Genomic DNA, 72,089 nt, shown 5'->3' with positions numbered 1-72,089 from the left:
ACTTGCTTTGCTGGATATTTACTCGTATTTTTTTTTCCTGCATCAACACCTATTTGAAGCTATTCCTTAAGCCCTCAGGATTTCCTTTGAAATAAAGCATCTCTGCTTTATGACAGGGTACAGTAATTCCTCTTGTCTTCTGCTTATTTTTCAGGCTGTGTCAGCACGTGCAGCTTGGACAGAAAGCAGAATGAGTCATTAATCAGAGTATTGATTTAGTATATTCCCAGTTTAGCTCTTTTCATTTTTGGATTCAGTATGCATTCCAGTCTTTCTGTTTACTGTACATCTAAACAGATGCATTTGGACACTGAGTCATTCTCACAGGTTTTTCAATGATCATGTGAAATTTCTAATTTGAAAAAAAACCAACTACTAATTGTAATTCAAACTTTGAAATAAATTATTAGTTCTTAGAAAAGGAAAAAAAATTAGAGATTACTTTTTGTTCTTCAGAAACACCTTCTTATGTGTAGCAGTTTAAATATATGACATATAGTTTCTCTATCCCTTTAGGGAATTTTGCCAAATCTTATTGTTTGATATATCTTTATTTAAATGTATATTTTGTCAGTCTCTGAGAATCCTATCCACATGGCTAAGGGAAATGGTAAAAGCTTTACAACTGAATTTGAGAAGCAATATACTGAGACTAGTAAAGAATTCTTAACCTGATAATGAAAATTTGTTCTGAAGCAGAAATGTTATCACTGAGAAAAATAAAATAAAATTCTACATTTTAGAAAAGTGTATCCTTATATTTTATACCTAATATATGTGATTTTATTCCAATTTAAAGATATTTCTTTCCACAAAAATGATAGAGATAGAGAAGATTTTACTGAATTAATTCTCTAGTATTATGTCCTTGATGAATACAACTTGACGAATAGTGTAGAATTCTATGGAGGTCATTTATCTATTTGAAAACACAAATTCATTTTTTAAAAAAAATGAAATGCAATTTTCCCAACTCAGAGGATCAGACATTATTGGTAAAAATTTATAATGCCATGCTATTGGTGGTGGTACTAGTGGAGAGAAGAGCATCAGCCAAATAATTTTCCCAAGAAGATATTATATATATTTTAAGATTGCAATAATAACCCTTTTATCAAGATAATCAAGCCAGTGGAGAGTACTGATGTACTTATTTTAGTCTATGGGGAGCTTTTCTTTATGAAGTTATGATACATGAAGGTAAAGATGCAAAAGCAGTTCCTCAGGAGGAATATGAAACAGAAAAGTATCCATCTTCCTTTAACAGAACTTAAGAATTAAGATGTCATGTAAAGATAAAAAATGTACCCCAAAATGGTGTCTCTTGATGACTCTTGGTCTTCTGGGAGCAACATACCATTATCCACCATAAATTTGAAAGGGTAAAAGAGCAAAATGTGATATTAATATCAAACATTAAGAAATATTTAATGGTTTTCCAAAGTATCTTCTGTTTAATGAGTGCTATCATTATGTAATTTTTTTTTCCTCGAGAAAAAGAAAAATCAAACAGAAAATCAGGCAAAAAACTTGTAGAATAGGAGGACATATTTCTCTTTGATAAATTATAGATTTAGAAATAAAAATCCATTGTTTGTACCTGAACTTAGAATTATGAAAGATAAAAGAATGATTCTGTTTGTCAAATAACTCCTAAGAATTTTAATAAGTACACAGAGCATAGAACCACAAGACTTCAACATAATATCTTTAAAACCTCCACTCTACAAATAACAGATGAATGCATAGAGCAACTCTGATTTTTTCCCTTAAAATTATGGGAGTTCTTGAAAACCAGTAAAAATTTCACTGTTTTTAGTGGCATAAGTAATACTTGACTGCAATCATTAGAGAAGTCAACCCATAAATAGTGGAGTACCACCAGCAATCTGAAATGCAGCAAGGCATATATTTATTCGTGATAGAAAATTGGGCTCTTTTAGTTGCTTATAGGAATTGAAAAGATTAGTGAATGTGTATTTGACCTGATAGGATCCCCGCTTGTATGGTTCTTCCACTTTTCCCAGAACATTAGAAAAAAAAAAAAAACCTTGAAATACTAGTGACTTTAAATAAGGGAGAGACTGAATTCTGGTACAGAAGAGGAAAGCAAATCTATAATTCTGAGTTCTAACTTTGGCTCCTTTTCTGGTTTGGTTTGACATAAGCCTGACAGTACTTTAATGCTATATTATTTGTATGTGTAATGTCAATAGTACTGTATGTGGAATCAGACACTGGCTGGTTCTGTGTCTACAAGCAAGGAATTTGATTTCTATCACAATCAATTTCCTCATCTGTAACATGGAAGTAAACCTTGTGCTATAAAGCAAGGTTCTTATGACAAAAACCTTTGTAAGGTACTCTTGAAATCTTATTTATTTTTTGGTAGAAGATTAGTATCTTAAGTTGAAAGATGCTACCTTAAGCAGGCACACTAATTTGCTACTGTTGGAGACATAAGTTAATTCAAACTTTTGCAAAATAATTTTGAATTACGCAAGAAAAGTTATAAAATTGTTGTATACCCTTTGAACAGAGATCCTACAATGTAGTTTGAAACCCTTTGAGTTAATTGATGGCAAGAAAAAATGAGCTATACCAAAATTATTCATTGTAGCAGTATTTTTTTCATTTGTTCCTTTAAAAAAAACAAAATCGAACTTTACATTCATTTGTGGGAAACATCTATCTTACCCAGGAAGCCTTTCTTTTTTACAAAAGATTAAAAAAAGAGAAAAAAATTCAATAAAACCAACCAATGCCTCATCTTCACTGAACAACAACATATGGAAATTTACATCCTCAGAGTTCACCACCTCTCCACTGTAGGGAAGGCGCTGAATTTTTTCATCATGTTTCTGGAGCTAAGATTAATTTTTTATTATAAACACCATATCTTCTCTTATAGACATTATTTATACTAATTTCCTTATTCTTCTACCTAAGTCATGCAAGTATTCTTACTTTCTTTGAATTAGTCTAATATCTTGTTTTTATGACTCAGTAACATCAAATTTTAAATTAATTTACCATATTTCCTTGTCATTTCAAAATTAAAGTGCACTTACCTTGTTTCCTGGTCTTTTCTACCACAAAGACAGCAACACACTTGTAAAATAACCCTCAGTGTAAACTTTGGGAAAAAAACTTTCTGTGTGCCGTATATTTGAAAATCATTGAACAGATTAGAGTATATGAATATAATGTATATATATAGCATATGAATATAATGGAAACTGGCAAAGCTAGGACAAGTTATTTTTATGTCAAGGAAAAGAACTATCAAAAGAAGTAAAGAGAAAGTTATCTTCACACAGTAACCAAAGAATATAGAATTTATTTTCTATAAAAATATCAATAAGAAATACATTAGAATAAATTAAAATGTTACATAAATATTAGTTGCTTTAAGTGGTAAAGACAGAATATTTATTTTATATTAAAAGATTATTTGCCAATGATAGGCTCCACTGGAAGCTAACTTGTTTGTCACTCATTTCCCTTATTCTCTGCTAGTATTTGAAGGAATGAGCTTCTTAAATAAGCTTTGTAGCCTTCAGCATTTTACAACCTGGCACCTGCTGTTGACAGACATAGACATATAGCTTCTTAAGGAGGCTATGCCATTTTTCCTTTAAAATACTTGAAAAATAATTTGACCAGAAAAAAATATGGGTCTATAAAAAGTTTTTAAAAAAATATTTGCATAGTTTTTGTTATATCCTTTGAAGATAAGTGAATATTACATAAATAAAAAGCAATTTTAAAAAAGTAATGTTATTTCCTTATTCTGTGTTGAGAAACAAGAAGTGATTTATTTACATCAAGTAGAATAGGTCACCACAAATTGTCTGTGCTCAATTATTGAACCACAGATCCTGAATGAATTATTTTATCTAAGAATATCCTTTTGTTTATTATCTGTTTGCTGTTTTATTTACCTAACTTAATTTATGTTTTGACTGATATGACGTGTTGTGCTTTGTTTGTGTGTAATGATTATGAATAGTAATTTTTTTAAATTAGCAGGATGAATCTATTTTACTTTTTGGTCTCATTTCTCTCCCATCCCCATCTCTAACCCCTTCCCATTTTTTTTTAACAGCAGGTGCAATGGTTTGGTGGTTTTCATTGCTTTGAAACTAGTTTCATTTCTTTGAAACAGTTTGTTGAGGTCAGCTGGGTTCCATTGTACCAAGAGCATTGGCCCATGGTACAGCACACTTCTCTCTTTTTGACAAGCAAAAAGAAATGGGGCAAGGAAGGAAATCCTATTCCAAGATCAATCTCCACATCATCAATTGCCTCCATTCATCATACTCCTGTCATAAAATGGGAGAGTGAACTGTTTCACGTGAACAACCTACATTTGTGGTTTATGGAAATACACAGTGTGTCTATTGTACTTGAAAACCCAATCTATAGCTAGCCTGGGCATTGACCACAGATATATCCTGGTTATTGTATTAGCTTGATAACAGGGGGTTTACAACTCAATACCATGACTAGAAGAAATGTCCCTATTCTATATTTAAGGGGAAGTCAACAAAATTGAAGTAACATAGAATATATCTGTATTTTAAGGCAAATACTCTAATATTACACTCAAAGTGTAATATTATATGCTAGAGTTGCTCTATTGTAGTCACCTGACACATGATTTATTCAATTGCTAATTTTTGTAAAAAATCTGTCCACACTTCAGCACTCTGCACTGTGTCTTTTTATGGTACTTAGAAGTATTATTTTAAATGCTTCTTTAAATCTTCCCAAGCCCTATCATTGCCTTAGGCTGTAGAACATGAAATGGAAAATTAGTTGTTCCTAGAAAATGAAGATGGATTTAAATTCAAATAGACCCCTTCTCCTATATCTCCAAATTTTGTTACTTTTGAGGGCTTACACTGTAAAATATTGTTGCTTATAATAGCTCTCCCTCCCAATACTTTAGGTTTCTAACCTCATTTTATCATAAGATTCCTTTGTTTAGTCATTTTCAGTTGTGTCCGACTCTTTGTCACCCCATTTGAGGTTTTCTTGGCAAGGATACTGGAGTGATTTGCCATTTCCTTCTTTAGCTCAATTTACAGATGAGGAACTAAGGCAAACAGGGTTAAGTGACTTGCCTAGGGTCCCACAGGTAGTAAGTGTCTGAGGCCAGATTTGAACTTATAAAGATGAGTCTTCCTAACTCTGCCCTGGCCTCTATCCACTGAAACAAATTCAGTTGTCATTGCTTGCTTCCCCCTACTCTTTAAGTTATTATTTCTTTTAAGTCTCTCTCCCCTTTTATTCCCCCAGATTTTGTGATATCTGTCAGATAGCAACATTTTATCTTTTTATGTTTTGGATACTATTTTTTTACTGTTTGCTTTTATTCTCTTTTCTGAAATTCCTCTCCAAAATGCTAACTCCCCCCCCAAACACTCCCCCCCAAAAAACTTGTCAGCATTACGTCTAGCTTAATAATTCTAACCAGAAGGCAGCATTGAAAGAAAGAATAAGATGACCTTTCATTATGGTATATATTTTGTTCTAAGCTTGTAGAAATTATTTTAAATGTCTCTTATGCTATTAACTCAATACTTAAAGAAACCAAGAAAGCATAGAATTGTAAAGTTGACTATAATCAAGAGAAAATATTTCTAAGATACAGCTATTATTTTTTCATAAAATAACCTGATTTCAAAAAAAGGAAGCCAGTATTATTAGGAAGGTTGCCCAGGAGATATGTATGAAAATCACTTAATCACTATTTCCATTTAACTTTTAAAGAGATGAAACAAATGAACTGAGCATGTATAATGTTTCTTAAAACAGGACTACAGTAGCCTTGTTAATAGTCATTTTATTACAGTATTTTCCCCCAATGTCATTGAAAGCTCATTTGACAAAGTGACAGGAATACCTCTTGTATCTCCTCTACTTCAACCTTCATTCCCTCTCCCTTTCTGGAAATCAAATACAAGGCTAAAACATTTGAGTTAAAATCAAAATTAGTACTATCATGGCTACATTCTGTTTTGGTGAGCTTTTGGTTCCTTATTCAATTGAACAAGAAATATCTTTGTGAACTAGTTTGAAATATAATTTTTGTTTATGGAGGTATGACTCCTTGAGGTCCTCATGAGTCAGTGCTAAAATAAGTCCTGATAAAGTCCCAATCGGTTTTCAGAGGGTGCCATTGTAAGACCTATTGTTTTCTACAGGGAAAAGCCTTGAAGTATTTATACTTAGTAGCTAAGAGGAGAACTTATGAACTTGAGAACTAGTGACTGGATAGATGAACGAAAAGTAAAAAAAAAAATAAGATATTGATATCTTGACTAAAAGTGAAGTATAATATGTATCCAATGGATGTTCATGGTTTGAACCCTGAGTGAGACAGCAGTCACCTAAGCTGGCAAATGGAAGTGAAATATGGAATGTGATAGAAGAGAAGTTTCATTAAAAAGTTGCTCTAGTCACATTCCTGGAGTACCACCTGCGTAAGATACCAGGTCTATAGGACAGCAGATATGCTTTTGAGAATAAATGTGTGGTATGATTGATGGTACCTTCATGGAGAAAATATTTTCACTCTTGTTTCAGAATGGTTGCTTCTGCTATCTTAAAGGAAATTCTTCAAAAATCTGCCTTCCCCTAAGCAGCCATTATGGAGCCATTTCCTTGAATGTTGACAAGAAAAAAAAGGAGAAAAGGCAGCATGATGTAGGAGAAATAATACCTAGTGCTTATATAGCAATTTACGGTTTACAAAACCTTCTGTATACATTATCTCACTTGAGTTTCCTAACAGTCCTGTGAGGTAGGTGCTACTATTATTTCTGCTTTGCAGAAAAAGATACCAAGGTAGAGATTGTTAAGTGACTCGATAGTAAGGATCTGAGGAGGATTTGAAGCTTGGGTCTTTCTGGCTTTAGTGCAGACTGCACTGTCCACTTAAAGTCAGAAGACTTGGGTTTATATCCCAACTCTAGTACTTAATACTTCTGGTTGCTCACAGCAACCCTGGGCCTTGGACTGAGTTTTCTTCCAATTGTGACAATTTCCCCCTCCTTTCTCTCTACCACACACACACACACACACACACACACACACACACACACACACTCATGCATGCAATACCCACAGATAGACATTCACACTCTAATACCTTAACACAGGTAAAATCATGTAAAGAAAAATTTCCTCCTTTTAGAGCTATCCTTAACGTCCAGTGGTCTGCCTTGGGTGCTAGCTAGTTTTCTATCAATGGACATCTTCTGCCTAAGGTTGAATAAACTGTTTGGGATATTCCAGAGGGGATTTTTCTGTAGGTTTTGTTTGGACCACGACTTCTGAAGTCTCTTCCTATTCTGTGGTTTTTTTTTTTGTCCTTCCTTCCCAAAGAGGACCAATGGCATTATGAGGGTGACGTTTTGACTTGCATGTAAAGTGGATTTAAGTGAGGCAGGGCTGCACAAAATCATCAGCCAGGGTCACCAAAGTCCAGTGACAAGACATAAGTCAAGATGACTGGCAATGGTCCAGGATGTAGTAGGTGACCTTGGCCTTTCTAAATTAAAGTCTTTCCCAGGCCTCAGTTTCTACCCCATCTACTCCTCCTAATTACTCAGAAAGTTTATATTTATATGAGTGCTGAACAAATACCCACCTGTTTACTTCAAAACAATATTTTACAATTCATAGTAATAGCATGAAAGATAAGCAAGATTACCTAGCCCCTTCTGGCTTGGCTTAATCCTTCAGCTTCAGGCCATTCCTCTTCTGCCATCTTTTGTCTCAATTTTTACTAAGCCCTTAGTCATTGAAAGGGAGCTACTTCCTATTCTGAGATGCTAGGAATGAAAGATAGTGATTAAATGTGGGTGGATTAATTTTCAGTGTTATCTTATAAAATATAAACAGCATAGTGTTATTAGATATAAGCTTATCAACCTTAATGTCCTGTGTAAAATCCCTATGAAGGTGACTTCTATGTTGAGAACAAAGAAAGGAAGGAGGCAAAAATTGGCACTAGACTGGTAACAAATGAGTTCATTTTTTAATTGATGTAGAGTACAGATAAATTAATAAAAATCCTTACAAACATAAGAAGACAACTACGCAATCCATTCTTTAACAACTATTGCAGCTCAGACCTGCAACTCATGGCAGATCCTGCTTTTCCTTGTTATATACTTCTATTCCTCTTCATTGTTGAATCTCTTTCCCTTTCTGGTCTCCACTGTTCTGGTCAATTATAATACTCTTAATAAGAATTTCTCTATCTCCTGCCCTTCCTCTTATCCTCTTTTCTGCTCCTCTTTCTACTCCTTTTCATCCTCCCACAATTCCCTTCTCCTCCTAGGAAATGCAGTGATGCCATGAATGGCCCATTTCCTTTTTTCTTTTGGTAAATATGTTTTTTTGAAACAAATACTGTGACACATGAGCTAATAAAAGATATTTTTGTTGCAAAGCCTCATTTGAAGTACATTTCCTTTGAAATCTGGGTTACTGTAGAAGATCTTGGACATGTGCTGGCAATAAGCAGTATGAACAAAGGCAAAAGGAGGAGTTGGGAAAGGAAGAAATGTGTTTTGAGAAACATTGAATATCTAATTTGGTCTAGATGTTGGAGTAAATGAAGGGAATAAATGTGAGATAAAGTACCTGGAAAGGAAGGATGAAGCCAGGTTATGGTGAACCTTAAATCCCAGATATTCAGGTGTGAAGGAAATTTTAGGAGTGAAATTATGTGGTCACACCCATGTCTTAGAAAGAATAACATGTCAACAGTATGTAAAATAATGGATTAGAAGGGAAAAAAGAACAGGTGTGTTAGAATAAGTCTGCATTGGAAGTAACAAATGTATAATTAAAAGTAGTTTAGTAACAGGGATATTTTATGTGTATCAGTAGTTTGTATTTCCTATCCCTTGTTTTAACTGGGGCATCTCACTGTTAGAATTTACACTTTATCTGATTAGGTGATATGCATTCAGTCTTATAAGATTCACCCCTGTCTCATCAAGGTACAGCAGTTATAAAGCTGCTGCTTATGGGGTGAGATGCCTTTTATAGCTAAGAAACAAATTGAAAGTTAACTGGCTCACCTGGGGATTCTTGCGATGACCTTAGCCTCATTAACCTTGTATTCTAACCAGCTGGGACAATTCATTTGAAAATTCGTATTTTCCCAATTCTTTCACATGTCAGTCCCATTAAGTGCTGACAAAACAAATACTGAAAGTAATATATTGATATCCTTATCAATTCAGATGTTCCAGTTTTACAATGAAGTGTTTGGGGTGGGGCTAGGCTACATCGGCTATTTCCATGATCATAAAACACGGCAGGATTGGACTGCTTCCTTGAAATAGGCCTAAAAATATCTTGATAATAAGCCACAGAGAAGTTTTTTGTTTCTTTATATGTACAAAGAAAAGTAGATCAAATTTTTCTCATAGAATTTTTGGTACAAAATGCTAAGTGGGCCAATCCGTTAAATAGGACCAACTGGTCTCTGATAAGTAAAATCTTATCTGGAAACTAATTCTTACATATAAACTATATCATATACATATGTATATGTGTATATTTAGTTTATATTTATATTGTTTTTTTTAGGTAAGTATTATGTCAAGTTTCAGGTCAGAGAAAGGGAAAAGGAGTAATTAGGGGTTAAAAAATTATGTAAAAAGACTTCTGGTATTCCTAGAAATCTGTGGTTGGATGATTACATGTAAATAAAAATTTTAAAATAGACTTTATATCCTTAGCAGATACAGGTTTTTAGAAGTTAAACTGCTTGAAAATGTATTTTCAATTTTGATAAACACCAAATATTATAAATCAGCATGACTTTTTTTTGCTAACTCACTCTCCCTTGGGTTTAATCATCCATCCCTAGTTAACATTGTAAAGCAATTGCCTTAATGTTATATCACTTAAAAGTCTGGAAAGGTTAAGGGAGAAAAAGGAAGGAGGTGTTTTAATCACTTGTGTTCTTTTCTTTTATGAGGATAGTGTTAGTTATTTTACTAAGCACCCTAAAATAAATAGAAGCTATAACATTTTACAGAGCCTTGAGAATTAAAAATAAGAAAGTTTTGGTAATTTAATGAACTGTGGTTTTCATTAATCAATAAGAATATATTGAACTATTATGGCTATGTGTAGTAATATTAAACTGTTCTACATGAGCAGTAGCATAATTAAAACAGTAAAATAACATTTAAGAATAAATTTCAAATTATTTTTTATTATTGAGATAATATGTATAAAATGCTTAGCCCATGCCTGGCACTTAGGCATTTAATAAATGCTTGTTACTCCCACCCCATGCCTTTAATATAAGATAGGCTTTTTTTTGTTATATGTCTTCATAATGTGGCTTCCTCTAAATTATTTCCTCAAGTCCAAGTTTAAAATGTATATGCATATTTCTAAGAATTTTGAAGAATATATACATAGGAAAAAATTCTTAACACGTTCATGCATTGCTAGTATCTGGAACTATTATCGTAACATTAAATGATATTGACATCTCTGATGGAGTATCCCAAAACCATTGAACCAAGAGTTAAACTACTATTTCAGGAAGGTTAATCAGTGATATTTAATTCAAGAGGTAATGTATGATAAAGTTCACCAAAACATTGCCAATATAGATATTTTCTTTTGTATACTTTTGATCCTATCAGGATCAACCAAAAATTTCTTCATGGTGGCTGCTGATTTCTTAAGATTAATCTATCTTTAAGATTTATTCTATAATATAGAAAATAATGTTAGTTTCTTAGGAAAAAGAATATATTCCTAATATATTACATAGTCTCAATTTCAAGATAGCTAAAGAATAAACTAAATCAGTTATAACTGATATTTTCCCCCTTTGGTAAAAATAAAAACCTAGGTTCACGAAGTAGCTTGAAGTATGTCATTGAGGAACTGCTTAATTAGAAATGGAACTAAACCAGTCATGTGGTAAGAGTGGCAGCAACAGATGGACATTCTAAATGTTGTAGAGAAATCCAATAAATACTAAAAGACCTAGAGTAAGGCCTCCTTTATTGAGACATCTGTATTATTAGAAGGAATCCTACCATCAATGTGATCGCTAATACATTGAAAAACCGAAGATGGAAAAAGTGGTTATAGGAAGAGCATTCTTATCTAAAATCAGCTTTCCTTGTTTTGGAGGTTTCTATCAACTCCTTCTGGTAGGAATCACGAAACCCAGTTTTCTGTAAGTGACATTAATGTCAAGAGACAGACAGAGATAGAGAGAGGGACAGAGAGAGAGTCAGAGAGTATATATATTCTCCATGATGTTCATTTTGGAAAAAAAAAATAGAACTATACTTCCCAAATCCTAGTGTATTTTCACAGCCTGTTATGGATCTATCATTTATTTGTGGGGGGAAATAGTAGCTTCAACACAAAGCTTTTTAAGTCTAAAAGCCAGAATTCCAAGTGAAAAGAGAAAAGGTGACAAGAAAGGTCAGAATCTGCCTTATGTATCTTAAATAATTCTTGACTCCCCTGAAAGCATTAGACTAACAAGGGTATTAAACATATGACAGATTTGTTTAATGAAGTAACGAACTTAGAAGGACTCATAACTGAGACTCTAGCAAATAAAACTGGGAGTCTTTCTCACTGAGCTTCATTTTTCTTCTCAGAAGACCTAGAAACTCACAGCACAAACTAATGAAGTCCTATCTTCATCCAGGACTATCACAGATCTTGAGAATGATTCAGTATTCTCTGTTACTCTGTCCTTCCCTCCAGGATCTATGAGCATTGTCGTGTTTCTTCAATTTTTGGTTGGTCTGTGTGGTTCCAGTGGTCAGTAGCATCTCTCTTTCTCTGTCATATCGGAGTCTTTTAGCATGACACTGGCAATCTGTGCTACTCCCTCACTTAAATCCACATATAACCTCATCCCCATGATCTTTCCCTGGTTCTCATTGTGTGTTCTGTTACTAGCACAGGAACAATATCGCGAACAACATGTTTACGTATCTACCAGTTCTTGCCCTAGTGCTTCCTGCATCTTTGCCTTTACATATGCCATACATAGCAAGTAGAGGTAAAGTAGGTGGAGAGCTGGTTCAACTTCTATTAGCACAAGCTTAATACATATTTAAACCAGAAATTGTGTTTGATAAGGAAAAAAAGAAAAGTTTGTAATGTATTCAGCCAATAAAACTTGCCACCTTTAACTTTATACTATTTTCTGATTTTCATTGATAAGGAAATTTAAAATTAGAATATTACTTGGTTCCTTGCCAGTTTTCTTAAACCTTACTTCTTCTCCATGCCCCTCGTACCCATAATATTCTATCCATTGATCTCCTGACACTGGCCTTGCTTTTCCTTGCAGAGTTTCTCCATTTCTTAAATCCATACGTTTTCATTGAGTATCCCCAGTCCCCCACTTTTCTTCTTCTTCTTCTTCTTCTTCTTCTTCTTCTTCTTCTCCTCCTCCTCCTCCTCCTCCTCCTCCTTGCTCCTCTGACTTTTCTTCAGATCCCAACTAAAATCCTACAAACCCAACAAAAAAACAAAAAACCCTTCCTGATCCCTCTTAACACTAGTGCTTTCTGTCCATTAACATTATTTCATATCAATCCTGCTTAGATCTTTGTACATGTTTGTTTGCATATTGTCTTCCTCATGAGACTGCACATTTATTAAGCACATAGCAAGTACTTAATAAATGCTTATTGACTAGGGGATAGGAAAAGGTTACTCACCTTTAATCTTTCTCCATAAATGCATTTGGATAGTTAGGTAAAAGGTGTTATTCTACCCAACAGTAAATCTTTTCATTGAGAGAAGAATCAATCAATCAATCAATCTTCATTCTCAAACACTTTTAGAAAGCAGAAACACTGAGACCTTTCACAAATAATCTACATTCTGTTAATGGAGACATTGGATTTCATTTCCATAGTCAATTAGCCTGCTGGTGGTTTATGTGGAAAAAAAATGGACATTAATTTTTCCCATAAACCTGATTAGAGTTGGATAAGATTTGAAGCAATTATTATATAAGAATGAAGTCAGTCAGGAAAAATATCCTCTAGATTAACAAACCCCCATTTCTGTTGATATTTAATTTCTTGTTTAGCTTCAGAGGTGAAATAGTTTGACAATACAGGCAGGCTCATTGTTAACCACATCTATTCTAAAAGGGCACTCTTGCAAAGGCAGAGAAGTCGATTTTCGGAAATAATGGTGAATGGCAAACAGGAATTATCTTATGTTCTCTTGGCTGGTCCATAATGTTCATGACATGATACTATGTCCTCACACGAGGGAGGATTGGTTCAATTCTTGTCTTAACTATGCTGCTTGTGTACAGTATCAGAGAGGAAGATCAATACCAAAATCAAACCCACTTTATTGTTGCTGTCAGCATTCTCTTTGCTCAGTGCAAAAACCTCGTAGGCCATGATCTTTGCTTCTGATATTAAATATTGAAAAAAATGTATGATTGTCTTGTCTAGGAGAAATTAAGGTCACAGTTTATGTATGGCCATAACTATGGTTAGATTCAGAATGCTACTGAACATTACCTGTAATACACAACACACTTCAATGTAGACAAACAATAGCTCCAGTAAATATGTGGTCTCATTGATATAGGTTTTCCCCCCAAAGACAAATTGCAACTTAATAATACCTACCTATCCTTTGTGTTTCTTGTCCATATCCTCCCATATATTTGTATGCAGTCTACTAATAAGCTGGGTGCCTTGCTTGACTTCTTTTTACATTGGGTTGATAGGAATGTGGAAACAAATAGTATACGTGAATTGAAGAAGTTTTTTGTAATTGAAAAAAACCCTGGTCATTATAATTTGGCCACATGCAGAAATGAATGCAGTCTCTCAGAATACCTACAGCGAATGGGGACAAATGGAAGTTGGTATAGATGGGTCATGTGGTTCACAATTAATCAACTAAATTTAAATAAAATTGAAAAAAACATTCTTTCCCAATTGTTCAGCCTTGCATTGCCAGTTTTCAGTTGTGTGATTCTAGGACATGCAGTTGAGAAAAAAAAGAGGCCTTCCAAGTATTCCTGGATCAACTGCTTATTTTTCACCCTCTGGGAGAAGAGCTTTAATTCCTATTTAGTCCAGAAAATTTGGCAAACATATCCCAACCCCTAAACACCTCAGCAGACTAGACAAGTACTAATCCCTCATGATGAACCTCTACTAATGAAGACAGATTGTTTAAAGCTTTGAGTAAAACAAAAGAGCTTTAGGTTCCTAGGGACCTGGAGAGGAAACAACATTATTTGTTTCAAAAAATATACACCTTGCCTTTCTATAGTACCTTATTTTTTCAAATCATTTATACACTATCTCATTTATTACTGGCAACCCTGAAAAATAGTTAATGAAGGTATTATTACTCCCACTTTGTAAAGAATTTGAAATTCAGAGATGTAATCACCCAGGTAATTAGGGATAGTTGGGAGGTACTCAAATCCCAGGCCAGGGATCTTTCCATGATAACATACTAGCTCTACGATATGAAGAACTCCATGCCTTAGATATTCCTGAGCTGATTACATTTTTGTGTCTTTAGAATTTGAAGTCATAAGTGGGAGTAAAGGATCAGTTTGTCATTGAAGGGTCACTAGGGTCAATCATTCTACCAAAGTTTCTCATTGTAGTAAAGTAGGAAAATCATACTGAAGGACTGACCAGTAGATGTTGTCTCTGGATATTTTTTCCTCTTTGCTAAAATACATTCATTGGTAGCTGAAGATAGAGGGCCACAGATTCCTAAAGTTAGTCTTTTCTGATTGACTATGTCTCACTTATTAACCTAACTCCATTCCTGAACTTTCTGATTATTTGTTTATTTTTAAGCAGTGGATGGAGATGATTAGGATAATCACCTAAAATTAAGAAACTAATTTTTTTAACTTTACATGTTTTAACATGGCAAGGATTTTTATTTCTCTAGCCCCATCCACCAAGGGGAAAAATATCTTTAGCAATAATGTATGTAAATAGATTTGGGGGAATGTATGTACATTTGTACTGTCATTTGTCACTGTAGTTGGCTGTTTGTGTTTGCTTCATTCACATTCCCACATGGCTATTGAAAAGATAACCATAATTGGACTAGAAGAGAAATTAAACAAACAGCCTCCTAAGATATTATCTGTCTAACAATACTTTTCAGAGCAGGATTTTTTTTAATAACTGTTTTTGAAGTTTAAAATCATAGTAAGAGTTATTTGGAGGTAGTTTTGTGTGGGGCAAGAGAGGCTTGTAGAGTGATAGTAACCTGGTATTGGGCCCAGCATCCCAGGGTACTAGATCATATTCCTAGGTAGTACCAAGTTGGAACTTGACCAGCTAGGTGTCTTACCATCTGTCATTGAACCATACCCAATAATAATAATAATAAAAATAGAAAGGGTTGAGGATAGAGAAAAATGTATCCTAGATTGAAAACATATTTAAAAATGAAAGTTTGAACATTGGTATAGTTACATATACAGACCACAATTGATATAGATTTGAACTGTTTGTTAGAATTGAATTTTGAGCACTTAAAAGATCTGCTGTCAGCAACTGGACCCACATTGGCAACCCATGGAAAAAAGTCCACATTTTCTACAATTGATTTATGGTTTACTAAGCAAAAGAACATTGGGTTTTGGGAAAAAATGTCATAAAACTGAAAAGAAATATGAACGACTATGGTTTTTGGCAACCTTTTATCAACACTGCTAAGCCAAAAGGGCATGCTGCCAAACCTCAAACTCTATTGCCATTATATCTAGAATAGATAAAAATGCTGTAAAAGGAAAAAATAAGGAAAAAAACTTTACTACTGTATTATAATTACAGAGTAACAAAAAAAAATAGGAGAACTAAGAAAATGGGTTACACCTCTTTCATCTGATACAGTGATTAATTCATGGTATTTTTCTTCTTTTGTAAGATACAGACTGAGGATCATTTGATTCCGGTTCTAGTTGTAGCACTGACACTAGCAAACTTATCTCCATGGTCAAATCACTTCAACTTTTTACTGCCTCAGTTTTATTTGTTGAAGAGTGTGTGTGTGTGTGTGTGTGTGTGTGTGTGTGTGTGTGTGTGTGTGGCGGGGGGGGGTCAGGGGGGGGGTTAATCTTTCTAAGTTGTTATGTTACCATACCAAATAATAGTCAGCATTGATACCATATTACATTATGTTCATATGGCCTCAGTGTAACCTTATTTGATTTTTTTAAATTTAATTTAAATTTATTTATTTAACATATTTGGTTTTCAGCATTGATTTTCACAACAGTTTGAATTACAAATTTTCTCCCCCATTTCTACCCTCCCCCCCACTCCAAGATGGCTTATATTCTGGTTGCCCTGTTCCCCAGTCAGCCCTCCCCTCTATCACCCCCCCTCCCCTCTCATCCCCTTTTCCCTTCCTTTCTTGTAGGGCAAGATAAATTTCTACGCCCCATTGCCTGTGTATCTTATTTTTAGTTGCATGCAAAAACTTTTTTGTTTTTGAACATCTGATTTTAAAACTTGAGTTCCAAATTCTCTCCCCTCTTCCCTTCCCACCCACCCTCCCTAAGAAGTCGAGCAATTCAACCTAGGCCACACATGTATCATTATGTATAACCCTTCCACAATACTCATGTTGTGAAAGGCTAACTACATTTTGCTCCTTCCCAACCCATCCTTCTTTATTGAATATTCTCCCTTGACCCTGTCCCCTTTCCAAAGTGTTTGTTTTGATTACCTCCACCTCCATCTGCCCTCCCCTCCATCATCCCCCCCTTTTTATTTTTTTTTAATCTTCCTCCCTCTTCTTTCCTGTGGGGTAAGATACCCAACTGAGTATGTATGGTATTCCCCCTCAGGCCAGATCTGATGAGAGCAAGGTTCACTCATTCCCCCCTCACCTGCCCTCTCCCCTCCTCCCACAGAACTGCTTCCTCTTGCGACCTTTATGGGAGATAATCCACCCCATTCTATCTCTCCCTATCTCCCTCTCTCAGTATGTTGCTCTCTCATCCCTTAATTTCATTTTATTTCTTTTAGATAGCTTCCCTTCATCTTCAACTCACCCTGTGTCTGCTCTCTCTCTCTTTTACATGTATATATATATATATACACACACATACATATACATATATATAAACACATATATATACATATACACATACATACACGTACATAAATATACACATAGATATATACATACATACCCATTCACTTATATATATATACATAAACATATATATATATATATATATATATGCATATTCCCTTCAACTACCCTAATACTGAGGTCTCATGAATCATACACATCATCTTTCCATGTAGGAATGTAAACAAAACAGTTCAACTTTAGTAAGTCCCTTGCAATTTCCGTTTCTTGATTACCTTTTCATGTTTCTCTTGATTCTTGTGTCTGAAAGTCAAATTTTCTATTCAGTTCTGGTCTTTTCACTGAGAAAGCTTGAAAGTCCTCTATTTTATTGAAAATCCATATTTTGCCTTGGAACATGATACTCAGTTTTGCTGGGTAGGTGATTCTAGGTTTTAATCCTAGCTCCATTGACCTCCGGAATATCGCATTCCAAGCCCTTCAATTTTATTTGATTTTTTAAAAACCTTTTTGAGTTCTTCCAGGAATTCTTTTTTTGGACCCGAGACCAATTCACACTTTTCCTTGAGTCTTTGCATATAGTTGTTTTGACTTTCGGGTCTTCTTCTGAATTTGTGTTTGGATCTTGCCCATCATCATTGCAACTTTCTATGTTCGTGTCCTTTTGTTGTTGTTGTTTGCTCATTTTCCAAAGCCTATTTCTTGACTTTTAGCTTTATGTTAAAGTCAAACTCTTCTTCATGGTGGAGGGGGCACTGTCCCAAGCTTAAGTTTTTCATGCTGCTGTTTTCAGAGCTATTTCTGGGGTCTGTAAGTTTTCAGCTCTTCCTATGTGTTATGATCTAAGGAGAGGTATGGTCTCTACTTACCTGGTGTGTGCTCTTATTTGTGAGTGACCACAAGTACTCTTTTTCTGCTCTGGAAAGGTGACCAGGGTCCCAGCTTCCCTGTGCCCATATGCTGTATGTGGGCAATGCAATAGAGTCCTTTACCCAGTGCCAGCAAAGGGTCCCCTGTAATCTCCTTCTGACCAGTTGTCTGACCCCTTACCATCTGTGGGCTGAGAGCTCTGGAATCTGCCTCTGCATATTCAGTTACCCCTAAAGCCTGCTGTTGGCTTACTGGGTAGTGGTTGTGCTGGACTACATTCCACTCTCAAGCCCAGTGAGACAGACCTTTCCTGCTGGCCTTCTAAGTTGTTGACTCAGCTGCCCTGTGCTTTGTTTTGAGACATATTTTAAAGTTGTTTGGAAGGGAATTTGGGAGAGTTTAAGTGAGTTCCTACATTTACTCCATCATCTTGACCTTGTCCTCTGTCTCAAAAGTCTTAATGCAATTTTGTGGCTGAATAGTTTAAAACCACACTAAGACCTTTGAGACAACTTGTACATGTATATGGTGTAAAATTTGATGTATTTATCATGAACACCAAAATAGCAATACTTTTTGTAGCCTCAAAGAATTGGAAACAAAGTAGATGCCTATTGATTAGAGAACAGCTAAGCAAATTATGGTACCTGAATATATTACTCTACCGTGAAACAAAACAAATATGATACATATCACAAAAGCATGAAAAGATTTACAGAAATCAATGCACAGGGAAGCAAACAGAGGCAAGAAAACAATATCTACAATGACTACAATAGATTAAATGGAAAGAATAGTAACCACCAATCAAAAGTGAGTGTTGCAGAATTTAAAAAGGAGAAACATGGCCCTAAACAAGAGACATGAGAAGACTTGTGTCCACTCCTTTGCAGAGGTGAGAATTCCATGGCTATAGAACATTGCATATATTTTCAGACTTTTTAAATATATTTATTAGTTTTGCCAATTTTCTCCCCTTCTCTCCTCCCTTTTAAAAAACTCTTTTATTTGGCAATATTTATTTATTTATTTATTTTTTAATTGATTTAACATATTTAGTTTTCAGCATTGATTTTCACAAGAGTTTGAATTATAAATTTTCTCCCCAGGAGGCAAGAGCAAGCAGTTCTGTAAAAAACTCTTTTAAAATATTGTTAGGTGAAATGGTTCTCTGTAAGGGGTTATGGGTAGGGATGCTGGGAAAAATTTAGGTGATATAAAAACAAAATAATATCAATACAATTTATTTTTTAAAATATCATTTAACCTCTCCATGTGTAAAATGAAGATAATAATGCTTGTACCATTTAACTCATAAGCCTGTTGTGAAGATGAAATGAAGAAATTAGTGTGAACACTTTGTAAAGTAGTATGTTAATGTGAGCTCTCATTTTAAAAGGATGGCAGTTCTCAGTGGCTGAGCTGAAGGGCAGAGTTCTCCAGAACATAGATTTTTCTTGGTTTACTTTGCAGATATTTAGCAAATAATTGGACTAAAGATAGAAATTCCTCACTGGAAAGATGCATATGGGGCAGACATAAGGAGGGGAAAAAAAAGAATATATATATATATATATATGGATTTTTATACAAGATTATAATTAAGTATAATAACCCCAAAGGTACTGAAATTCACCTTTAGATTCTACAACAATTATTTATCTGTAAAAGAATTTTCTTTAGCTGCTGTCATCATCATCATCGTCATCATCATTATCACTATTATTATTGTTATTTTGTCTCTAAATTCTTCATACACAAAGTAATCCCCCGGTTGACTCATTAGGAAAGAGTAATATTCTCCAGGGAACTGTGGCACTTACTGGAGGATTTATACACGTCTGAAAATCTACAAATTTTAATTTCAAAAAGCGTTGGAGACACCATTGATTTTAACCATAAGAAAACATCAGTAGTGGATAGCACTGGAGCTACTATTTGTAGCTACATTGGAGGTAGGATGTAGAAAACCATTCACTGAAGGTCCTGGCAAGGGGAAAATGAAAAGGGAAAAGAGTTGCTGAAAAAGGAATTTGGGCTCCTATTGAGGTGGAAGTTTCTATTCTTATAATGGTGGCCCTTCTCATTGAAACCCTGTAGTCTCAGGGCACTGACAATGCTTAAGCCCTCATCCCAGACTTAGTTATCTTCTCAATTAAGAAGAAAGAAATCAAAACTTTTCTGGTAGAAAGATAGGATCATAAATCTAAAATCAGAATGAACTTCATTGGACATACAGTCCAGTGGGGTCAAACTCAAGGATCCTGCTGGCTTGCATATAGATTTAAAAAAACACAAAGCAACATTATCTATGTGGTATTATATTTTTATTTATTTTGTTAACAATTTCTCAATTATATTTTAATTTGGTTCTGCTGTGTGGTGAGTTTGACACCTCTGATCTAGTCCAACCCCCCACCCCCCAGCCCTGATTTTATAGATAAAGAAACTGTAATAGTAATTAAGGTGGGACTTTTTGCTGTTGACATTTAATGATTCTGGCCTTTGTTTGAATGGGGCAGATAAAGTGGGATGTTTTTTGTATTTCTCAGCACTGAGACAATTGGGGGTCATTGATTTGTATCTAATGTGATATTAGGGGTGGGGAACTTTTCCATGCCCAGCCTGGGTGAGGTCAGGGCCCTTGGAGCCCTGAACAGGATATATAAGCACAGAGGTTGGCATTCTCTCTTGGAGCTCTGCACCACAGCAGGAGTGGCAAGTGACTCTGGGCCAGCCGTTGTGAACTCCCCAGCTGAACACCCAGATGTTGATAACTACAAATTGTATTTGGTCTGTAATTCAGGGTGCTGGTTTTTTTCCCCTGAACTAAGTAAATGATATTTGTATGCTGGATTAAAGTAAGATTGTTAACCCCTTAACGTTGCTTTCCTTAGTAAAGCAGATGAAAAGGACCTGGGCTTGCAGCGTTCTGTGAGCTGGTTGTTGTTGGTTTTACACTCCCACAGCAGCTGCTAGCTGGACTGTTGCAACAGAAACTGAACCTCAGCAAAGTTATATTTCCTGCCTAAGTCATAGAGACAAGGTATTGGAGGCAGTATTAGAACCCAAGTCTTCTAAAACTTGAGCTGATGAATTTTCCACTGTACCCCACTATCCTCCCAATAAGGTACTAAATATAGTTCAAATCCTGCTCCAACACTCACTAGCTGTGTGACCCTGGGCAAATAACAATCTCAGTTTTCTCATTGGTAAAATGGCGACAATAGCAATTACTTCCCAGGGTTGTTGTGACAATTAAATGAGATAACGAATAGAGAGATCTTAGAAAACCTTAAATTGCTTATATAGCACTTTATGCTAGCTATTATTATTGTTACTGCTATTATTTTATTATGATTTTGGCATTACATGTCCTTGGTAATGCCCTCTGAGCCATTTCACAAGGACATGTCATCGTTGGTAATATACTGTATTCTTTCTTCCCATTGCCCTCTGGGTAATGGGCATTTGTTATTTTAATTATTCTAAAATAATTGTTTCCCATGATTGGCAGTCATAGAGTATTGCTAGAAGAATATGGTTATTATATTCATTTGTTTGTATTAGCAATCCTAATAAAACAAAATTAAACTTAAATGCATTGAAAGATGGTTGAGACAAAAGCAGTTTTTGTTCCCACTGTTTTCTTGCAGCTCAAAGGGAGAGAGAAGGAAAATTTCCTTTATGAAAGTCATAGAGCTACCAGCAGCTACTACAGTGTGACCTTTCTTCTGAACTGCCTCTTCGTTCTGTCTGATCTAAACTTCACAATTCTCTATAACTATTTTTTCATTTTTTTTTTCATTCGTATCTATTTCAATTCGCCAGTTCAATGATTATTTACTCAGTATAGGTGTATATAGAGCATTGTGGTAGGAATTGAATTTGCTATTGAATTTATTAGGAGGTTGGATGTAGGCATATGTTTTAAAATAGTACAGAATAAATGCCTGTGTTCTTAGAACAGGAAATCTACATCTTGCACAAAATGCTACTTACAGGAAATCAAAATTTCAAAATTCACAGAAGAACTGAGTTCAATACTGCTCCTCTATTACCTCCACAATTTCAACTTAGTCTCTTTCTCATAATTTTTAATATCTCCTATTGTTGCCTGAGTTTGGGTTGCAATCAAACTACATTCCTTTTCCCCAACCTTAATATAGGGTACTCTTAGTATCTCACTATAGGTATATTTTGAGCTTAAAGATGTCATAAGTCACAGGAAAAATGCTGTATTAACTTCATGGTTTGGATATAGGAAGAAATCATTATGTCATTAAACCAACCCCACCTCCCAAAATTTATGGCATTTTATTTTTGCTTTTTGTTTTCCTGAATCAATGATTGACCTTAAAGAAAATTAGAGAAGAATAAGTCTATGGGCATTGGCACAACCAATATCAACAAGGATTGAACAGGTATCAGATATATTTCCAGACAATAAGAAAATGGAAGCAGGGTGACAGAAAGGAATAAATCTTGTTAAGAATTTTCCAATGATTAAAAAACATAAGCTATGTACACCAGTAGCAATATGCAAAATAAAATAGTAAATGCCTATGCAGTCCATCTTCTGAAGCTGTTATGAGTTCAAACAGATCTAGGGTACTATTGTGACATTATGATCATCTCTATGGCTCATTTGCTCCGATTCATATAACTAATAACTTCTGATGTTAGCTAGTGTCTAGTTTAATTGATAATTAGTTTATGAGATTATGCAGTGGCACAGGCACTCATTCTTTGGGTACTCACTGGGAATGACTGGGACCAGAAGTGGGAAATGAGGCAGCAGTTATATTTGGAATAGGCCAAGAGGGAACAGAGACAAGTAGCCAAATGGGTGCAGAGGCAGATGGCAGATGGGGATGAGGGAATGGGATGGTGAAGGGAGGCAAGTAGTGTGGGCAAGAGGTTGGGGAAGGGGAGACACACAGATAATCACTCAAGTAGCCATGGATTAGAGTTGTGAGCACTAGGCAGCATGGACCCAACAAAAATGGAAGCGCTATCGGGGGAAGGAGTTTGAGGTCTCGTTTTTATGAGATATCAGGGAGTGGGGGAGACAAACTAATTCTTATCTGTGGCACCTTTTGGGGTTAGTTCATTAACACATCAAAATCATTTCAAGTTATTGGTAAAAAGTTTTGAATCAATATGCCCATGTAATCTCAAAATTATTAGCACCTTTGGATGTCCTAGTCTGGAATTTGACTGGGATTTATATTTATATTTATTATATTATTATATTTATATTATAGAACCAAGAACCCTGAAAGCAGCCCCTAGATAGCTTCTACTGATTTAGCACATATTATGAGGCTATGAATTTTAGTTAACAAATAAGACAATTTGTAAATTATACTCCTTGGATCTTTTGGACAGTTTGTGTGTGATTTCCAGGTTTCCCTTTGCAACCTTTTTTTTCCTGCTATTGTCCCTTTCTACTGGCTATTTATAAACTTACTGTACTGACCAGAAAGGGGTGGTGGTTGGAAGGATCAGAATAAGATATAATTTTAATGCACTAATATATTCAGTAAACTTCCTATGGTAAACAATAAAAGCAAAGAATAACATTGAAACAATAAAATATTTAGAGCAGAAATAGATTTAGAGAGTGATAGATTTTGAGCTGCATAGGAACTTAGAACCCTCTAGTTCAGTTCCCTTGTTTTATAGATGAGAAAACTGAAAGTCAGAGAGTAGCTAGCCCAAGATCACATAAGTAGTGCCTTACAGATGTGAGGTGAGCAGTCGGATGTCAGAAAATAGTCACTGCCGTGTTCTTCCTGAGGAATCAGTGCGGTACAGTAGAAAGATCTAAGTTAAAATCAAACTCTTCCACTTACCATCTGTTAGACCTAGGGCAAATCATTTAGTTTCCCTGGGCCTCAGTTCCCTCATTCCTAACATCGGGGAGTTGGGTTAGAGGGCTTCTAAGGTCACTTTTACCTCAAAATCCATGATCCTATGATCGTTCCCTCTGTCTTCTCCCCTCAGTAGTTTATGCCTTGAACTTTTCTATAGATTTACAACTTTACATGGGAAGGCTTGGACAAAATCTCTGCAGGCAGAGTCAGGGCAGGCTTGGAAATTCAGACAAGGTAGCTTTTTCAGGTCTCTTCTTGCATCCTACTGCTTCTAGGTCAGAGCCATTATCCTTCTATGACAGCTAGGTGGTGCAGTGAATAGAATCGAGAAAATTTGAATTCGAATCCTGCCTCAGATTCTTACCAACAGTGTGACAGTAATGAAATCACTTAACTTCTCTTATCCTCAATTTCCTGATCTGTAAAATGGGGACAATAATATCTTATTTCATATGGTTATGAGTAAAGATCAAATGAGGGAACATATGTAAAGTGCTTTGTAAACCTTAGAGCATTTTATAAATGCCATCTGTCATTGTCTTCCTCATTTTCTTCTTCTTCCGCCTCTTCTTCTTCTTCTCCTCCTCTCTGCCTATCTTCTTCTTTTTCCTTTTTCTTTTTTCCTTCTTCTGCCTCTTCTTCTTCCTCCTTCTCCTTCTCCTCCTCCTCCTCTCTGCCTGTCTTCTTCTTTTTCCTTTTTCTTTTTTCCTTCTTCTGCTTCTTCTTTTTCCTTCTTCTCTTCCTCCTCCTCCTGTTCTTCCTCCTCATCTTCTTTCTTTTCCTCCTCCTCCTCGTCCTCATCCTGTTCTTCCTCATCCTGCTTCTTCTCCTTCTTCTCCTTTTCCTTCTCCTTCTTCTTCTTCTTCCAGGTCCAGCTAGGAGGTAAAGCACTTGGTGTTAAAAACCTCTTCTGCCACCTCCACTGCTTTTTAACAAAGAGTAAAAGTAGCAACAAGTTTGGCTCTCGGTCCCCAAAACTTCTCTTTCTCTTTCCCTTAGCTTTATATATACTCCTAGAAAACACCCTGCTATGCTTCATTTCAACAAAGTAGAGGATGTCAGTGTCCCTTTTCAGCCAATGGGCAGGACAAAGAAAACAAACAAACAAAAACATTAATTCCTTCGCTCTTACTGATTTGTAGAAAGCTTTTCTCTCCCAGGAAAGACTTAGGAGACAGAGCTGTTTAAAAGCTGATTTGGTGCTCTAAGAAACTGCCAACTACTTGCAGAGAGGTTCAAAGTGTATATGTTTTGGGGGGGAGGGTGTAGATATCATAGTAATTTCCTCTGTTACAATATAAACTCCTCTAGGGCAGGAACTGTTTTGGTCTTTGTCTCTCCAGGGCCCAACAGCCCAACCCTGTAATTGGCACGTTGATGTTTAGTCATCTTAGTACTGCCTGACTCTTTGTGACTTGATGTGGAATTTTCTTGGCAAAGATACTGGAGTGGTTTGCCATTTCCCTCCTCCAGATGAGGAACTGAGGCAAACGGATTAAGTGACTTGCCCAGGGTCACGTAGCTAGTAAGTATCTGAGCCCAAATTTGGGTTCAGTAAGATGAGTCTGCCCGACTTCAGGCCCAGCACTCTATCCACTGAGCCAACTAGCTTGGCATATAGTAAGGCTTAATAAATGCTTGTTGATTAATTTATTGAAGTCTTCATTTAAAGTAAAGCGTTTAAGAGGGGCCTTAAAGAAGAGTAGGATGTGAAGAAGGGAGCTATATTTCTGACACAGTAAAGATATAAGGAAATACCTGTAGTCAGGAAAAGACAGGAAAAATTTGAAGAATAGTTTAGGAAGAGAATAAAAGATATATAAAAGATGACTTGTGTGAAAAGAGGAGAAGACATGCCATTGCCAGATTTTGGAACTGGGTTAGAGACTTTGGACTTCATGTAGTAGGAACTAGGAATCATGAATGGGTTTTCAAATTTGTGAATGATGTGACCAAAGCTGTTCATTACGAAAATTACCTTGGCAGAGGCTCTGTGTAGAATGGGTTGGAGTGGGAAGATACTGTGGCGGCAAGGAGGATAGCATAATTGTATGGGTAACAACTGATGAAGATCTGAACTAGAGTGCAGAAGTTGAAAGGACAGAATAGATTTGAGATATGTTTTGGAGGCAGGTCATAATTATTTGGCTTTGAGTCACAGAGGGTAAAAGGCTAAGTCAAAGATGCCTGTGGTCCCTGACCTACATGGTCAGGAGGAGTAGTGTCATTAACAATAACAGGGGCGTTAATAAGAGGAGCAGCTTGGGGGGGAAATATCACGAGGAAGTTTTGCACATTTTAAATGTGTTATGTGGAAGGTGTCCAGGAAGGAAACAACTATTTATTAAGTGCTTACTATGTGCTACGCACTGTGCTAAATGCTGGGGCTAAAATGTAAGCACCCCCCCCCAAAATAGACTTTGCCCTCAAGGAGCTTACTTTCTAACGGAGGAGGACAAAAGAACTGAAAAGGGGTGCAGTGATGAAGGATTCCAGCATGGTGGAATTATTTTGAAGTTCAGAAATCAGGAAAAGGGCAGGAAAGGCTAGCCTGGGTCCCTCTACAAAATGGAGGGTCCCAAAGGAACTCACTAATGGTGACTTGGGTAGGCCTTGATGGGGGGAGGAAGGAAGCAGTCCCAGGTAAGAAGGCCACAAGGATATTTGATATTAAAAGGCAAGGAGGTCTCTGGCCCTGATGGAAAGTTTTAGGATGACGTAGCAACAGAGGCATAGTTTTGAAGAACAGGGGCAGGATTGTTATAAAGACTGGCCTGGGTCCTTCCACAAATCCCAAGAGGAGTTGTACAGTAGAGACATTTGAGGATGTGGCTTTGGCACCCAAGTCAGGCTTAAAACATGTGAGGTTGGTGAGAGTGAGTGGAATAGTTAATAGAAAGTAAGGATAACAAGAGTTAAAGCTAAAGACTTGAGAGTCAGTCTTTTATTTAGAGGGAGAAATGTAGTCAGAGCTGTATGAAAATATAGAGCTACAGATGCTCAGGGAGGACAAAGTATTGATAAAACAGTACTGGGCAACAGTACCCAATAATGTACGTAATGTAATAAAAAGACATTTTGACTAAAATGTCAGGAAATAATAGCTGTAAGCTCATTTCTGACCTTCGGTAAATTTCTTAATCTGTAAAATGAAGTCAAACTATACAATCTGACAGTCTGGGAAATTTTACATATTATTTGGAAATTAGGATTGGATTTGTTGTAAGCATGATAGCTGGTTTCTAATTCTTTTCCTTGTTAGTATATTTTACCCTTAGCCAGGTCACCATATTTAGAAATAAGGCTGTTAGAATTCAAATTTTATTTGTTACATCCAAACCACACTGCCCACATCTTTCCCTCCTATGCTTTAAGATGGGGAAAGAATGAATTGTCATGATGTCAACACTGGAAATCTGGAGTGAAATTAAAAACTGGCAGGGCTTGCCCTAGAGATCAGTTTCACAGCTGGATATTTTGAATGTGTCTGTCCAAAATACAGTGGCCAACCCAGCTCTCCATACTGCTGTAGAAAAGAAAAAATGAGGGGCCGGAGGAGCAGGGGAATGATGGATGAGGTCAGGACATATAGGTATCAATTAAAATCATAGAGACTTGGCCCCTTAATTGATAACAGCAGAGTGATAAAGCCAAATGTTACTTGGGCAGTTGGAGTCTATTGATTTGAACTGGAGAAAACTGGCGCTTTTATCAAAACCATTTTGTGGCTACACAGCGGTCTCCATCAAGCCATAGTTAGAAATGTTCAAGAAGTTCCTGGCACCCAGTGGGCTAGAGACAACTACTTATTATACCAGTCAAATCATACAAATCACTTAATGGTGTGGCTGTCTCAGTTGGATGGAAAGCAAGCACATTCGCATTATGTGGATTATACTTCAGGCTGGGCACAGCGGAAAGATTAGGGCCTGCAATTTTCCCAGTAGAGTTTAAATCCCCTTACCCAGTGAAGGAAGATTGCTCATGGTTCACACGTCTGAGTCCAGCTCATCTGTAACATTATTCACCCATTTTACACTGAAATGTCAGGTCCTGGAGCAATTTGTTATAAGTATATATACTGAACCACTGTTGTCATCAAATAGAAAAGTGCCCTGTTTCATAAAGGGGCGGGGGGGGGGGGGTGGGAAAAGGGAGAGGAGGAAATAGAAGAGATAAGCTGCTGCTCCAGAACTGAAAGATTGACAGTCAAAGGATTGCTTCTGCGGGCGCTCTTTTTTAGCCATAGAAACTTCCAGAAGTTGCTGGGTGGAGGGGTGGAAGGGTTTGCAGCTTCTTCCTCTTATTCATGGTTAATAACTCACCATTAGCTGTGCATTGGTGGTGAGATGGAATTTCCAGTACAGAATATTATGAAATTATAGTGGTGTGAAATTAGAAAGGGCATGATTTTTCCCCCCAAAGGAATGCTTGTCTCATTTGGCTCTGAACTGTGGTCCGGTGTCATAGGCATAGAATGACAGTTTGCTATCCTAGCAGCAATCGAGGCTTGCTTCTGTGGAACTACACATTCTACTTCCTACACTTAATAGCTTTTTAATCAGGCTGTTTATTGTATGGAGATCACATTACAATAGAAAGCTAAAGAGAGAGAAGGAGCATAAGCAAACAATTGTCATTAATGGCAAAAGGCAGCCAACAACACACTCTACTGCTGTACCTTTGCGGGGACACGATGCCCTCCTCTCTTTAGGATGACACCATAATTAATTATAGCCATTTGTTTCATAGGAGTGAAATTCAATCTGCTCTTTACTGTGTATTCAGACTTGATCCCATTTGTAAAACTATATAATTCACTTTAATAACCTGAACACCAGAAGTATGCCATGAGATTAGTAACAGCTTCTTTACTTTATGACTATACGGTTAAATTAAAGAGCTCTTGGTTAGTAGAGTCCCTAAAGTTTACTAAGGTAAACTTGGAATGGGGGTAAGGGGAGGATGGAAAAAGAGGAGAAAATGTACATAATTTGTTACCTATACTATCAATGGTCTGGTTCTCCATTACCAAAATCTAAACAAATCTTCTTTCCATTTTGGAAAAATAGGCCAAAGGTGACTGAGCAGGCAAGGGTTAATTTGAGAGGAATCATGATGGATCAAGGTCAAGATTACCCCCTATTTTTAGTGTCAGAAATTTTTAGAAAATCCTTTAGATGTAAGTTTTAAAAAATCGTGAGGCAGATCTTGTATTGAAGGCTTTTTAAAAAAGCTATAAGTAGTAGCTTTACTAATTAAAAACTCACATAAGGAAGAAACCTTCCATGTTTTGAGGGGGTTTTCTCAACTGCTTTCTTAAGCATTTCAGGCTTGCTAAAAATTGCCTTATAAACAGATGAATAGATATTTTTAAAATAACTGATGAAATTCACTTAGTATGCTGCCATTTTACCTAAGATAAAGTTTCCCATAGGGTTCAGGAGATGATAGATGCAAGCAGATGTAATGAGTAGTGATATTAACAGTGAATAATGTTCTAATTTCAAGATTTATTGTACGTATTTCAGTGCTTTGTAAGGATGACGTAATATCATTGTTGCTGTTGATTGTTTCAGTTTTGTGTCCGACCCTTTGTGACCCCATTTGGGGTTTTCTTGGCAAAGATACTGGAGTGGTTTGCTATTTCCTTCTCCAGCTCATTTTTACTTATGAGGAACTGAGGCAAACAGGGTTAATTGACTTGCCCAGGGTCACACAGCTAGTAAGTATCTGAGGCTGGATTTGAACTCATGATGTGTCTTTCTGATTCCAAGCCCAGTGCTCTATCCACTGCGCCACCTAGCTGCCCATGAGGTAAAAAATGGATTAAAAAATATGTTGAAATAGTTTAACCACATGTTGCAAGCGGAAGTTTATTCTTTTGATATTTATATCATTTCAGCTTTTCTGAGATTTGTGTGATTTTTTCCCCACTGTACAATTTTGATTAAAAATAACTTTATTGAAAATCATGTAGATTAGAATGAATTATAATTTCAAGTTGAAAGAAAAGACATTTCCATAGAAATTTGACCCATCTTTGATAAAATTTTTGGCCAGGCTGATTTAGAGAAGCTCTAGAGAGTAAAATAATTTAGTCCTTGCAATATGAAACATTAGCAATTCAAAGAATATACATAAATATCACCTTTATGCTGATTTTAGAGTGGGTGAAGTCTTTGGGAAAATGTTCTATTTAAATAAACTGTTCTCTGAAGTTAATACTGTAGCTTGCATTATTTGCAGACAAATAAGCAGTTTGCATTACATTAAAACTATTCAAATGATTAAAAAAAGCTCTAATGCTCCCCTATTTGTTTAATTTTTTCCTTTTGCTTTTTGCAATTTGTGATATGTATAGATTAGTTTTTAAAAACTGCAAACACATACTTGACAGAAAAGAACAATACCAATCTTAAATGTTGAACAACTGTAAATTGTTTTCTTGGTTGGTTTCCCTTTCTAGTTTGTGGGAATTTCTCCTGGGTTTATTTTTATTTTTTTCAAAAGGGGAAAAAGCATTTTTTTCTTAATCCTCAATGATAAATTCTGACAGGAATATAATTTGCATAACAATTGGTCACAAAGAGTAACTCATTAATATGCAATGAAGTTCTAATTTGCACAGTGCCTGAAGCAATATGTAAACTTCATTTTGCTTTAAGATGGAAATTTGTTACAGTGCAAATATCACTGTGTATAATTGTATTAATCAGCCCCCCAAAATCTCTAAGTCTGGGGTCTTTATTGTTCCTTTGTTTCTTTCCTAAAACAGAAAAATAAAAACTATCTAGGACCACAGATTACTAATTAAATTTTATACACATTACAGTATTCTTGATATGCCATTATAATGAGAAGAAAAAAACCTTACTGTCAAGAGTAGTCTTTTATTAATGGGTGCCCTTGAGTGAAGAATTCAACAAAGTTTAAGAAAAAAATTTCTCATTTGTTTTAACACCAACAGGTCAAGGAGACTTCTGGAGAACTATGCAAAATGAATACATCATGTGCAGTCTTCTTGTGGGACAAGACTTAAAACAATTTGTATGATTTTTGCTTATGAACTGGATGTTGGCTTATTTTGGCTAAAATCCAAAATTTGCCTTATGCCAAGATTATCTGGTTAATTTTAGCATTATCCAAATGTGTTTAAACTTGTAAGAACAAGCAGAAATCAGAATTTGTTTTATCTCTAGTTCACCACCTTTAAAGAACAAAACTCAAATGTGTAGGAGATCACAATCTCAGTTAAATTAATGACCAATTGTTAAATTTTCTTGAATTTAAGATTAGGTAGATCCATATCCTTAACATTTTAGGATTATCGCTAACCTTGAAATCTTTTGGAGTTTGGCCTTCACTTGTGATTTATGCATGCTTTTGTTTTCCTTAAGCATGCTTAAATAGGTAGGTTATGCAATAAGGATAGGAACAGAAACCGATTTCATTGGTCTAAAAGAGCAGTGGTTTTTCACAGCATGGACCAGGAAGTCTTGGAGGTCCCCAACACCCTTTCAGGGAGATTCTTCAAGGTAAAAACTATTTTTATAATAATACTAAGATGGTAAATATTGATAGATGTAACCAACATGAACAATGCTCCTTAGGGAGTCTTCAATAATATTTAAATGTACCCATGTCCCGAGACCCAGACCTTTAAGACCTGCTGATATGGAGAGCTATTTGGTGAGCAAACTGCCTTTACTAAGGTGGGTCAGCACCTTCTCTGACACTCACAGTCATAGGATGAATTGTCCTTGTGTTGGAAACAAAGAAACAAAAACAAACAAAACCCCTGGCATTTCAGGGTATAGAACCCTGAATATCATGGTGTATAAGACTTATCATAGATTTAATTCTGCAAGGGACTACAGCAACTCTTTTATCTTACAAATGGGGAGACTGAGGCCTAGAGAGGCTAAATGTTTACACAGATAGTAGGTTACAAAAGTGTACTGGTATCAGTAGTGTTAACAAAACCGTAATTACTTGGTAAATAGAAAGTGTGATATTTAAACTGAGTTTCAAAGTCTTATTTATATTTTATTGGCAATATTGCTATACTGCAGTTTCAGTTAAAATACCTTTTAATATACTTTCATCTGAAGTCAGTCAGTCAACAAGTATCAATAAGCACTCATTAAGGGCTTACTACATGCTAAGTACTCTGCAAAGCATTGGGAATACAAAGAAAGACAAAAAGAGTCCCCCACCCCCTTTAATGAACTCACATTGGTTTTTTTTGGAGGGCGGGAAGGCAAGGCAATTGGGGTTAAGTGACTTGCCCAAGGTCACACAGCTATTAAGCATGTCAAGTGCCTGAGGCCGGTTTTGAACTCAGGTTCTCCTGACTCCAGCACCGGTGCTCCACTTACAAGGAACTCACATTCTAATGTGAGAGACAGTACGTAAATAACTATGTACATACAACTGTGTACATACAATAATGTACATTATACATATTGTATAAATGGAAGGAAATGGCATGGGGGTTGGGGAAGGGTGTGGAGAGGGATCAGATAAGGCTTTCTGCAGAAGATTGGATTTTGAGCTGAGACTAGAAGAGGGTCAGAGAAACCAGAAGTCACCTTGATTTGCCAGAAAAAGGAGACTTTAATCCAGTGTTATATAAATTCTGCATCTTTCTACCTGGTCACCTGATGTGTTCAAGAATATAATTTACTTCAGGGGGCAGAAATTTGCCTCCATTGCAGTTCAGAGCAGAATTGAGCCGAATCAGTCGATGCTCTGCATTACCTATTTGTGGCACAGTGAGGTAATTAAGATGGGAAGTGGTTACAGAGAGGAGCCAAGTGCATACAAACATAATGTATGGGTATCCTGATTTCCCGGGAAAAGGTTATGAATTAAGTAAATAGGGGTTTGTGTAGTCCTCTGCAGTCTTGGTGTATCCCTAGCTACTGGAGAAAGAAAGAACCAATTTCAGTGTGGATCTTCTTGCCAGAAGTAGGTCAGATGCTCGTGGTGACTCATCAGGGTGATAAGTTAATGCTGATACCTTTCCAATGCACCAGGATTTTTCAAGTGTCTCCAGTAGTGGGCCGCTCTCAGCTTGCCAACCATCTGTCCTCCACAGAATGTGCTTGATCACAGGCTTCCCCAACGTGCTGACCACCTCTCATTATTCAACCCATGTGTTTAGCAGCTTGACTTTTTTCACTGTAAACTAACTCCCTTACTTTCAGTCAGAAAAACAAAGTTGAATGACTTCATAGAAACAAAACTCAAAATTTCAAAACAGAAAGGGAGTTTTATAAAGGAAAAGTCAGCTCTGAGACACAGCCAAGAGAGCCCTGTTCACTGTCTTCCTAATGCTGTCTGTGAATTAAGATATGGGATAAAGGCCACACTTTGAATATACTTTAACAAACTATAGTCTCCCTCTATCACCCCTCCTGCCAACATGCACACCCTATCCTGTCCTATGCTGTAACTGCTACCTTCTGGTCAGAAGTACAAGATTGACATAGTTTATTGTGAAGGTTATAAACTCTGAAATGGGGGTGCAGACTTGCTCCCTGCATGAGCTGTACCTCAAAGCACATTTGCATTCGACAAAACCCCATAGCAGGCAATCGCTGGGACTGCATTCCTAGAAATCATTTCACATACCTCCACATTTACACAAATGCAATAAGGCAAACATCCCCTGCTTAATACTTAAGGGTAGGGTGGGGTGTAGTCTCCCTTGGATTATATTCTCTGTCCGTATATATCCACACTTGTATACTGTTAAACCTTCAAACAGAAATGCAAATTGTCTAAGAGAGGGGAAAAAATAAGAGCAAAAGGAAGAATGATTTGTCTCTTTAAAGAAAATAGGTTATCAAGTGACTTATACATTAACTGTACTCTGTCTTCCTTTAGTATATTATAATTTGGTGAATATTTTGCTCAAGCCACAAGTTGGATCATATTCTGCATTCTGTAATTTAATATTTACTTTAAAAAAATGAAAATCTCAGAACTTTAACAGCCATCTAAAGCAACTTGTATCTGTAAAACCATGAGGGGGAAACCACTATCATCCTAGGGAGCCCATTCAACTTTTGGATAACACTAATTGTTAGGGAATTTTTCCTTATACTGAGTTGAAATTTGCCTCTTTGCAACTGTTATCCAAGTGTCAATGTTGGGTATTGAGAAGATGGTCTAGAAGTCATGAAGACCTAGGTTCAATTCTATTAGCTATGTGACCAGGGATAGGCAACAGCTTCTCATTGCCTCCAGACAACTCTAAAACTAGTGACTGAGGAGGTCACTCATTGATCCAGCAATAGAAGGAGCTTCTTCTCCAGGTCATAAAGCCAATAAAATCCTGGACCACCCCAAAACAAACAAAAAATTTCCACTTAGATTGTTCCTACTTCTGCCTTCTGGAACTAAACGGAACAATATCCATTTCTTTTTAAAGTGGCATTCCATTTAACAATTGAAGACAGCTATCATGTACCTTCTCTTAACCAGTTTTCGTAGCTAACCATAAGTCAAATAAATAGAAGGTTTTAGGATCATTCTTTTTAATTGGCGTAGTAGCTTCAAAGAAGTTCTTAAGGAATGTTTGTATAATTCCTGAAATTTTAGAACTGTAATCATCAACTTCCAACTATGTAAACTGGGCCCACAGCATCAGAGTTACCCAGATAGTAGGATAGTTGAAAAATGTAAGCCAGTATTCCTGACTCTTAGGGTAGTTGTCTTTATATTATAATGATCTGCTTTTATGGAATTTTTAAATAACAACACACATTTTCTTGTGGCTTTAAAGTTTACAAAGCAATTTCTTCAAAAAAGCCCCATGGGTCAGTAGAATAAATAGTCTCATATTACAGATGAAGACACTGTCTCAAAAACTTTAAATGACTTATCTTATTGATCATTTTCAAAGCTGTAATTTGAACCCAGGCTCTCTGACTCCAAAGGTAAGGCTTTCTCTTCAGAGGCATACTGTCTATCAATCTTATTTACTATGCACACACACATATATGCACACAAATATATATATATATATATATATATAGTCAATATATGGTTAGATAAAAATAAATATATAAATATACATATCTTATAACACCTACATAAATCATTTGTATTTATTCCCTTTTGCTTGAAATCTAATATGTTTTCAACACAATTTGTGACAGGAAATTCATTGTTTTAACTGGAAAAGCCACTTTTTTGGATAGTGGCAATTCAATATGAAATAATTTTCTTTGACTGTTGGAAATCCGTAAGGATTGAGCAATAGCAATATTGATATAGAGTCCGAGAGTGACTTCCTTGTACAGATGTTATTTATTCACCACTTGTAGTTTTTGTAACTTTTTGATATTCAGACTGGCATTCATGTTTACGGCATGCAAATGATTTCATCTTACATCTGTTTACTGCTATAGATATAGGCAATAGTATTATAGGTAATAACATATATATAGGCAATAATATAGATACAGGCAATAATATTCACTCTATAGCAGTTTAGATTCTAAAACAACTAAATTTTCCAACAGTACTATGAATCAATAATCAATTGAAAAATTCAAAGAAGTACCCTACTCTGGTTAAGTGTGATGTATTAAACTTTGAGGAATTTTTAAGAAACATACTAAAAAAAATTACCTCTATTTTCTATTTAGTGTGACAGAATATTGGGATCTTTGACCCACCTATTCTGGGGAATCTGGTGGTAGAGGTTATAATGGCCCAATCTTTTCACTCTCAATATTCTTTCCTCCATTTTAGGATTGCTTAATTAGCATATCAAGAACAGAAGCCCATGCCCCTTGGCTTATCGATAGTAACCCTTCCAACCCTGCCTTGGTGGGTTTGATTTTTCTATCAGGCCTTGGCTATACCTAACACCTTTGCCTGGGAAAGGGTTTGCCACCCGGACCCCATTTTAGCAATGACATAAGTCCTCTGTATGGTCAAATCTTTGTCTAACCTTTGGCCCTGTGTTGGGATATTTTAGCTTACCTAGAATAAGGGGTTTAAAACTTGTAGAACTTCTCTTTACCTTCCAAGATTCCTCTTAGACTTTGTAAAGAGCAGAGGCTAGGGGTCTGAACCAGGCATGCCAAAGGGAAAGACTCCCCATTTCCCTCATCATTACCTGGACTGGGACTCAGGGGCTTGTTCTGGACCTTGTCCTTTAGTTTGCCCCTCCTTAACGCTATAAGCAGAGGAAGTAGGGGCTAGATATGCTTGTGCCCCAATAGAATCATAAATAGGCATATTAATGGGGAATTCATAGGACTCATATAATTTTGGAAATAGAAGGGAATTTTATGGAATATATCGTTTCTAAAGGGGGCATTAGAAACCCTATAGTTTCTAAAGGGTACTTTAAAGACCATATAATCTAACCTTATAATTTAAGAGTTGAAGAAAGCTAAGCTACACAAAAGTTAAATCACTTGTCCAAGTTCACCCAGTGTTAGAGCCAATGGTTGATCTTGGAACTCAGTCAAGAACTCACACAATATTATGCTACATCCTAAAAATGAGATGCAAATTTTTAACCTATCCAAGTCTAAAGACTTATAACTACTGTAACAAAAAGAGGGGGAAAAAACATTAAATATAATGAATGAACTCAATAGATTTTCTTTCTTAAAATGAGCGGAGTGGTGCAGTTGACATACATTTGTGACTTGAATTGGTATCCTTGTAGTTGTATTGCCTTGGGTGGTGGCGACAACCCTATGGCTCCTGATCTGCAAAGTTGGGGTGTATCTAAGGACCACCAAATACAATCTGTAGGACTATCAAAAGTCATCATGATATAATTTTTAAAAAGTACCAAAGTGTAAGATGATAGAAGCTCAATCTTAACTTTATCTTCCTCCACTTCTGTGGTCATAAGTCACTTAACCTCTAAATGCATCAGTTTTCTTCAATTATGAAGCTATGGGTTTAGACTGAGTGATCTCAGAGGTCTCTTCCTAATCTCAATTCTATGAATACATCTTAGGGTCATTGTGAGGAGCAAAGGAGACTATGTAGGTAAACAGCTTTATAAACCTAAAATTCTATTTGTCATTCATTCCTTCTTGATGGTAGCATTGAATCCTTTGTCAGTATTGTGGATACCTATCGAAGGAAGTGGACTGAGCTGTATTTTCACTTAACTTTTCAAATGGAGATGCAGGTTTGAGTGAGAGAAGCTGCCAGCTACTCTAGCTGGTGGGACACCACTTAACTGACTCACTAATTAGAGAAAGAAGACTAATGGTTACAAACAATATTCCTGCTGTAATGAGAACATTGCACTGACATTATCATGTTGTTCCATGGTAGACTAACATGTTTTACAGAGATGGCACTGCAATGTTATTCTTCCCCATCCCCTCCACACAGACCCAAAATGCCATAATGCTGGATACAAGCTGAATTGGCTCATGATTCCTGGGCCTGCTTCATTCCTATTCAGAATGGGGCAGGAATGGGCCTGGCAGGGAAATTCTGGCCAACTGCTACTGAATGCCAGAAGTGCCACTTAACCAACAGCTAGTGATAACCGAGGAAAAACACCCTCAAACAGGCCACACTAATTACACTCATGGAAATATTATATTGACACAAATGCCTAAACTCTTTGTTTTCCTGAGTCCTGCAATGATGGTTCTGCTAATATTTCCTCGGAAAAGGGAGACAAGTGTGATATGTGGCAACACTAGAACGTTATTGGGAAACAGTAGTGGCTTCCTTCCCATAGGAGAGAAGTGCATCTTCATCCAAAAAAGCCATGTGGAGGCATGGAAACCAATCAGAAGTGGAGCAAAAAGAATGTAATAGAATTCACCCTCTGCAGTAACTGAAAATGCTGTTTCATAGCCAGTTGTAGATTCCAATGATAGCGAATACTCTCCCTTTATTATGAGTTGTTTTAAATTGACAATGTTTTCATGTTTTATCATCATTTTCAAAACATTTCTACTGACCTGCTTGATCAGCTCTAGGTAAATACAGCATAGCAACCACTTTCTTACTGTTATCTCTGGAAGAAGGGAGGTCTCACTGATAAGAAAGCAAAAACAAACCAAGAGCCATAACCCAAAAGGAACTAGCTCAGATGGCTTTGTGCATCAAAACTCTATCACTTCCTAATTCAACCATCAAGGTAGATAGTAAAAAGAGGGGATTCACAGATTCACAGTATTTCAGCCTGAGTAGAATGGAGAACTTATAAAGATAACTAGGCCTTGCAATGAGGGTTTAGAGTGCTGGACTTTGTATCAGGAAGACTTGAGTTCAAATCATGCCTCAGACACCAGTTGTGTGACACTGGGCAAGTCACTTAACCGCTGTCTGCCCTCAGTTTTCATACCTGTAAAATAAGGACATAATTGTCCTTATAATTGTACCTCCTAAAGTTGTTGTGGGTATTTAGTGACATAACATAAATAAAACCCACTAAGCAAACCTTACGATACTTTAGAAATGTTAGCTATTTATTAAATCCGAACCTTTCATCTGAAGAGATTCCTAAAAATATAAAATTCCTAAGGCGATAGAGTAACTCAAATCAACAAACATTAATTAAACATTTATAATGTGCAGGTTGCACTTCATCCTGCAAGATCTCAGTAGAAAACACAAAGATAATTCTAGCTCTCACTGAGCTGATGGTCCAGTAGAAGAGCTCATTTTGTTATATATTCTCTGCTGCCGTATTGTATGGTACATTTTCAACATGATTCAATTCATGCCATTGTTTCCTCATATGTGAAAAACACACCAGTCTTATTTTGTTGCACATTATCTGGGGATTTTGCAGATTTTGCCAGGAGATTTAGAGAATTTTCAATAAATCAACTCTATAACTCATGCTGTGGCCAACTCTTGGTAGTGGGAAAGGATATATGTATAAATATTTTCCCATTTCATGTTAAATAAACTTTTTCTAAATTCCTTTGGCCTATAATGACGAAAACTTGACTAAATGTGCTTTTGTAATAGCATCCTTTTGTTTCCAAACAGATAAATTCAGTCTGGGTTTCATTGTGTGTTTAGAGTTAATCCCATTTGTGAAACTATCTGATTAACAACCTTAGCACTGAAATCTAATTTAGGATTAGAAGCAGTTGTAACTCTTATCTTCTGAAACTGCTGGAGATGAAGCCTTTGGTGTAGGTTTGGAGAACTAGGCAGTAGAGTGAGTGGGGAGACTTCAACAACTGCAGAAAGATATATATATTATATATTTTAAATGCTACAAGTGAATGCTATTTCATTTGCTTAACTCAGAACCATTGTCTCTGTTGCAAGGAAATAAGAACAAAGGCCGAGTTGAAGAACAGACTGTGTAATATAGTATTGACAGGAAGAGAGTTAAGGTCAAGGGGAGTTGAAGGGATACTAGACTGCTAGCCATTCTTCATCGGAGATCTCCACTTTAATCCACAGAGATTGTTAGAGCCTCCGGTGGAAGTTGGGTGGTAATGGCGGCTGTTATCCTAGGGAACAGATGGCAGAGTGAGTGACACCTATAAATGTGCAGGCTGTGTTGCTTCGGTGACAAGATGCTAAACCCTTCTGGCACTGAAGTAAAAAGACAGGTGTTTTGACACAGAAAAGACGTATTGAAACTATGCCTCTAGCCATGTGGAGAACTGGAGCCAATTCTTCAAGCCTAAGGAACTAAAACTCTAAATTGGGGTCTACCTGGCAAGGAAGAAGGGTCCCTGGACCTGCCCCATCTGTGTGTGTGTGTTTTTTTTTAATTTTTTTTTATCAGCCTTGATACCTGTCATCCAATTGCAAATTAGCAGGTCATCAGTGTAGTCTAACTTTCTGATTTTCCTGACTTGATAACTGCCTGTGGAAATCATAGGCTGCTCATTCCTGCGGCAAAAGGAATGGCAAACAGCAGTTTGGGACTTCTTTGAAAATACCTCCATTATATAAGATGGGGGAAGTTCTTCAATTACCTTTATGCCTGCCTTAAATATAGCATGAAGTTAATCTAGTGTTCTCATGCCATATATTATAATTGTAATTAGCAGCATCAGACTTCGAGATTCATGTGGCCAACAAGGAAACCACAATAGTTTAAACACCAATTGAATGAGTGTACTTACTTTAAAATCCATTATCACTTCAACAGATTACTTTGTTTAAAAAGGTATTAAAGCTAATAGCATTTAATCTACTTGCTTGAATATAGCAGTATTTTCTGGAAGCCAATGAAAATAAAGCTTCAATAATCAAGTACTACCATATGTTCAAGTTTGCAATGTAATACTTTCTAGAGGAAATTAGACACATTCATACCCTCCCCCCTACATGCTCACAATTTAAAATGATAGAGTTATATTTATATTTGTGGAAATCAAGGAATATTATAAAGCAAAAATCTATTGGATGAACCCAAAATCAAAATTTTGAAATAATTTAGAGCACCCAAAATGAAATTTTATCGTGAAATAATGATACTGTTTCATTAGGTTCATTTCAACATTACAATTTTCTATGAAAGGGAGAGAGAGAGAAATACCATTTCTTAAAAAAAAAAAAAGCTCATTGCATAATAGGGTTAGAAGAGAAAACAGAAATAAGCAAATATACTTCCTCTCTTTTATACATGAGGAAACTTAGACCTGGAGAGTTTCATTGACTTGTCCCAGCAGAACCAAGACAAGCATCCAGGACTCTTAATACCTAGGCTACTGCATCTCTGCTACACTGAATTTTGAAATTACTATCAGTTTTCCATTTTGAGCTTAGCATATTTGTTCTCATAGTAGTATCAAATGATAATGATGTACTAAGTGCCCACAAATGAGTAATGCTGGAGAAATGGCCCAGAAGCCATTTTCATGGGGAAAATAGGTGAGAGAGCCTTGTGAGAGACAACAGATGGACAACCCAAGAGGTACACTTTTACCACTGCACTATTAAAAGAACTGGAGCACAGCTTCTACATACTGAGTAGATCCCCTGTGGAGGATTTATAGAAGAGACATGGGCAAGAATCACACAGGTTGAGGAGGCATGGAGTGAGGGTGATACATACAACATTAGTAGAGGAGGTCCTACAGCCATGAAATCAGATCCATTAAATTCAGTGTCCTTGGGACTGCCAAACCCCATGCTAAGAATCACATGAGTTGAATAACCTCCTGACTTCTACTGCTGAATATTTTTGTATATTCTTTGTCTGCACCTTACAACTACTCCGAGATGATGAACTCCATAATATCATTTGTTCATGTCAATCTTCCGTGAAATTGAAAGGCCTATCTGAATCTCTCAGACTAATTTGATATATTCAGACTTCAGGAATTGATAATTTCTAATAATTTTTTTGAATATAAAACTGGGGCAGGTAGGTGGTGCAGTGAGTAGAGCACCGGCCCTGGAGTCAGGAGGACCTGAGTTCAAATTTGGCCTCAGACACTTGACACATGTACTAGCTCTGTGACCTTGGGGAAGTCATTTAACCTCAATTGCCCTGCCTTCCCCCCTCAAAAGCAGAAATATAAAACTGATTCACTGTTCAGAATATTCTCCCAAAATATTTATAAATATTTGTGTCTGCCTAACACTGAAGCTGACCTTCTCTATACAATACAATGAGGCCTCTCACTAAAGATGTAACAAACCGAAAAACTCCCCTGCTATTCCCCTAAATATGCTTCTGATAAGTCTGATAGACAAATCATCAGACATATGTTTAGAGCTAGAAGGAACCTTAGAGGTCACCAAGTCCAACCTCCCTCATTTTATCGGTGAGGCACAAAGAGGTTTAGTGGTTTGCTTAGTCTCAGAGCTACTAAATATGTGAGGTAGAATTTGAATTCAGGTCTTGAACTCCTGACTTCAAGTTTGATGCTGTAGCCACTATGTTATGCTACTTCTCTACCCAATATCACATTGTTTTGGTATGCCTGCAGTTTATACTTCGTAATTAAAATAATACAGAAATACATGGATACTCTATAGACATAAAAGTGTTAGCATCACTATTGGCAAGAAACTTCTTCAAGTAATTTGATTTCATGTGGTAGAGCATTGGTTTAACACTGAGCAGTTCAATTGTATTATTTTTAATTCTTGATTTTGTGAAATTGGGGTGAGGTCAGATGAAACAATGACACAAATTAAACAGGTCTTCTATGACCATGTTGTCTAAATGAAATCCTTTAAAGGTAACTCTCAGGACCTTGGAATTCTTTGATATAAAGTTTATAAACCACTGTGACATATCAAAGCAAGCATTCTAAAGAGTCAATAATTGATTTTCATTTTGGAATTCATAACCCAGTTTCCTAAGGGTGTTGGAATAAGCGTTTGGATAGTATTCTCCTGTTAACACAACCTTAGATCACAGTTTTGTTTTTTGTTGTTTTGGTTGACATGTTACATTTTTTACTCAAATTTTAGTGACCTGAAGTCAGAAATTACTTCTTCCTTCCTTCCTTCCTTCCTTCTTCCTTTTTCCTTCTCTCCTTCCTTTCTCTTTCTTTTTTCATATCTTGGGGACAACTGGAATATAGTGTGTTGAAGAATACATATGACAGTTTTTTTGTAGGTCTAGAGACTTATATGGATATTTTTTTTTGTATAAATGAATCTTGGACAGCACAAGCCTACAAATCTAGGCATTATGAAAATGACAATAGTCTAATATTTTATACCAAGGGAGTAATAACCTAGCATAGTAGTAAGGTCTCTTTCATTATACACTTAATTATTATATTTAAACTGCTCCTCTTTCCTCAAAATGTTTCATCCTAAATTAAAAGCAAAGCAAGCAATTTTCAAAACATAATCTTTGGAGCTAACCAAGACCTTAAAGATTATCTCCTTCAACCTCTTATTTTACAATTGAAGAAACAGCCTTGGAGAGGCTATGACTTGACTGAGGTCCCGTAGTTACTAAAGAGTTCATCAAGGATTTTTAACCAGATCTCCTGATATATCCAGTCCTTTCCACTCTGAGATTCAGATTTACTAGATTGAGGGCAGGGGTGGTAGTGGTGGAGATGCAGGAGTTTTATTGGACTGCAAGTACAATTTGAGTCATCAGTATGTAGCAACCAGAAAAACTTGTGTGATCATAGGTTGCATTAAGAAGCAATAAGCAGATGATAGACCTCATCTGGAGTACTGTGTTTGATTTTGGGCACTGTCACACTTAAGGAAAGACATTAATAAGCTAGAGGGCAGCTGGCACAGTGAAAGACCTTGAGTCCAGGTCATATGAAGTTGGGTCGAATGAACTGGGGGTATTTAGCCTGAAGAAGAAAAGAATCAGAGGGACATACTAGTTGCTTTTGAGTGATTAAAATTCTGTTATGTTGAAAGAGGAATTAGTCTTATTCTCTACGGTGGCAAAATAGAGAACTAGGCAGCCAGCCCGGTGGTGCACTAGATTGAGAATCAGAAAGTCCTCCATAGACACTTCCTAGCTATGTGACCTTGGGTAAGCCTCTTAACTTTTTTTGTGTTTCAGTTACCTTATCAGAATAATGGGTGTGATAATCCACATGTGCTCATGTTGTCATTGTGAGGAACAAATGAGTTAACATATGTAAGTGCTTTGCACAGTTTCTTAATAATTAGATCTGTCCAAAACTGGAATGAGCTGCCTCAAGAATTAGGGATTTGAACTACTCTGTGGTTTTGATTCTACCTGTTTGGTATATCCCAGTGGGGATTCTCTTCACGTATGGGTTGTACCAGATTGACACTGAGGTTTCTTTTCAGGTCTCCAATTCTGTGATCAATGAAACATGCATTTTATAAGTCACAGATGGCACTTTTTTCAATGCCTTTTCTACTCTTACAAATTCTTAAATCAGTTGTGTAGTTGAAAAGGGTGCTCTTGAATTAGTACAGATTAGCAAAGCTATGAAAGCATACTCCTTGCTGGGATTTTGTGATGATATAAAATATTCTTTACTACTCCATGCCCATACCAACCTCCATAGCACTGAAGAATACAAAATGAAGGACAGCTTGCAATGTGATGTTTAATTATTTAGAATTTTCAGTACAACAATATTATGTTTGTTTGGTTATTTATGAATATATTTTAATGTCCCTCCTTCCCCCTAGAGTGTCTGTCTCATTTTAAACAAAAGAGAATCAACATTTTCATTTATATCGTTGGATCTATTCTAAATGACATTGGATTGTTTTTTTTTTTTAATTCTGTGCTAATAAAGTTTCCCAGGATAAAAACCTGGCAATTTTCCTGGCAGCATGGAAGGACTTTGTTTCATCATTGAGACACTAATGTTAAATCATTATAAGAGTAGCCATGTGGCTAAGAAAACAGAAGATGTAGCCCTGACTGAGAAGGAGAATACTACTGTATCTACAGATTGTCTAGATTAGGGCTTTAGATACCCAAAGAGGCATTGACCACTACTAACCCTATTTAAGCTCTGGAAAAGATAACCACAACCTGACATTTGATTTTCCCATAATAAAATAGAATTGTAATAATCCAAGAAGCCTTTGACTTAAGCACATTCAGATAACTGAAAATAAGATGTTTAATTGGAAAATCTTTTTATCTTGGCCTATCTTTGACCTTTGGAGAAGTAAGGAGAAGATATAGGAGTAGTAAAAGTTTATTAAAGGCTGGTTGTGTGCCAGGCACTGAGGTAACTACTAGATTTATAAAGAAAGGCAAGGGAAAACCCCTGCTCTTGAGGAACTCACTGTTAATCAGTTATTAAATCCTCACTCCTGTGAATGGAAATTGTTACAGCTGTCAAAATTGGAAGGAACCTATCATTCAATTAACAAGCATTTATTAAGTTCCTACTGTATGCCAGGCACAGTATCAGGAGCTAGTCACCATAAGTCTTCTGAATCGCTTTTTACTCAAGAATCCAGCCTCCACTTGAACACTTCTTGATTAAAAAAAGACCTCACCACCTTCCAAGAAAGCTCATTTCCTTTTTGTACAGCTTTAAAAGACAAGAATATTTGGGTTTTTTTTTCCCTTCCGTCAAGCAAATACCTCCTTCACTGAAACTCGTTTCCATTACTGCTACTTTTGCCCTCTCTCGTCAAGCAGAACAAGTCTTAATTCCTTTGCCACCCAATTGCCCCTCAATCACGTGAAGACAGCAATAATCTATGCCCTATTTATTTTCTCCTCTAGGCCAAACATCCTTTATCTTCTTACAGCATCACCTCTCCTTGCCAATCCTTGATTGTCCTACTCTAGTTATGCTCCAGTATATCAATGTCTTACACCAAGGCACCTGGAACTCAACATTATATTTCTGATGTGGTCTTAACTTTCTTGTTTTGGATACTATTCCCCTGTTAACACAACCTTAGGTCACAGTTGTGTTTTTTGTTGTCTTGGTTGACATGTTGCATTTTTTACTCAGATTGAACTTGGAGACCTATAACCCATCTCCCCACCCCACCTACCCCCCCCAAAAAGTCCTTAGTGGGTTAACTTCAGCTGACTTTAAAAAACTAACACAAAGGGGATGCCTGCCAGACATCCATGGGAATATTAAGCATTGTAGAGTTACCAGAATGGAATGAACAACACATAAGGCGTCCATAGTGGACACCAGAGATGTAGTGTGGAAGCTTCCCTAGAAAGAATCTTTACAACAAAGGTATTGTCTGCCTGCCTGACTTAGGTCTCCCATGCCCTCAAAGTATTGCCAGATGAATATCCTGATTTTGAACAGTAATGCACTGTGTGGTAAACTGTTTCCTAACTATGGATGGCTATTCTGAGATGTCTTTTTTGTCGTTAAGGAAATCCTTCTTCCTGTGATGTTTTCTTTCAAGATATCCTGTATCTTTCCCTGTGAAGTACTCCTCACATTATAAGGTTACAGTCAGAAAACATTTATTAAGCACCTACTATGTGCCAGTCATTGTGATAATCACTGGTGATACAAATATGAAAAAACAAGGACCTTGCCCTCAAGGAGCTTATAATTTAATGGGGGAAGATAACATAATAAGAAAACTAAAAAACAATAGTGGAGGTTGGGGGCGGGGGAGTTGGGGAACAGCTAGAGAGAGTATCTGGGGCAATGACAGAAGTTAGAGAACTCCCAAAGTAGTATAGCCAGGTAAGAAATGAGGAGATGCTCTAAAATGAGCTCACCCCTCCCCCCAACATGAAGGTTTTGAAGTTCATGGTTCTACTATCCAATCAGAGAAATAGAGGGTGGTGATGAGGTGGAATCCAAAGGACTAATGGAATCTTGCAGGGTAATGAGATTTTCCCCAAAAAAATGACCTTCCTGGAGCACGGTAGAAAAATCAGAGAAGTCCCAAAGTAGTGCAAGGAGGTGAGAAATGAGGTCCAGTTTTTTTCTGTGCTGCTAGAGAATTGGCCTTGAAGTGAGGAAGACAGTTTCAAATCCCACCTTGGTTCATACTGGCCTCATGACCCTGGGCAAGTCACTTATAACATCATAGTTCACTAGGCATTTCTCTGAGACTATAAATTGCCTTTCCCCACCCTATTCCACCCCACTTTCTCCATCCTCACCTCATTTTAGAGGAATATCAGTGTGGGATGGGATCTGGCTACTTCTGTTGATAAGCCCTCTAGCTCAGCAAACCCCTGTACTCTTTAATATGGCTTAACCAGACAAAATGGTTAACAAGCCAGTTAATGAACTCTGACATTATTACCCTGGCTTTTCTGTTTGATTTTCCCCAAATAGACAGATTAGGTTTAGAGAACTCCCTTGTGAAGGAGGAATCTTTGAATAAGCAGTTTCTTTTCTTGGGAGATAAGTATTGTGGAAGGTAAATGCTTCTGAAATACAACTTTAATCCACATAAACTGAAATTAAAGAGTAGCGCCCAAACTAGAAAATAAACCTGATGGTGTTACACAAAATTTGGTAGTTGGTAAATAACATGTGCCTGAGTGGAGGGAGTTCTTGGGAAGAAGAATATCCTTTTATTTGTCAACCCTCCTATTTCCCAGTGGTTAAGGACTGGAAGAGTCCCTGCTATCAGAGAAGCAGGGTTATTATATCAATGCCTTGAATTTTGCTTTTTTTTTTTTTCAAACTTCTTGGTTCTTCCATGGGAAGCCATAAGCACTTTGTTCAAATACTCACGTACTTGAGCCCTCTAATTATCACACAAACTTAACATTATCAATACCCAGCTTAACAGCAGATTGTATTGTCGCATATCATTTATTCATTTTACCATTTTCCAAAAGCAAGGCTCATGTGCTACTTTAATAGCAATTTTGAACTGAGATCTTCACTTTATCTGTTTGGCTTAACATCATATTTAAGGTTGATTGCACTAAGTCTAACAAATGAGCCAATTTATGTCATTCCAGCTTCTATAATCTTTATGATCTCAAATTTCTTTTGCAAAGACACTGTACTTTAAAAAAAGAATTTTAATTCCTTTTGCCTTTCCATCACAGTTATTTTTGTACATCCTGTGATTCCATAATACCCCAACCCCTAAATGAGCCCTCTCTTGAAACAAAAATAGTTAAGCAAAATCAACGGATGTAGTCAAAGCATCGAGTAGCATATGCAGTGTTCTGCGTGTCTTTCTTCCCTCTCTCTGCTAAAAGAAGGGAAGGGCTTCTTTCTCTCTTCTCTAGAGTTAAGATTGGCCACTACAGTGATTTAGTATTTAGCTACATTTTAGTGTTCTTTCATTTTCATTATAGTATTCATTGTGTATATTGTTCTCATTCTGCTTGCTTCATTCTGTATCTATAATATAAGATTTCCCATGCTTCTCTAAATTCTACATATTCATCATTTCTTGCAGCACAGAAATACTCCATTACATTTATATGCCACAATTTGTTTAAGCTACTCAATCACCGAGCCAGTCAATTATCTCCCAATCAGTGGACATACTCCTCTGTCCCTTACCCTCCCTCCAGTTTTCTTGCTACCACCAAAAAATGACTATACCATTAAACTGCAGTTGGAATGACAGATAAATTAATTTTCCAACTAAGGAGGGGAAAACACAAGATAGAAGGAAGAGATATAGAAAGGAAGACCAGTAGGGAAGGGAGAGGGAGGGAGGGAAGGAAGGAGGAAGGGAGAGAGAGAAATGAGAAGTCAAGGAATGAGGTAAATAGAAGAGGGAGATGGCTAGAAAAACAGGAAGTCATTCACTTCTTCCTTCCCCTCCAAGCAAATAAAGTGGTGACTCCTTGGTCAGAATGGAGTACTTCTGTCTTCCTCAGTAATAGCCTTCATCCACTGGCATAGGAGACTCACATGTTTTCAAAGTTCTCTCTTTACATCTCACACCCAGTAGACCACATGTTGTGGCTTTAGGAAGCTGTCTGCTGGATGAGTAAGATCTATCAGTATGGACATTGTAGATAAATCCACAGTCTCTCTTGTTTTTAAGATTTATTATAAATGAGATAAGTTGTCAATATAACTAATTAACCCATTGCTTCTCTTGTAGCTCTCTGCAATTAAATATGGTGTTGTGCTCAGTCATTCTACTCCGGTTTTAGAGTCTAGTAGTGAGCCTACCACATTACTCTTTGTGTCTTGCAGCAGATGATATCACAAGCCCTTTTTCCAAAAGAAAGCCTCCCTTCAGAAGCAGATGATTTCAGTTTGAAGTTTCCAGAGTGTGAAATATTTTAGCTCAAATGGCAGAGCAGATCTGTATGCCCCTACTCTGAAGTCTCTCTATTATGCTAAGGTTTTAGCCAGGCTCAAGTGATATACAAAAGTTTGACTAGAAGTCAAGAGCACAAACATACCTCTCTTCTCCAGTGCATATATCTATTATTACCTTTGAGTTTGGTCAGGATAACTCCATAATCTGATAGCTGCTCTTCCCCAGGCCTGAACAATATGTTTCCCACTTATGTCTGTCTCAGAGTGCTGGAGGCCCCCCTCCTCATTTTCTTCTCTATCCCTCATTTTTTCTTTTCGATACAATTGGGCATTTTTACCTGTAGCTGCTTCCCACAGCCTCTTGAGTAGGACAGAGAAACCAAACTCTTGCCAGTCACTACTACCCAGCAAAACTATGAAAGGAGATAAGAAAAATTAAAGCCCTGTGCTATGTGTGCATGTTCTTGGATGGTGAGTCCTAGGTATCAGTCTTTGGAATATGATTCTAACCATTGTTGATAGCTTAAGTGCCAACAGCATCAGTTACTACAAAAGACTAGTAGTCTAGGGAAATTTACTCCAAACTTTTTTTGATTGCATATATTTATCAGTAAGAAATCTTTGAGTTATAACCCAAATATATTGTATACTTATTTATGCATCATATACATATACATGTACTATTGCACTATTAAATAGATGGATAGATAGAATAGAAATTTTTAAAGGACAGGATAAAGATGAAATGAATGATATTTCAATTTTTGCTTTTTGGTAGCTCCAGAACCCCTTTTGTTCCCACTAAAACTATATTATTTTTAATGAGAACAATGTATTTAAATATGCTCCATTATTTTAGGAAACCTTGGTTTAACCCTTTGTAATATAGTGATTTAAAGTTCTAATTCTCTTAGCCTGGGCTGGTTGATTTGAAAGGGAAAGGGGAAGGGACAGGTAATTCTGAGTTCTAATAACTGAGTTCTCATGACGAGCAGTCTATTTCAGACTGATTTTTTTTTTAATGGCTATTAGAGCTGAAAAAGATCTCACAAAAAGATGGAGATCCAAACAGAAGTGTTGTATCAGCTTCTCTTACTAAATAATGATACTCCAGTTACTCAGAGGTTTTGTTGGAAGTGAGCTAGTAAACACCCATCTTCATTAATGTCAGGAAGGTGGGCAACACAGTCTCTGGATATCAGATTTTGGAGCCCTAGAGTGGCTGGGTTAGGTAAGGAGAAGGAGTCAGGGCAGATGGCAAGATCCCTGAGTAGGCCTTGGTTTTCTGGTGGTGAATGGCCTTCATTTGCTTCCAGAATATATCAGTCTGCCTGCCAGGGAGGAGCGTGCATGGTTGTTCAGACAGCACGGTTCACACCGTGCAGGTAAGGGGAAGGAGAGCAACAGAGGCAGACTACCATTGCTAGCTTGATGAACGGAGTTGCTGTACTACTCGTGTCCAATATTTTCTTTGAACCCTGCAGTGGATTGTGTTCCAGATAGATGGTTCGATGGATAGAGTGCTGGGCCTGGTGTCAGGAAGACCTGAGTTCAAATTTGACCTCAGACACTTAATAGCTGTGCCATCTAGCAAGTCACTTTATCTTAGGTTGTCTTAGATTTCTCAACTGTAAAATGGGGGTCTTAATAACACTTACCTCATGGGATTCTTGCGAGGGTCAACCGAGAAAATATCTGTACAGCCCTTAGCACAATGCCTGCCCCATAGTATGTGCTTAATAAATGCTTACTCGTTTCCCCTTCCCCTTCTCATCCTGTCTTGTATACATATCCCTACTTGGAGACCACTGATCTAGGAGAGTCTTCTCTCTAGGAACTATACTGGGAGTGTGTCTATTTTTTTTTCCCCCATGTGCTACAGTAATTAAGGTGGGACTTTTTTTTTTTTTTTACTGTTTTCCCTTTTTTGGAGCACTTATTTAATCAAGTGCCCTTGATGAGTCTGGCCTTTGTTTCTTTGATTAAATCAGGAGTCTTTGATGACCTCCTTACCTCAAAGGAAAGCCTAGTTTACATGAGTTTGAGTCACATGTTTGTGATGCCAGAAGCTTTTAGGTCATGTGGGTTTGAGTGGCATGTTGTGACCCCCCTTTGACCCTGAACAGGGTATATAAACTGAGAGACTGGTGTTTTTTCCTTTTGGGGCTCACTCCTGGAAGGAGTGTTGAGACCCTGGGCAAGCTGTTGTAACTATCCCCCTCCCCTACCCCCCCTCCCACTTTGCTAACTCATACCCGTTGGTGCTTCTTTTTTTGGTAACTATGTATGGTATGTCTTGATTAGACAAAGCTTGTCTGTTGAATATTGTTATTTGATCTGTTGATATTTTCTGTTTGTAATTTCTATTTATATTTCCTCTGGAGTTCAGGGTACTGGCTTTTCCCCCTGAACTTAGTGAGTGATATATGTATGTGTGATCAAAGTGAGATTGTTAACCCCTTACAGTTGTTTTCCTTAGAAAAGCAGATCAAAAGAACCTGTGCTTGCAGCTCTTGCTGCTGGTCTTGTTTGGTCTTGTATACACTCTAACTGCAGCTGCTAACAACATTGTTGTCACACCATGGGATCCTAAAAGGACAAGCACAGAGATGCTGGATACAACATATCATGCAATTCTGAGTTTTTTTTCCCTGCCATTTTGAGAATTAAAAAATAACTAGGGAAAAATGTGTTCTTCAAAGGAATCTATGCATTACTTCACTAGGATTTCAAAGATATTGAAGGAGAGCTTACTATTGACTCATTTTTATTTAAAAGACAGTCATGACTCTTTGATCGGTTAGATGAAAATGTCTGGGTAGTGTGTGTGCTCTCTTGATCTATTAGATTACAGAACTTGTAGCTGATTAGTGCCATCTTGTAAAGGAGGAGGCCTGGGCAAGGCATCAGTAGCATCCCACAAAGGCAGACCTTCAGTTTGATAGCAATTTATTATTCTAAAAAGCTAGTTTAGGTGCATAACTGTTCATTTTAAAAGGCGAATGAAATAGAAATGTAGTGGCCAAACTGAGAGTAAATCTCATTTGTACCTGGAAACATAACCCTGTATCAGAAGTGTCCTTTGGCCATATACACACTAGGATTGTCTCACTTCTCTTTTCCCTGCTTTTTCCACATTGGGAACTTCAGTTTCTGGTATGTTTTTCCTTTAGATTTGGTTCATCATCACCCCACCAAGCATTTTAGCTTATAAGGAAACTGATCAAAGATATTTTGTTTATACTGTTCATCATACATAAAAATCTATCTCTTGGTTCCATTCCTTTGTACTGGAGGCAGGCCCATCTCATTCTGCTTGTAGAATCCCTTCAGGACTCAATTCAAGTACCACCTTTCACATAAAGCCTTTAATGATGCCCCTAATTAAGTGTCTTCTCTCCAAAACGTTATTTTTAAAATTAATTTTATTTTTATGTAGAGTAGTATTCACAGTGGATAAAGAGCTGGTTTCAAATGCAGATGACTCAAGTCTGACCTCCAACAATTACTAGCTCTGTGACCCTTGGCAAGTCAGTGCTCGTAGGCCAGAGGTTTATAATCCTCCCAGGAGCAGTCTGAACCAGAATAAAAGGTAATTGGGAGTAATTTGTCAAAATAAATAAAAATGCAATTAAATATAGATAACATTACATTTTAAAACTAAGTCATTGTGCAGCTCAGTGGAGGCCCTCATGTTCAGATCAGTGTCTTCAGTTTCTATTTGAGTTTGATACCATTGCTCCAGGCAAATCTCTAAGACTATAATTTGCAAATAAAGTGACAACCTGCTTTGTTAGAAGGAATTTCCTTATCCTGAGTTTCCTAACCATGAAATTAAAGATTTAGTTCTTACCCATAGATAGATATGTATATGTGTGTATATATGCATATGCATGTATATATGTGTGTATGTATATGTGTATATGTGTGTATGTATATGTATTGTGTATGTATGTATGTACGTTATCTTCCTGAATCAAAAGTGGCAGCTCTTTGAGGACAAGAGGGTTCAGTTTTTTTCGTTGGATACTTATCTCCTAGCACAATGTCTGGCATATATTAGATGTTTAATAATGGTCATTGTTTGATGATTGACTGAAGCGATAAAGCACAAAAACTCACAACTAATTTAATCAAAAGTCAAGAAACCTTTAAAAGCAGGGAGTTTAGAGCTTGATTTTTCTGTTATTAGTTTCCTTGGAGTCAGCCCTTTCACATCTTAGGGATGTATGCGTGGATTCTGTTTCCTGCAAAGCCTCTTTCTTTCCACATGGTGGTGCTCTGCCCTGATTCCTCCTACCATGACTCCCAGTTACCATGTTGTTTCTTATTCTGCCTCTCTCCAGGCTGAGGAAGCTATCACCCTATCTTTACAACCTCCCTACTCTGGCTTGGCCAGCACTTCACATACAATAATAGTATAATAGATTTAGAGTGTGAAGGGATTTCAGAGACCATTACAGCTAGTCCCCTCATTTTACAGGGATGGAAACTGAAGCATAGAGTGGTAAAGTTGAGGAGGAATCTGTACATGTAGTGGTATCTGTCCTGAAAGAATTCGCTCAGACTGTCTCCAAGTTAAATAAAGGCATTTATCGGGGTGACACACTTAGCAGACTCTGTTCCTTACGTGCGCCTTGCTCCCCATGGGAGACAGAGCCCTTAGCGAGGTCAGGTGTCTGGTCTATATACAGTTTGATGGGACCGGGAGAGGGGAGTAGGGGACTGGGAGGAGGGGAAAAAGTCAGGCCCTGGAATGCCTAGAATGTCAGGTAATCTGGAGTGTCTTTATAAATGCATACAGATAAACAAGAAGAACAGGAAAAGGGAGGGGAAGAGCTGTTCTAAAATGTTAGGTAGTTGGGGGTGCTTTGGGAATGCATGCAGATAAGCCCACCCTGGGGGGCTTCAATGCATAGTCTTCTTGGTCACTTCATGGCTGGTCACATCCTGCTTCTGTCTCATATCTCAACATCCTGCATCCTGTTTGCCCCATCTGCCTTGAATATTCCTATCTGTCTCATCAAAGTGACTTGTCTCTGGTCCATTAGCTGGTGTCAAAAGGGGAATTTGAACCCAAGTCTTTGACTCCAAATCTAAGACCTTATCTACGGCTTCAAACTACTTCTCTTCATCATCTCCATAGAACCACTCATTTTCTCTCTTTTCCTCGTGGCTCCTCCAATAGAAGTTCCCCTAACCTCAAATAAGTCTGCACTGAAAATAGAATTATGCATATTCTTAGGAGTCCTGACATATGGATAGTAATGCTATATTGTCCATTTACTCCTGATACACTGCACTATTCTGTTCCTAACTTGCTACCAAACCATGGGCCTTGCTTCCTCTACTAACCATATACTGCCTTTCCAAAAAAAATACCATGGGTTCCAGCATCTGATTTACCCCAAAGGCATTCCTGGTGCAAGGCAAACTGTGAGCCTAAGAAATAGAGTTAAAAGTAATTATAAAATATAGATAAAGCTTCATGCCAGAGAACAAATGTCTGTCCCTCAAACAGATTCATTGATTTTGCTTTTTTTTTTTTTTTTATGCCCAGACAGCACTCAGAGCTTAGCTGGCAGCTACAGTAGCAGTATCTATGAACACCACAGGCAGCTGTACATATATGTACGAGGATCTTGCTCTTGTGTGATCCATTCTACAGCTCAGAATAAGATATGATATAGCTCAAGGAAACCCCATTTGTTCACCTATATTTTACCTTCATGAATATCTTCCTACATTTAAGTTCCTTATAAAACTCCTTCCTTAAACTCATTAGCAAGACAAGAAATAGCAAAGTCATTAGCAGCCAGATGCCTTGAGGTAGACTTGGTTCTCACCACTTTCCAATGTTACTCACACAGTTAGCAAGCACAGGAGGTGGAGGCTGCTAGGGGCTACTCTGCAAATCTCATTACAGAAGCAGAATTCTTGCCTTTCACTGGTGACAGGATGGGGTAGCATAGGGTAAGAGCACTGTGGTTTGTACATCATGAACATTTAATAAATATTCTTTGAATTGGTGTCTATTTTAAGACACATTTGGGCTAAGGCTAAGGATGTCTTTTTATTTTCTGCCTACAACCTGGTCCTCACCCCCAGTCTAAAATGGAAGGTGGGACACATCTTTCAGAAATTGTAAAGAAAGTCATTAGAATCTTTCTATAAGGGTTTTTTTTTAATTCTGTACTTCACTTGAGTTGTGTTTTCATTGATATAGGCACTCCAGATTGCCACCAATCTATACCTCAACACATATAACTATTGTCCATACTCTTCCAAAAATTCTCCACAGGGGTTGTTCACCCAATGTGCTAGGGGCATTTCTCTTTGCCTCTTAACATAATGTAGATGTTAATTCATTGCTAAGCTTTCCATCTGTTATCTTTTGCATGCTTTGACCAGGCTTCCTCTTGCTAGTCATAAATCTCTTTTAAAATGTCCATTATACTTTTTTTTTATAACATACTGTAGACTATTTATCCATGATGATGTGCATCTACATTGGCCTTTGGGTGCCCTGCAATTTCAAATCTCCAGACATTATGGTACTCCATGATTTAGAGCCATCCAGCATCACTGGAAGAAAATTGGTATTAAAAAGATGTGGTTTTGTTCCGGGGAAAATTTGGCAGTTGTTGAAAGCACCACACAATTTCTCAGATGTGATCCAGACTGCTCTCTTCCTCCTATTCAAAACTGAGCCTCGCTGATTGTTCATCTGCCATGTCTTTCTAAGATATGGGTACTGATGGACCAGCTCCATGAGTTATCCATCTAACCACATCTCATTGTCTGGATAATAGGCATTTAAAAATCCACTTGTTTTTTCCTGTGTGAATAGTTACGTCAAACTCTTTTGAGTGATTACAGTCTGGCTTACAAGGCTCTTTAATGTTCCTGGGCTTGATACAATGAGCACAATTTCATCTACAAATACCATCTAGAGGAGAGAATTTTAACCTTTTTAGTGTCATAGACTCATTTGACTGTCTAGTGAGACCTAGGGACCCCTTTTCAGAAAAATACAATAGAATACAAAGGATTACAGAAGAAAGCAGTTGTATTAAAAGTTATCAAAATATTTTTCAAAACCCAAAATTTATGGATCCCTGATTAAGAACCTCTCATTGAGCGTACCTAATCATCTGTAGGTTATTTTGCCTTGATTTACAGCCTGTGCTGGACATTTTCCATTATAGGGTCTTCTCATTTAACAAACATATGTTTAAGTAGTTGCTATATGTTCTGCACTATGTAGTGATTAGCATAATGCACAGTGTATGTACCTAGAGAATTCAATGTGTGTTGTTTCATGCACATAATAAGGAAAAGAAAGCTTAGTACAAACTTTAGGGTGTTTTGGATATGAATTTTGTATGGACAGACCAGAAACCGTTCAAAGCCTTTTGGCACAGTTTTGAATATTCTAGTGAATAAATGTTTCTTATTCGTAAGTGTAAGGGGCATGAAGGAAGTACTGCAGGGTTATTGTTATGGGACCCTGCATTCTTTGTTAATTTACAAAGACACATACTTAACAAAATTTGATGTCTTATCAGTATTTTTATCCCTTATAAACATTAAATGCCATTACATATTTTACTCATTCTTTGGAAGGAAGAGTTTAGTCAAAATTAGTCAAAATAACACTGTGACTCCTTACTTGTTAAAGATATGAGACAACATTAGCCTAACTGATGTGTATCACTCTTTGTGTGCTTCAGGGACCTCTGAAGGACTTACCTGCTGGCTTTTAGACAGGTTGAGCTTTGTGGTGAGTGAGGAAGGTCCCTATTCTGGGAGGTTCCCATGCTGATAATCATTGACCTGCATTTTTTTTTCAGAAATTATTGTTTTATTTTTGCAACAGTAGAGATATTTAATATAATCATATATGTTGTTTGGTTTGTTGGCTGTTGTCCTTTGTTCTCAGAGAGGACCAAAATGACATCACTATGCTAGAGTCAAGTTTCAATGTGTCTGACTATGGCTGATCAGATCAATAGGAGCAGGATGCTCCACTACAGGTCAGGCACAAATAGTCCATGTGAACATTTGGGGTGGATCCTCTAAATATGCTCCCCCTGCATTTCCTTTGAGCTGTTTCAATTCTGATTTGCTCATAGAGCACAGCACCTTCTCTGATATGGGCATGCTATGCTGAGTGGTCCTGTACCAGTGTCTCCCATGTCACACAATCAATTCCAAAGTTCTTAAAAAGACCTTGAGAGTGTCTTTGTATTGCTTCCTCCGACCACCATGTGAACACTTGCTCTATGTGAGTTTTCCACAAAACAGTCTTATGTTATTTCACATGATATTTAAAACTGCAGTTTTCTCATACAATCAAAATAGAATGTCTCAAAAGACATACATACGCTTTCTTTTGTAAACTGATTTGGGGAAATTCAGAATGTATTTTTTAAAATAAATATATAAATAAATGATATTATGAATTTTACTTGGTATTGTAGGCTAGCTCCGAAAACCTTTATTTAACCCATAATGTAAATGACATACTGTATATTTGTGAAAAAATAGTATGAAATAATACTTCTTCAAGAGTAGTAATTAAGCAAAACAAAAAAAAAGTTGTGTAAAAAATAACTTTTTCATTTTATTTGAATGCAAGTGTTTGAAGGGGTTGAGGACATAAATAGAGACTTGTGGAGATTCATAAGTGGACACTTCAAGAGATTTTAGGTGTTGATGAAACTAATTTTGTTTTTTGTATAGCTTTACTTCAAAACTTATAGTTTTTCTTTCCCTTGATATGGGTGCAACTCAAAACTACTCATATTCATTTGTCATTTGATACTATAATAAAATAAACGTAGGGAGATAGGGAAAGAGAAAATTTTACAGACTTAGTAATGGTTGTGTGAAAGAAGGGTTTAATATCAGTTTGGTGTAGTAGAAATTATTGTAAATTTATAGATCAAAGATCTAGATTCAATACAACTCTACCTCTTAATTACTTATATAACTTTGATAAGAAACTTCCTCTTCGCTTCAGTTCCTTCACTTATAAAAATGAGAATAATACTTCCACTGTCTATCTCACTGGGTTGTAGGAAGGAAAGAACTTTGTAAAACATAAAGAATCGTAGACAAGATAGCTGCTGAACCAAGTGTATATATGTGTTAGACAGTTCTTGAGGCAGTATTAACAAGACTGTGAATGGTGAGACACAGAAGGAAATGAGAAAAAAACGAAATACTGGGAAAGACATTTCTAGTCTCCTCACACTTTACTTACTCTTTGAATCCAACTATGTTGGCCTACTTTAACAAGATATTCCATCTCCTAACTGGCTCTTTGTACCGGCTGTCTCCTGAATTCTGTGTCCACTCTTCTCTGCCTTTTAGCTTCCCTGGCTTGCTTCTTTGAAAACTCACTTCAAATCCCACCTTCTGCCTTTTTTTTTTTTTTTTGGTATTCCAGCTGCCAAAGCTTATCCTTTTCAGGTTGCTTTCCATTTCTTCTTTATATGTCTTATATGCGCATAGTTATTTGTGTGTCTCTCCCATTAGAATACAAGGTCCTTGAAGGCAAGGACTGTTTTTTCTGCTTTATTTACAGCCCCAACCCTTAGCATACTGTCTGGAACATAGCAAGTGCTTAATAAATGCTTGTTGACTGGTCTTGATTTAGTAGCTGTGTGACCACTTAGGCCCGTTGGGTCTCTGTAAATCTGCAAATGAGGGGAACTGGATCTGTATAACTCTGTCTTCAACTCTATTGAATCAACTATATAGACTAAGTGACAAATCATTGTGAATGTATTATAAACATAAATAATGGCCATTTCTCTTGGGATTCCTGTTTTTAATATACTCCTCCATTCCTTCTAATCACATATTTAAAATTCTCCTCCCTCCCCCTTCCTTTTCCTCTCTTTCTTCCTTCCTTCCTTCCTTCCTTTCTCTTCTCTTCTCTTCTCTTCTCTTCTCTTCTCTTCTCTTCTCTTCTCTTCTCTTCTCTTCTCTTCTCTTCTTTCTTTCTCTCTCTCCCTCTCTCTCTCTCTTCCTTCTTTCCTTCTTTCCTTCCTTCCTTTCTTGCTCCTTCCTTCCTTCCTTTCTTTCGAGAGGAGGGAGGACACCCCACCTCATGCTCCATTCTAGAAAAAAGGAGGAAAAGGGAAACAAGGGAGGGCAGGAGTGCCAACTAACTACTGGCTTTTTTTTTTTTAAAGACCTTGTAGACCATAGAGCTTCTCAGTCCTTGAGTTTCCTTGTGCCTCAATTTTTGGAAACCAATCAGAGGAGTTCCTTGTTCATCAGGTTTAATTTTTATCATTTATTCAGCATTTGATATTGAATATAAAATTAATGTTAAATTTTTAATTACTACTATAATATGTTTATTAATAATTAACAAATAAAATTGTCCCAACCATTTAGTCCTTTCAGAATTTGTAAAAATGACCTCTTGCTTTATTTTACTGGTTCTTTAGAAGAAGACTTGTTAGCCAAATTGATATTGTGACTTCTTACTTGTTAAAGAGATGAGAGAATATTAGCCTAACTGATGTGTATCATTCTTTCTCATCCCTCCACCCTGTCGAAAGAATTTTTTAGATGCCAAGGACAAAATTTAAGTTCTGGACTAATAAACCCTTCTGAGACCAAGTCCCTACTAATTATAATTTCCTATGCTGCTTTTTTATCCCTTTGTAATCTCAGGCCCAGTTTTAACACCTTGTCAGGCATTCAGGAACCTCCATCTGTGCAGCCTGGTGCATTTGTAAAATAAACCCATCTGTACAGCTGATTAAAAACTGGATATAGTCCATGTTTTGTCTCGGCCCTGAAAGAGGCAGCATTACTGCACCAGTTGTTGATATAAGAGCTGAGTAGAGAGAGGAATGCACAAGGCTAATGGAACAAAATAGCTTTTAGTGAATTCATTTGAATTTAATAATAGTTTAAAATAAAATCAAGATGAATTGTGACCACCAGCCCCAATTAGAAAGACAGGATGCTTGGATTCACATTTGTTTTGCCTGTGAAGTCCTCATTTCAGGGCCATGTTTAAGGCCAGCCTTTCTCGGAGGCAGCGTGTGCTACTGCTTCAGTTTTGTGATTGGTCGAAATGCCACTTTTTACCTTCCTAACTGGCAACTGAGTTTCATTCCTAATGATTTATTTGTCCATCTGTTAAAATTTTGATACTTCAGAGAGGGGTCACACTAAGCTGTTTTCAGCCATTTATGACTTACTATGAATGAATTTTAGCATCTTTCCTCAGGGCATAGATTGAGTGGATAGAATATTAATTCTTTTTTTTTTTTTTCATAAACTCCTTTTGGTAGTCTGGAGAAGGCTATGGACCTCTTCTCAGACAGCCTTTTAAAATGCAAAAAATAAAATATATAAGTTTACAAAGGAAGCCAGTTATAATGAAATATATTAATCAAAATGTATTTAAAAAACTACTTCACAGACCTCAGGTTAAGAAGTCCTAGATTAGAACTTTGAGTGAACACTGTTATGATATACGTGTGATAGAATAGGGGCACAAATGGTACCTATGAAGTGGGAGAAAGCACACAAAATGACAATGAATAAGGTACTGAAACCAGACTTCTTGCTTCAAAATCTTGACTAGGACTCCCACTAGAGTTAATGAAGGAAAGAATATCAAGGGCATATAATTGTACTTTATTGTTCCTTTTAATTCCTAGGAACTTTTATTTTTTCAATTGCCTTTTAATGAAAAAAAAAAGTATTTTCTTTCCCCTTCAGGATAACCTCTCAGTGATGTATTAAATAATGCCTCTGTCATCTGGATCAAAAATGGTCTTCCCTTAATTTTAGTTTACTAGTGGTTATAACTTGAATCTAAATTACATTTTTATATTGAAAGAGAAATTTGACCAGGATAAGTAATCATTTTAAGTTATGAAAGGTAATTTATCACTGTACTTGTGTTAAACATGGTATAGTGGATAGAGAGCTGGTCTCAGTACCAGGAGGACTTGGGGTCAAGTGCTACCTCTGACATATGCTAGCTGTGCAACCCTTGGCAAGTCAATTAACCTTTCAGTGCCCCAGGCAACTCTCTAAGACTATAAATTGCAGAGCAGGTACTGGCCTTTTTTGTATTGTTCGGGATTATTACCTTATTGAGAGTTTACCATTCTAATGAAATCATAGGTATGGATAGAAAACAATAGAAACGATAGTAAGTATTGACCTGTTCTCATTCTATTTCCATTTGTCATTGGATGGTAATTTCCTATTTTGTATTTCATGTAGCATTTATTCCAATCTCTAGTCCTCCATTGTTCCAGATAAGAAATTTAGTTCTAGTCTCACTATTTAGTTTATATTAATGTACCATCCCTGAATGAGTCAGATTATCTGTATATGATTTAATTCTGTAGCTGTAAAAGAGTGATAATTTATAGTTTGGCCCTAGAGCCATCATAGCCAGGGCAGAAGTACAGTAGATGGAATGAAATACAACATATCAAAAAGGCTTTCCTTTCTCCAAATCTGAAATGTATAAAATCAGTGACTCACTAGGATATTCCTAACAGACATAAACAATATAGCTAATACCCTAGTATCAATTAGTTTATTTTAATCATAGAATTTTAAGAGCTGAAAATGACCTTAAACCATTTTCTTCCAGGCTGTAGTATATAGTACTGGATTGTAAGTCAAGAAGCCTTGGGTTCAAATATCACCCAAGACGTTTACTAGTACTTTGACATTGAGAAAAATCACTCAACCCTCATGCTGATCAAAGTGATATCCAACCTTTGAAACTCCAGCCTCGGTGAGACAGGGAGACAACCTTTTATAAACAAGTAAACTAATAAATTCTTGTTGAGCTAATTGCCCACTTAGGTAAAATGCACTTGTAATATTAACAAGGAAGGAATATCACTGAGACATTGTGGTATGGATTGGATATGGCAATAAACCTTATTCAAAAGAAGCAGTTTAAGAGAGAAGTTTAGAACCATATGCTAAGATGGTGTGTGGACTATATAGTGGTTTGGAGATCATTCCTTATGAAATCTAAGAGGAGAAGCATGGACGAGAGCATTTTCTTGAGATTAAAAACAAAGTTACTTAAGGGAATATACTGTAGACTCTGAAGCGAGACAGGGAAAATGAGCCTAACACACATTATAGCTCAGGCCCTGAGCCAAACTGTAGTAATAGTGAGGGGGACTTCAGTGATTCCCATTTTATTTTTCCTTAATTCCACAATCTGTAAAACCCCTGATTTTGAATTCCTTTAATTTTTCTAAGTTGAATGTGAATAATTTTAGTAATTAGTTATGCGGATCATAGCTCAAGTCTCTAGCCAGTACAACCCTCTAATACTAGAACATGAAAGATATATTAATCCAATAGCAAAAACATTTAATTAAGATGTAAAGGCAGCACACATAACAAGGGGAAGGGATTAAATAGTAGTCATTCTCCATGCCTCCCGCCAGAAATGAATGCAGCTCCCACAGGCTTCAATGGAATAATAACAAAATTTCCCCTTAAGCTGGACCAACCTAATGTGAGAGTTAGAATGTTACTTAAGAAATTATTGGCTTAAATGTTAAAAGCATGGGATTCAATGTCATTTGCCTTCCTAAAGAGCTGGTTGTTAAATATTTGCCAGCACATAACTGAAGAGAAGTATGCTGGCAGACAAAATCACTCTACTCATTGCAAATTAGCAATGGAAGTGGCAGTTGGTGACAGTACCTTTTCTTCAAGAAATCCCATAAACTTTGGGGGGCATGGTGTGATGGTCGGGTTGCCAGTTTGGAGATCAATAACTCTAGATTAAGTAGTAGTTAATGACTGTCTGTTAAGAATGCCTGATTTTCAGAGGAATATGATCTAACAGCACTGCAGGCCTGAAGCTTCAAGACTTGGCTCCATGTTCCTGCACGATTTCATTTTTGTTGCAGGGACTCCTACCCTTGCAGAGGTATCTTTTGGGTTATTAGCAAGGACTTCATCAGGAATCCTACCACCCAGTCCTGGTTACCCAAGCACTGAAGTTCCTCCCCTCTCCTTAGGTAGTAATGGATTCCTTCTTACTGTTTCACTATCACTTCTGAAGTTATAGGCAGGACTGACCCAGACACCCTTCATCAATCTGTACCCCATGCTTGCAAATGTATGCCATATGTCTGGTACTGACTAGGATGGGCGTTAGAGGTGATACGTGGAGGAACACTGCAGAAGGAAGGACATCCTTTAAGGAAGCCCAATAAGTGATCCTAGGTAAGCATGGTTATACTAGGCTTCACTATGGTCCTTCTTTTTTGGGGGGGAGGGGATGGTCATGTAGTGAGGAACATCACAGTATATCCAAACATATCTTGAAAACAGATACAGAGTCAGGGAGCTTATGAAAGATGATTAGAGAGGAAGTTTAAAATAATATTGTAATAGAGTTACAGAAGATTCCTTGGAGCTCCTAAAGGAGGCCTGCCTTTGCATTTCTATTTCCAGAAGCCTATAAAGGATCCATTTTTAAAGTAAACAAATAAGTGATGTTATTTCTTAAAAAAAAAAAACAACACTGCTTTATTTCATAATTTGTAAATCAAAGCTGCTCAGGTTGCATATAATGCTCAAAAGGCTCTTATTTTTGTTGAGGCATTAACAGCAATCAGCATAAAAAATAAGAACTTAATTATCATGCAGATAGAATCTGATAATTATACAGGATTGCAGTGTCATATTCTCAGAAAATAATATCCCCGATTAATACAAGCACAGGAAAAGTAACAAGCTCACTGATCACAAAATAGAAAAGAATTTTCCTGGGGAGCCAAGGCACCAGAGCTTTAGGAAATAAAATAAAGCTCTGTCTAATCTTTGGTAACTATGAAAACCATCTGAATGTTAGGAGGGAAAGGGTAATTTTAATTATACACAATAGTGTTGCTGCCCACTGAGTCCTAGTTTTACTTGAATATAGTCCACTTTGGTACTTGCTGTAATAATAACAATACGTCATTTGGTGTATTGTGACTCTCCTCAAGGGATTCACATTATAACCCTAGGGTTGAACAATGCCCAAATGTTGGTACCTGGATGAGCATGATAAATACTTTGGCTTCCTTTATAGAATAGTAGGACTAAAATATAAAAGCTGTGCATTGTGTCTGGCATGTGAGCTTCAATCTGTTCATTTATATGTGCTTCATAAATTTTATTAAATATATTTTAAATTTTGCTGATGACTTTCCCCAAGGGCAAAATCTAGTAGATGAGCAGGAAAAAGGATAGACAACATCAGTTTTCTGGGGTTTTTTTTCTCCTTCTTATGCACAATGTTAAGCCATCTGTTTGGGGGATGCCACCTTCACCTCGTCACAGCAGACAGTGATTCTTGTAGGGACAATGCAAGCGCTATAGGTTCGCAAGGTGTCTTTCTGGTCCATCAGGTAATGGCTGGGTGAGTCAGATGTTGGCTTCTCAGAATAGCAACCTTTTTCCTTGTGGAATGAGAATAAAACGTGTTAGAAAGTGTTGGGTAATGCATTTTCTAGCAGATTCATTTTTGAATGTGTTGGGATATATTGTGCCTTGGAACACATGTTAATTTGAGAAAGTGCAGGTATATGTGACAAGGGAAAGCTGCCTGACAATATGAGCATGCCATTCCCTTTTTCCTAATGCCTCTCTTGGACTTGATGTGGGAGGGAATTCTCAAATGCATCACAAATGGAAGATCATCTCTGAGTTTGGAGTTTCAGGTTCATTGCTGGACGTGGAACTCAGGTCACAGTGTCTATACAAAAAATAAATAGTGCAATTTATACAAAGCTTAATTTATTCAGTCCCATGCCTAATCAAGCTAAACTTAAGAGGATTGCTGGCATCCTTTTGTAATCAACTAAATTTAAATGACTAAAACTATTTTTGTGAGACTCTTTCCTGCCTATAATAACCCGCCTGAGCAGGTGACATTAAATTTATAAATATTACCTACTTTTAAAATTGTAATTTCCAGCTCTGCTAAATTCTGAGGACATATTGAAGCAGTTTGTAATCAACACATTATGTTATCTAATATAATGCAGTGATAAGGTATTCCCTAGCTTGAATATCAGAATGAAGAATCCATATACAAATAGGACATGTCTACTTTGTATTATAAGAATTGTGTATCAGTTCTCACATCTTTCACTTAAATGTTTGATCCTCATCATGCTACACAATGAAAAAGCCATGTCTAGGTCCTCTTGTGACCACTGGGTATGTCATTATATTAACCCAGATTAACACCTAGTCATTGATTAAATGGGTTCTAGCCTGAAGGTAAATTAAAACCCCAAAATGTGTCTGATTAGGGTAATTTCCTTGGGGACAAGTTTAAAGCAGACTTGAAAAATAGAGTCTATGAAAAAAAAATTAAAGGTAATATCCTGCTTAGTTTCTAAGCATTTGCCACAGATTGCCAACCACTGAAAATCATCCAAAAAGAATTTATACCAGGGGGAAAAAAACAAAACAAAAAACAATCTACACATTGAATGCCTTGCATGTAAACAAGAATACAGTTTAACTTGAGTTTATAAATTAATAGCCAGCAAAGGTTAGAATAATGGATACTCGAACAGTATATGAAAACATGATTTTCTGTCCTTATTCTTCTTAAACACAGGGGTGATTGCAACCATAGGTCTGGTTGGGATTATGTATTGAAAATACTTGTAATAATAAAGTGATATTATGGTATTTACTAAGTGATTTCTTGTTTCTTACATGCTGACATAATGGTCTCCAAACTCCTTATGCTAGAATGTTGGATTCCTTATGCTTTATTTCTGAAATTCAACTATGTAGAGGTGTTTTTTTAAAAGTTAAATTAATTTAGTAGATTATGTAGACTGACAAAGTTAAGGAGAACTTGTCATGTCATCCTTCTCCCCTATGACATAGATTTTAGCTTCTACTGCCCTAAAAGGTTAGTCCCTTTCAGGAAATTATTTCATGGGTGCCTTCCGGAGCTAAACTCCTATTTTCTTTTTTTTTCCTAGATCTATTTTGGGGATACTTTAGTTGAAAAATTCATATTACAGTGAATATATAAGGGGCACACTCTCAAAACTGTAGCCTACTTTACCCATAGAATGATTATAAAGCGTCTATATGTCATTTGTAGGTCAAAATTATAATAATATAGTCATATTTTCATTGGAAGTTACAGTTGTAACCACATTCCGATCCAAGTGGCTCCAAAAAGCCTAGAGATTTGTTCCCTTTGTAAAAATCTGTAGCTTTTAATGATGCCAAAGTACTTCAGGAGTTTGCTTTACCAAATAGTAATTCTTCTAGACCAGTTCCACTTTTCTAGCCATGCTACCCCTCAATTAAAGCATCAAGCACTTAACCTGTACTTGTGAAAAAAAAAGCATTTTGTGATGGGTGTAATCTTATTCCCATAGGCCTAATTATCTCAGTTGGCTCCCAATTAATCTATGGAATTGTGAGGTACTCCTTTTAATTAGATCTTTTCCTCTCAAAGAACAATCTCCACCTCTCCCTACCCCCAATATTTCACTTTATTATTTCCTTTACTGGAACCCTGCAGGGTGGGAATACTACTTTGAAATGTTCTTCTTATTATCTCTCTGTCTCTGTCTGTCTGTCTGTTCATTGCTGGTTGATATTTTATGGTGATGCTCTTTTTACCCAAAGCCTGCATTAGTGTCTGAGGGGAGATCTTCAGTATGATTTTTAAGTATAAATATGTACTAAGGAGGATGAGATGTCCCTTTGTATACTTTAAAGTCATTATTCAAATGTTACATTTTTTCTTATTAACTCTCACTTATCTTTTACCTAATTTCAATGAATATTAAAATCGGCAGAGAAGTGTTTTTTTTTTTTACTATCTCAGTTACCTTTTAACTTTATTACGTCTTTTAAGGACATTAATCTATTAATTTTTTATATTAAGATGAAATAAAATAGGATGTAGAAGGAAGATACTTGATCTGAAGTGACATTTTGCCTGTTAAATCTCCTCTAGGTCACCAATAAAATTATCAATGACAAAGCATTGCTCTGTCAGCAAGGGGTTTCTTTATATCTTTTTGCTGATAGCTGGGACACCTTTGGATTCTTCTAAGAATTCAGCTGAAATACAGGCAAGAACTACATATTTCAACCTTGAATTTTACCAATATTTGCAGTGCTCACTCTCAGTAACCCCTTATCCAAGTTGTTTCAAATAGTTTCCAATTTGCAAGTGATAATTACTCAAACATATTCATTTTTTTTGGAGCCAGAATCCCTTTCATTAGCTGGAATTACTACAATCCTTGTTCCAAGGCATATAAATTACTTCCCTTTAGGCTAGGCATACTAGTTTATTTTATCATGGAGCTGACTAATATTTCAGGAATCAGAGAGATTTTTGCTTGAGCAAAAGCACAAAGAACATGGTACCCAGGTTTTTAACCTTTTACTAAAGCTATGTATGACATAACTCTTGCCTAGCCACATAAGTTACAAATCTGCTCCAAAGGCCTACGTTATCTACATTCGTATCTGATAAAATGATTCCACATCTAATATGGAGCCATCATTTCCCAGAACACCAAAGAGAAAAAAAGCCATAAATTTATAAAGAACATACAATAGTATATAGTCTTTGAAGTAGGCAAGATGTTAATGTAAAGCCTGTGGAAATATACACTGACACCTGGGCATAACATATTTAGAGTCCGTGTTAGGAATTTGTCTTGTACGTGAAACTGACTTAAATGCAACCTATTTATAATTTCAATATCTAAAATTCTTGCTTTTCCTTTCACTCAGGTTATGCTGGAACACTTCTCTAGCTTGTAGTATTTTGTGTAGTATTTTATTTAGTATTTATGTAGTATTTTATGTACAAGATTACTGTACTTGGAACTATAATACTCTGATGTTCTTCATAATCAAATATATATGTAGAAACAACTGTTATTTGCTTTTTATGGGAAATCTTAGCTTAGACTTTAGAAGCTTAGCAGACTCTTTTACAAGGAATACTCTTGAAGGTATTTTCTGCAAGGGACAGTAGCTTGGGGACATTTGTGTGACTACCATTATACTAGGTCTTCTAGTTTCAGCTATTATCATCTTTCTCCTTTTCTGTTATTCCTTTTTTTTCCTCCTTTGTCTCTTTTCTCCTGCTCTTTTATGCCACCATTTCTTAATCTTCTTATAAGCCCAGCAGAACACTCATTTCCTTTTAGCCAGTGAACCAACCAATGAGGGTGGAGTGGGTATCTTCTTTATTCTTTGGCTCTTCTCATCTCGTTCAATTACAGCTTGCTGAATATTATGGCCAAAGAAGTTTTATCTCCTGTATGTATGTTAGTTTGTTTTGTCCTCTTCAGGATTCATAACACAGCTGGATGCTTGGACTTTTTAGAAACCAGGTATCAGATGATATAGAGTAAATGATAAATGGTGTTGCATTATAGATTGACTTGTGAATTCAGTGCTCTTTACAGACGTAATTTTAATAACCATGTATGGACAAAAGGTATAGTATTTTTGTGGCCCTTTTCAAGGGATAAAACAAATATGAAAAGTAGCATGAAGAATAAGATAAAATACTGGCCTTTGAGTCATGAATACACAAGTTCAAGTCCAGCCCCAGACACATACTGCTGGTGTGATGCTAAGAAAGGCAACTAACCTCTCAGTTCCCTGGTCAGCTAAGACTTCACATTTCAGACAAGTGACTGATCTACAATGACGAAGGAAGTGTCTTCACTGAGATTTCTCTTCACCCGTGTAATCACATCTGGATCAGAAGAAAAAAAATGAAAAAATAGAAACAGATGTAGCTTTGATTTCCACAAAAGATCTAGTCAGTAATAGACCAGCTTATTCTGAGAACTTTAAAGAACAATGAAAAATATATTAGCTTATTACGTACTCACCTTGTACTAATATAGCAAAGGTGTAGTATGTTTGATTCCTCTTTGTATTTTTCACAGCCTGTCTACCCTTGCTCAGCTATAATCTCATTAGACTATAAGCTTACGTATCTTTTGTATATCCTCTTGTACCCAGCGCATTGCTTGGGGCATATAACTCTTTGCCAAATGCCTTACTCAATAAACGTCTGTTGCATAAATGAATGAACCTAAAACTTATATTAAAGTATGAATGGATAGGACAAATTCACCCCTACTAATGACATAAAAAACTCAAAGTCACATGTCATACTGATGGTTAGTCAATAAAGTCATCTTTGTGTATGAAAGATAGCACATGTAAATTCAATATTTTTACTTTTAACAAATATCACTGGAGCCTCTTTATGATGTTATTGACAGTGGTGTTCCGCTTGGACCCCATAACAGGACTTTTACCGACAGGACAAAAGCATCTCAATTTAACTTAGTTCCTCCAGTGTATAACATGGTAAAGGGCTTCATTAATTTTCTTTTCCTTTGTTCCTTCCTTCCTTCGTTCCTTCCTTCATTCATTCTTCTTTTTCTTATCTGTCTACATATTTACCATCTGTTTCAAGACTATTTCTCCTTCCCTTCTCTCTGTCTCTGTCTCTTTGTCTCTCTGTCTCTCAGTCTGTCTGTCTGTTTCTCTCTCTCTCTCTCTCTCTCTCTCTCTCTCTCTCTCTCTCTGTCACACACACACACACACACACACACACACACACACACACTATTAACGCTTAATGTAGCTATTGTGAACCATTTCAAATAGTTTACTTTTCATTACCTTTCCATATGTAGATCCGTTATAAAATGCATTTCCAAACAAGTACAAAAACCCCAAGTATAGAGAGGAAGCTGAGAGGGTTTCCATAAGTTCCAGATGATACAAAGCTGTAATAGTATTTTTTTTGCCAGTACTCATTCCTCCTTTGCTGGCTCAGTGCTATTTCCTAGTTATAATTCTCTAGAAATCATGGCGTTTACCCACTGGAACTGTGACTTACACTATGCTGGGAAAGCTGAAGTGATCAACTGTGGCCTTCTTAACTGTTGAACTTGCCCAGCAAATGACTTTGAACTCCATCCCATATATCTGTTATAGGGTGCTTAAATGATTGTCTTGCTTATCCTTCTGCCCTACCCTTTAGAAAATAGGCTCTAGAAAGTTGAGAAGTAAGGTTATAGCTTCATAATTTTGAAATTATTTTTAGTCTTCTCTACCATTAATATTAAGAGGAATAACTTAATAACCCAAGGTTGTCCTCCACACATTTTATATAAGCCATCCATTTTGGTAGAAAATCATTTGCTAACCAGTTTATTTCATAATAGTTAAAAGAGAACTGAAATCAGCCAAGGTCTGTCTTCAATAGCTTGTGACCTTGGCCATTTCTTTTAACTGTCCTGGACCTCAGTTATCTTAAATAAACTTCTCACTAGATGTCAAGACAAATGTGGGGCAATTGTTGAATTTTTTTCCCATTTTTCTTACCTTGTATCCTGTTCATCTTAAGTTCATAAGAGATAATAAAAAGTTCAATTCCATTGTCTAGTCTTTATTATTAAACAGTGTTTGCTTGGATTATCTCTCTCCCTTTATATTCTTACAGCGTGGTCTACATAATCTATGATGAAATATCCTTATTAAATGTAGAGAAACTGTACATGTTTTCTTAGAAATGCACAGGGTATCCCTTCTTTCTCTAGTCAGACCCCTGGTTTATGATATTTACATACAAGGAGGAGAAAGTACTTTTTTTAACCCAAAGACAAAGAACATTTCCCATTACCACATACAGTATTCCATGGTGGTTTTTCCTGTTTTATTGTGGGATTTAATCTTCCTCTCCATGTCATCTGTTGTTCAGTGTCTTTATCTTTTGGAAATGGAAAGTTTTCACATCACTCATCTTTTGCTTTCGACACTCCTTTTTTTTTAACAATTCTTTTTTTTTTTCCAGGGTGGGAGTCAGGACAATTAGGGTTTAAGTGACTTGCCCAACATCACACAGCTAGGAAGTGTGTCAAGTGTTTGAGGCCAGATTTGAACTCAGGTCCTTCTGACTCCAGGGCTGGTGCTCTACTTACTGTGCCACCTAGCTGCCCTTACACTCCTTTTCTTTCTACTTCTTTACTGACAACTAGAGAGGGAAAATGGAAAGAGTACTTTCCTGGAATCAGGAGACCTAGGTCCAAATCCTATCTCTGATGCTTCTGTAAGGGAAGGGTTAAAAACATTCCACCATTAGCTCTGAGGAGACTTTAACTAGGTTAGAATAAATCTCAATCCCTTAATTAATCTAAAAAAAACTAAGTGAGAAAAGTATTTGAAAGCCCTTGGATGAAGTGAAAAGGTACTAGCTGAGAGGGCTACTCCAACGGACTGGGGATTTTGTTGTGCCCTTAGGGTTCTGTATATAATCATGAGGAATTTCATGCTGAGTTGTGGCTGAGAGGAGAGACATCATGGAGGATCATTAGTTCAATAGGCATCTTGGAGCAAAAGATTAAGACTGGGAGAAGTCCCAAGAAAAGGTTGGCTCTTTCCCTAACTTTCCTGTGCCCGCTATCTAGAAACATTATAAAATGATTTATTATTTTCTAGGCAAACCTTTCCAATAAACTGAATTTGCTTAAGTCACTAAGAGGCCAGGGGTTAAATATATGTATATTTATATATCTGTGTGTTTGTGCATGTGTACACACACACACACACACACACACACACACACAGAGGTACACACACCTTTATGTACATATCTGTGTATGATTTTGTATGTATATATATATATATATCATCTTCAAGCATGTGTGCGCGCACGCGCGCACACACACACACACACACGGTGTGGGAGGGGCAGGCAAAGAGCCCAACTTCTGTATAAATGTTAGCAGTTTTCCTACTTGGGGTCTCAGAATGATTATTAGTATTTGTCTAAACTCCTTATAGCCAAAAAGAAGATAACCATGTGAACCTCAGAGACAATTATAGTTCCTCCTACCATTAAAATTAGTTTGTCCTCTGATCTTCTCTCCTCTATGCATTTCCCCTTCTGGATGTGGCTCCATATTTCAAACTATTACAATTAAATGATGCTCTTTCTGAATTGAAATACTGTTTGTTTCAACCTCCTCTGAATTGTAATTTTTTATCTTTATTTTTATATCTGTTTTACGTCCTTTTAAAAATGTTTGTCCTTGAACTTATAGAGTATAGTAATATTTTCCTGTTTTGCCAAGACTATTACTTAATATTATGTTTATTTCTTAGTCATCATTTCCCCCCTTGAATAACTTGTGCTCTCTAGCTTAAATTTTGTTATTTACTAGGTATAGGATTTCTAGTTATGGAAATACTGTTCTGGTTTCCTTCTTCTTTTTTTTTTTTGCTTTATTCAGAGAAGCACAATGCACTTGGCTTAACTTATCATCTTTAATATTATGCACCCTCTCTTAAAATCTGATCATCTTTTCATGCCTCTTGCCTCTTGGCAAAACTTGGCCCTTGACATATGTATGACAGCAATCCAAGAGCCTAGAGCCTACAGGCATGCCCTTGGGATATCGCTCCTACTTCAAATCTTTTGCTTTTTATTGGGTCTCTTTTTGGTGCCCTTATTATTATT

Source organism: Trichosurus vulpecula, chromosome 4, assembly GCF_011100635.1.
Source record: "Trichosurus vulpecula isolate mTriVul1 chromosome 4, mTriVul1.pri, whole genome shotgun sequence".
NCBI lineage: Eukaryota > Metazoa > Chordata > Mammalia > Diprotodontia > Phalangeridae > Trichosurus > Trichosurus vulpecula.
Note: the sequence above shows the minus strand (reverse complement) of the source record.